At 39.0% G+C, this 71,103-nt stretch overlaps 5 protein-coding genes across 9 annotated transcripts in view; 4 read left to right on the top strand and 1 right to left on the bottom strand.

Annotated features, from left to right (window-relative positions):
* The window catches only part of LOC133460698 (hepatic lectin-like), an 11,887-nt gene extending 1,774 nt beyond the window's left edge, over positions 1 to 10,113 (bottom strand). The window contains exons 1-7 of one of the 2 annotated variants that reach the window (XM_061741428.1): positions 9,831 to 10,113; positions 9,608 to 9,724; positions 3,693 to 3,740; positions 1,850 to 1,933; positions 1,387 to 1,523; positions 1,046 to 1,164; positions 1 to 559 (exon numbers count right to left, since the gene is read on the bottom strand). The exon at positions 1 to 559 is cut by the window's left edge and continues 1,774 nt beyond it. In XM_061741428.1, coding sequence (XP_061597412.1) covers positions 403 to 559; positions 1,046 to 1,164; positions 1,387 to 1,523; positions 1,850 to 1,933; positions 3,693 to 3,740; positions 9,608 to 9,724; positions 9,831 to 9,990 — 822 coding nt within the window. In that variant the 5' untranslated portion in view covers positions 9,991 to 10,113 and the 3' untranslated portion in view covers positions 1 to 402. Of the gene's footprint in view, positions 1,165 to 1,386; positions 1,524 to 1,849; positions 1,934 to 3,692; positions 3,741 to 9,607; positions 9,725 to 9,830 lie in introns of both variants that reach the window. The other variant, XM_061741429.1, reaches the window with a different exon arrangement.
* A 4,249-nt stretch (positions 10,114 to 14,362) lies between these two features.
* Positions 14,363 to 20,159, top strand: LOC133461279 (C-type lectin 9a-like). Its single transcript, XM_061742139.1, has 6 exons — positions 14,363 to 14,537; positions 14,693 to 14,803; positions 16,921 to 16,968; positions 17,982 to 18,121; positions 18,344 to 18,462; positions 19,345 to 20,159. Exons 1-6 carry the CDS (start codon positions 14,393 to 14,395, stop codon positions 19,472 to 19,474), a joined length of 693 nt encoding a protein of 230 aa, XP_061598123.1. The 5' UTR covers positions 14,363 to 14,392; the 3' UTR covers positions 19,475 to 20,159.
* A 15,101-nt stretch (positions 20,160 to 35,260) lies between these two features.
* LOC133460694 (major histocompatibility complex class I-related gene protein-like) lies at positions 35,261 to 41,888 on the top strand. 2 transcript variants are annotated; one of them, XM_061741423.1, is made up of 7 exons: positions 35,261 to 35,322; positions 36,720 to 36,986; positions 38,217 to 38,495; positions 39,031 to 39,360; positions 40,349 to 40,456; positions 40,854 to 40,871; positions 40,992 to 41,888. In XM_061741423.1, exons 2-7 carry the CDS (start codon positions 36,782 to 36,784, stop codon positions 41,024 to 41,026), a joined length of 975 nt encoding a protein of 324 aa, XP_061597407.1. In that variant the 5' UTR covers positions 35,261 to 35,322; positions 36,720 to 36,781; the 3' UTR covers positions 41,027 to 41,888. The 2 variants fall into 2 exon arrangements, with proteins under 2 accessions (XP_061597407.1, XP_061597406.1); XM_061741422.1 differs by lacking the exon at positions 35,261 to 35,322 and adding an exon at positions 36,049 to 36,116.
* Positions 41,889 to 44,252: 2,364 nt separating this feature from the next.
* On the top strand, positions 44,253 to 48,886 carry LOC133460693 (major histocompatibility complex class I-related gene protein-like). The gene is made up of 7 exons (XM_061741421.1): positions 44,253 to 44,327; positions 44,851 to 45,111; positions 45,419 to 45,697; positions 46,439 to 46,759; positions 47,423 to 47,530; positions 47,720 to 47,737; positions 47,850 to 48,886. The coding sequence occupies exons 1-7, from the start codon at positions 44,279 to 44,281 to the stop codon at positions 47,870 to 47,872; spliced, it is 1,059 nt and encodes a 352-aa protein (XP_061597405.1). The 5' UTR covers positions 44,253 to 44,278; the 3' UTR covers positions 47,873 to 48,886.
* A 9,955-nt stretch (positions 48,887 to 58,841) lies between these two features.
* On the top strand, positions 58,842 to 63,065 carry LOC133460695 (major histocompatibility complex class I-related gene protein-like). 3 transcript variants are annotated; one of them, XM_061741425.1, is made up of 7 exons: positions 58,842 to 58,967; positions 59,926 to 60,192; positions 60,864 to 61,136; positions 61,463 to 61,792; positions 62,148 to 62,255; positions 62,365 to 62,382; positions 62,493 to 63,062. In XM_061741425.1, the coding sequence occupies exons 1-7, from the start codon at positions 58,916 to 58,918 to the stop codon at positions 62,513 to 62,515; spliced, it is 1,071 nt and encodes a 356-aa protein (XP_061597409.1). In that variant the 5' UTR covers positions 58,842 to 58,915; the 3' UTR covers positions 62,516 to 63,062. The 3 variants fall into 3 exon arrangements, with proteins under 3 accessions (XP_061597409.1, XP_061597410.1, XP_061597408.1); XM_061741426.1 differs by lacking the exon at positions 62,148 to 62,255 and having other exon boundaries at positions 62,493 to 63,065; XM_061741424.1 differs by lacking the exons at positions 62,365 to 62,382; positions 62,493 to 63,062 and having other exon boundaries at positions 62,148 to 62,352.
* The last annotated feature ends 8,038 nt before the right edge of the window (positions 63,066 to 71,103 follow it).

The raw sequence follows: 71,103 nt of genomic DNA, 5'->3' as shown, positions 1-71,103 counted from the left end.
CTCGCAAAACACGCAACAACAGCACGCGCAAACTTTTTCAGTGCACACGCAATTTAGTACTCTTTATTTAGGATCTTAGTAAATCGGGCCCTTTGCCTTTTGTTTGTGAAAATGAAGCAGGAGGACAAATGTTTATGTAAATTTAGCAGAATAAAGACAATTATTTTAACTGACAACTTTTCATTCATCACATATCAAATTAAAACAACACAAGTAAACAAATTGAAGAAAAGTTGCATTTATACTTATTTATAATAATTATATTTTACTCCAGCATTATCAAGTTGTAGTTCTGATGACAGCTTCACTACCCTGTACACATGATGAAGTTCAGGATCACCACATTTATAAATGACACATGAAACACAATAAAGGAAAGTGACCAAATGATATCTGAACTTATCAGGATTCAACAATGAAATCTTGTATTTTCTTCTCACAGATCCAGTTATTAGTGGAAGTGTTAAGTGAATGTGTCCATTTCCCTTCATGAGTACAACACAGTGCAGCATATGCACGTTTGTTATACTGATCTTGAGACCATCCTGCAGTCAAGAACCTGTGAAGTATTAAAACAACATGTTCAGCTGAGATGGAAATCAAGATTATTTTCATTTTCAGATAAAACTGACACCTTCTTTAATTGTTTTACACAATGTTCACATTTTAAAGATCACAAGGAACTTTTGGTCTGATTCCAGATGTTGGATGAGGTCTTCATTAAATACTCCAACATGGTATCCATTCATTTATTCCAGTGAAAGCAGCTCAGTCTGCACATCTTCCACAAATCTCTTCTCTCCTGCTGATCACAAACTAAATATACTATTTAAAAACTGTTGAGAACTAAGGTTTGAAGTCTCTTTCATCAGACTTCCATTGAGTTTTTGTGAAAGAAACAATAAATTATTCACGCAGCTGTTCATTCAAATAAATGTGTTACAGAAATAATGATGATATAGTTTTTAACATGTTCTTCTGTTTTACCTGTTAACAATTTGAAAACAATGACTTTGATGGAATTGTAAAAGAAACACTGTCTTACGTTGTTGTCAGTGGTGATCCGTCCACCCATTTCCATTCAAATTTTTGTTTACTTGGTAACCATTCAGCTTTCAGACCAATCCAGGAGGTTTCATTTGTGTACAGTTGTCCCACAAAATCCTAAATGACGAGACAAAAGTAGAATCTGCCGTCATGAATCTTCATATCTGTCTCAGTATCCTGATGATTGTGTTTGAAAACAATCTAAATGATTTAAAAACACATTTCTAACTGAAATCCATCAGGATGGAGACAGAAGCAGCACACAGACTGACAGCAGGTGGAGAACACAAGTAACAGAAAACTGCAGTAACATCAAATACACTGACATCAAACACCCACCTGCTCCTCTTTGCTGTTTATGATCACCAGATCAGCTCCTCTTTTCTCACACTCCCTCCTGCTCTCAGTCCAAGTTTTACTCTCAGTGAATTTTTTGTAAAAACTGCATCCAAATCTTCTCCATCCATGACACTCTCCTTCATATCAGATATCAGACAGAGACGTGTTTTAGAAAGATTTAGCATCACATTTATGAGTGTTCTTTCAATATTTAGATATCTCCTTCAGGTGTTACTTTTACCTTTCAGGTTATTTGTTAAAACATTTTAGCTCTTTTAGATTTTATGTCTTATTAATTTTTTTATTTATTTAAGTGTATTTATTTGGTAATAAATCGTTCTTACCATAAAGCTTGAGTTTCTGTCTTATCTATTTTTAATTAAGTTACATTAATAGAAATAAGAAGTTATGGAGGCTAATGCTGAAGTTCAAGTTTATTTATTTGGTAATAAATCTTTCTTACCGTCAAGTTCATTTTTTTGCCGATTATAAGTGTTGTTCAGTTGGTCGTGTTCCCTCTGCAGCTGTTCTTTGTCCAAAGTCATATCTAGTTAGAAGTATAACATGAAAACAAACTCTGAAATATCAAAACTTGTATCAATTATTGTAGGTTAAATATCTGAAAACATTTGTGGTGGTCGAAGAGCAGGTGGTAGAGAGACTGGATGGCAGAAGGCTGGTAAAACATAAAATAAAATAATAAGAACTGGTCAAAAGGACATTCTGTTGAAAAAATGTGAAATATTATTGATTACTGAAGTACATAATGTAACATAGTTGAATTGGTTGTAGTTAAGATCCCGGTAAATGGGGAAACTACGCCCCCTGCTGTTCTACATGCATCAGGCTTCATATTAGCGGGGAATTGTGGGAAATCCTTAGTGTGCTGGAGGATTCCCATGAAGCAGGTAATGCGTCTGTATGTCCGTGGACAAAACGAATTATAAACGTCTTGAAAAGCACTTAAAAGTTAATCTGGGATACATGTCTGAAAACTAACTATATTAGACCAACTTTGTTCACGTTTTTGTTCAGTCAAACATACTCTGTGCATGTTTATTACTTGTAAAAGTTTCCAGTACAAGTAGCTGGTTGTATTGTCGTTTTCCCAGACAGACCATGTGCTTTGGTCCACACATATGACTTAATGTGCACCGTCTCCTCTACCCCTTTTCTGTTCAATGCTGCAGGTATGTTGGGTGTCACAATTTCTTGTTTTGTGCAAATTCATTGTATTTAATTTAATTTATAAGTAAACTAAAATAATATATAAAAAAACGGTAACAGTTCATAGTAAAAAGATACTACATGTATTTTACATTTTCTCTATTTCATATATTAGACATTTGATTTATTTCACTTTAATGTAACTGTATCAAATCCACTATACGATCAATATACAGGTGTATGTAAACCAAATCAGAACACTCTATAGTATACTAGTACTAGTACTCAGTGTGCTGGAGGATTTCCATGAGGCAGACAGACATGTGCTTTGGTCCACACATATGACTTAATGTGCACTGTCTCCTCTCCCTTTTCTGTTCAATGCTGCAGAATAAACACCCTTTGAGCTACTACCACATGAGTTCCAGAGTGTGATTAATGCAGAGAAGACATACATCGGTCACACAAAAATGAGACTAAATGTAAAATATGAATATGAAAGATGTTAATAACAGAAACCACACAGTAAAACTCTAACCCAGTGTTCCCAAATCCAGGTCCCCAAGGGCCACAGACCTGCATGACCTGTTCAAGAGAACATATCATTAACATGGTTGTGTAGACTTTGATGATAAGAGGATGGTGAGCTTTTCATTTGAATCAGTGTGTTGGAGCAGATAAACATCTAAAATGTGAAGGGAAGTGGAGTCCTGAGGACCTGGATTTAAGAAAACTGATCTGTGGAGGAGAAACGCGTCATGTTGTTGCATATATTTGCCGCTAGATGGCAGCGTTGTAACTGAATACACTCAGTTTCAGCCTCCTGGACATGTGCTTGCCCCACATGTGCACGTGTGACCGCGATCACTCACTTTCAGATCTTTTTTACATTATCCTCTGATTTACATTGTCTATATTTCTCAAGTGTTTTCATCGTGTGGGAAACACAAATATCACATTAAAATGTATCATTCAGTCCGTTTTCTGAATCTTTTTTCTGCTGTGTGTTGCTTTCGCTGGAGAAACTGCTCATAATTATCATGCCATGACTTTTTGTTAAACAAATTAATAAAATGTAAACATTTTAGGTGGTGATTTTGCAACTTGAGTTCATTGCTCATTTTAAAAAGTATTCTTACCCGTGAGCTTGGTCCTCAGCTGGTTGACCTCCAAGGTGACGAGAAGAGCTGTAACACATAATAACTTTGCCTTAAATCAACAGAAATGTATTTATGTATGTAATGTAACTTATGTTTGATATATATATACATATATATATATATATAAATAATGTATATACACATATAAATTCTGGCGAACAGTTTGGTGCCTCAGAAAGGGGAAGCAGTACTCTGCCAACACCATTTACGATGCAGGTGGGGAACAGTTGACCTTGACTGGGGACACCGTCGGACGGTGGAAGCAATACTTTGAGGATCTCCTCAAAGAAGCAGAGAATGTGGACTCGGGAATGTGCTCGTCCATCACCCAAGCCGTTGTCACTGAAGTGGTTCACAAGCTCCTCAGTGGCACCGGAGGTGGGTGAGATTCGCCCTGAGTACCTCAAGTCTCTGGATGTCGTAGGGCTGTCTTGGGACAAATCTCTGCAACATTGCATGGAAGAAGGGGGCAGTGGCAAACTGGGGTGGTGGTCCCTCATTTTTATAAGGGGGACCAGAGAATGTGTTCCAACTATAGGGGAAACTCTAAGCCAGGGTACTGGAGAGGAGAATAAGCCCAATAGTTGAACCTCAGATTCAAGAGGAACAATGCGGTTTTCGTCCCGGTCGTGGAACACTGGACCAGCTCTACACCCTCCGCAGGGTGCTCGAGGGTTCATGGGAATTTGCCCAACGTGTGTTTTGTGGATCTGGAGAAGGGATTTGACCGTGACCTCGTGCCATTCTTTGGGGGGTGTTCAGGAAGTATGGGGTCCGGGGCCTTCTGTTAAGTTCTGTTCGGTCTCTGCGTTTGGTACGCATTGCCGACAGTAAGTTAGACTTGTTCCCAGTGCATGTTGGACTCCGGCAGGGCTGCCCTTTGTCAACAATTCTGTTCATATTTTTTATGGACAGGATTTCTAGGCATAGCCAGTGACCGAAGGGGATCCGGTTTGGGAACCACAGGTTTTAATCGCTGCTTTTTGCAGAGGATGTTGTCCTGTTGGCTTCATCGGACCGGGACCTTCAGCATGTGCTGGGGCATTTTGAAGTCAGGTGCAACGTGGCAGGGATGAGAATCAGCACCTCCAAAACTGAGGCCATAGTTGTCCACAGGGAAAGGGTGTTGTGCCTTCTCCAGGTAGGTGGAGAGGTTCTGCCTCAAGTGGAGGAGTTTAAATATCTTGGGGTCTTGTTCACGAGTGAGGGAAAGCTGGGGTGTGAGATTGCCCAACCGATCGTTGCAGCGCCTGGATGTCTGTGGTTGGTGCACCGGACCATCGTGGTGAAGAAGGAGCTGAGTCGAAAGGCGAAGCCCTCGATTTACCAGTCAATCCACGCTCCCACCCTCAACTATGGTCATGAACTTTTGGTAGTGATCGAAAGGACAAATTGCGGATACAAGATGACCGAGATGACTTTCCTCCGCAGGGTGGCTGGACACTCCTTAGAGATAGGGTGAGAAGCTCAGTCACTCGTGAGGAGCTCGGAGTCGAACCGCTGCTCCTTCACATTGAGAGGAGTCAGCTGAGCTGGCTTGTGCATCTCTATTGGATGCCTCCATAGAGAGGATTTCCAGGCATTTCCCACTGGGAGGAGACCCCTGGGGAAGACCCAGGACATGCCGGAGAGACTATGTCTCCGCTCAGGAAGAACTGGAGGAAGTTTTTGGGGTCAGGGAAGTCTGGACATCTCTGCTAAGACTGCTGACCCTGCGACCCAGTAATGGATAAGTGGTAGAAAATGGATGGATGGATATGTATACGAAATTCTCGTATCTCATCAGATGTTACCTTCAATGTAATGTTTATATCCTTTTAGTGTCTGCAGAAGTTTAACCTTCTCCTTAAACTTGCACCTTATCGTGATGAAGAGGTTTACATCTCCTACTGATTCCTGGAGCTTCGTTGTCTGGGGGAATTTCCACTTGAGCTGTCTCTCAAGGTGAAGTGGTTCTAGAGGAAGGATCAGATTTTGGTATTTTGGTTTGTCTGACTGATGGTTATTTGAAGATCAACAGCTCGATCCACGTCCCCCAACACTGCACACACAACACAGCGGTACTGCATCTGCTGCTTGGCTCCAGGCAGGAAGGGCAGTTTAGTTATTAGTGTGTCACACTCTGAATTGTTGTGGTGTACCACCGTGTCATACCATCTCATCAGATTTATGTCATACCAGCATTTTAGCTGCACTGAGGTCTCATGTGTGGTCAGGTTGTCTTTGCAGCATGCACTACTTTCCAGCACTCATAGGCAGATTGATGGCTTGGTTTGGATTACGGATCGCCCCTGATCACGTCTTGCCTTTGCCCCGACCCTCTGCCCGCCCACAACAAGTCTTTCGTCTGCTCTCTCTGGATGTAGTTTGCCCTGCTGATCAACCCTCTGCCCGTCCACGACAATCCTTCTGCCTTGTCCCTTTGAACTTTGTTTGCCCCACTGATGGTCTGCCAGGTTCTGATTCTGTCTCAATCATGATTCCAGCTAGTCCCTCCATGGCTTGGCGTTGTTGCATTCATCGAACACCTAAAGGAATAGTGTGCCTGTTCAGGGGCACTCACTAGCCTGCCAGTCAGTACTCTTTTCTGTTGGATCCTCAAGTCTTCCAAGAGCTGTCGGCTTCTTCCAGTTGAAAATCCTTCCCGTGGATAATTCAGTCAGACTTCTCCTCTTTACCTGTCGTTGTTCTGTACTTGGGTTCTAAAAATCATCTCAGAGATACAGTGAGCACCTGGTTACCAGGCCTTTACCCATGTGGTCCAGTCAGGCTCAGCCCAAATAAAATGTGTGGGATTAATCCCTGTAGGAGGGGCCTTACAAGTCAGGTGGAAGGCATTTTGATCAGCAAGTGTGGGCCTTGGCTACTGAAACTGGCTCTTTCTGCATCACCTCTTCAGCAGGAATGGATCTTGAGCTTAAGGATCCGATCGACGGATATGGACTAGACATAACGAGGTTCACCTCTGCACAGCATGGGCTCTGTAATCAATCAAATCTCTCTGGAGTTACCCAGGGTAAAATGCATCCAGCTGGTCTGGGCTTATTTATGACTCCTCGGCTTGGAGCGTGTACATGTGGGATTTTTCCGATAAGACGGTCACTTTCCTGCTCAATCAGGATGGGGAACAGGCTCTGACTTTCATCTGTACTGGAAGGTGCTCCTATTGGGACTTCAACACTTATGAGTGTATTGCTTTTTAATACACTCATTCATTTTTGATTTTAAAACAAGACTCTATGGGGTAAATCCACAAAGAACAGATTGCGCCCGCAAATAGCGCTGTGAATTGCGCCGCATTTGCGCCCGCAATTTGCCCCGCCTTAAGGTCCTATTCACAAAAGATTTTGCTCTAATGATATACCGGCGCAAACACGCCCATAAAGTTTTGGAGCTGAGTGCAATTTGCCCTTGTCTGAGTAAGTGAGCGGAGCTGTTTCCAGTGTTCTCAATTTCTCCATGATATTTCAGCACACAGATTGGTCCATAATGAAAACTGCAGAAATAAAAAATAAAGCGAGTGAAAATAAAACGCTGTGAGGCACAAGGGCGCAATTTCCACTGGGAACAGGGGGGACATGCCCCCCCACTTTTCAAACTCATGCTTTTGTCTCCCCCCCCCGTTTTTTTTTTAACAGTTTAAGAACTAATGGTAGGCTCAGCCTGTAAATCCTCAAGACACTGTGCGAAGAGCCCCGTTCCCTCTCCTCCCTCCTCCCTCAGTGCTGTTCAAGGCTGATTTATGGTTCCGCGTTAAATCGACGCAGAGCATACGGCTAAGGTTACGCAGCAACGCGCACCGTGCAGTGCGCGTCGCCGCATCTTTCAGGCCCTTTTTGTGCGCAAGCAAGCTTTATAGATGAGGTCCCAGATAAGAATCTGACGGTAATTCATGTTCTGTGTTTTGCTACACACACCTACAGATCAGCTGTTAAACACACACATTCTAGATTTATATGTTTATATGGTGGAATTGTTTGTAAGTAAGCAGCCCCTACTGTATGGATGAATCCTGAGCTCCGTCCTGTTATTTTTATTTTTAAATCTGAGATAAGTCCACAACCCCACTTGATCTGAGTGTGTACAGTCATGTCTGACTGTAGATTTCACCCTTAATATCATTCAGTATCACACAGGCTTGAATGATATTGAAGAGAGAGAGAAACAGAGACAGAGCGGGAGTGAGGAGTGAGTTTGCGCGCAGTTAATACACGCTTCGAAAAGACGGTATTTGCTCCACTATTTTTGCGTGTGGCAAATAGCGCTGGCCTTTGTGAATTAGACGGTTTTTGCAATGAGGCTTATTTGCATAGAAAGGGGGCAATTTTGAATATTACCTAATTTACATGCATGCAAATGGCACAGACGCACAATGCCACTATTTGCTTGGCAGCGCAGTTTGTGGTGCAATTCGCCCTTTGCGGGTGCTTTGTGAATTAGACGCTCTCTTTTTGTGTCATTTGCACCGGTTTAGCGGCCGCAAAAGCCGCGCAATCCTTTTGTGGATTTACCCCTATGCATTACAATGGTCCTCATCTGTCTTTTTTTATATAGATGCACTCAGTACACCATATGCAGCGCATTATATCAACAATAAAAATGTGGGGGTTCGGTGTCTGCCCAGGGGATGCTTTGACATGTTGAGGGTCTGGGGATCAAATCCTCATCAGAGTGGTGGATGATAACTTGATTATTATGTTTATTATGTTAACATATATTATTTTAACACTGTTAATATTATTTTTTGTTTAGAAAGATAATCTGATCTGTTACAATGTGGTGGAAAAAAAGCAACCTCAGTTCCAAAGAAGATGGATTCTGTATAAAATTAAAAAAGAAAGATAAATGGTTTCCAAATCTCATAGTTTCGTATTTTATTGTCTTGCCAATAGAACATAAACACTGTATCAGCTGTTGAAGCATTTGGCCTTTTCCTTAAAAATATGATCTCATTTTGAGTTTGTTGGCAGTTACACATTTAAAAGAAGGTGTTACAGAGGAAACAAACGGCTGGAAATGTTATCAGTTCAAATCAAAATCAACTGGTGGAAAATGTAATAACTAACAAAGTTAACTGACAACAGGTCAGAGACAAGACTGGGAATAAAAGAAGAATTTCAGCAGCAGAGCCTCTTAGTTGCAGAGCTGGGCAGAACCCCTCACTAATTTGTGACAAACTATGTTAAAATGTCAATAAAATGTTCCTCAATGTTCACAATTTACACAACGTCCCAAATTGTTTGGGATTGGAGTTGTAGTTCCTCCATAAGGATTTCTGAACTACTTGGACACATTTCAACCTTAGTAGCAAAACCTTCAGCAGCTAGATGACATTTACGGAAAGTAATCAAATATTCCTTCAAATTAAACTAGTATTTTAATATTTCATAAAAGACCTCCAACATCAAAGAAAACGGAGCATGTCAGCAAAATCCCATAAATGAGGAGGGATCCATTTGAACAAGAATACATGGTTGATATCTTATCCGTCTCAGAGCAGTAAAACGACTCTACTTAGAAACAATTCATCCAGCTCATATGAATCTACTGGTTCTTGTTCTGCAGGTGTATGTTGTTATTTTACTGTTCAGGAACAATACTTATAAATGGTCCAAGAATAATGACAGATAACATGTACTGCAATGAAAACAATGATCTAACATGTAACTCTTAAAGCATTTGTCCACAGAACTGTCCCACATGTGGTAAGTAGAAAAACCCCAGTAGTTCTTGGGTTGGCTTACTGTCAAACAACCTTCTCTGTTTGATTTTTGGTAAAACTCAGCAATGTTTCATGAAAGTACGTCATCAGTACTTCAGAGATAAACAGCAGTTTCTCTACTTTGTGACCAAAATGCATCATGTAGTTTTTGAGGTGCAGCATTTTAACTTACCGTATATGAACAAGATGACGACCACAACTAAAACCACAGTGCACAACACTCCTCGACACAGTGTTGCACCTCTGACAGGTATTTTCTGAAGAGCACGATGCTTCCAAGTCTGTCGTCCTGCAGAACCAGAGATCATAAACTTTGTAGCCACACATGAATGTATAATACCTGAACATAATTATCTCTAAAGTTGAACTTTATTAACTCCATGTCATTTACTCACCTTCTTCCTGTGACTGAACAGTAAGATTATTCCCAACATCATCAACGGTCTCATAGATATCCACCTCCCTCTCGTCCCATCCTGTTCCGTCTTCTTGCTCATTTCTGTTGTATCTCACCTTTTTTGATGATTCTGGTTTAGAATAAATATTTGAGGGCATCCTGAGAGGACAGAGACAGCCGGACAGGTGCTGTACTTGACTAACTGTGGATCTGCTGTTGAAGTGCTGATCTTCTCTTGTACAATATTCAATGTGACATCCGTGCTGGTTCAGCTGCTGGTGTTTCTTGTTCAGCCTTCTATAAGGTTTAATGACATTTTTGAGGAAGTACTGCCATTAAAAAAAAAAAACTGGAGGAGGAAACTCTTGACTTTGATTTCTGCTGTGATTTATTGTTTTTTTTTTTTCAAAACCATTCTCAGCAACATGGTCGACTTCAAAGGATGACACTAACACCTACACTGCAGAATGACCATCCTGTACACGAGATGAGGTGTTATCTTGATGGTTTTGTTTCTCTTGTAACTGTGTAGAGAAACTGTATTGTTCAACTTAGAGGGAAATATCTTCTTCTCTGTTCTGACAAGAAGGTTAACCAACTTCCCTTGGAAAAAACCCCACTCACACAAACCATAGCAGCTTAATGAGACAAAACAGTAAATCGCAGAAACCCTGAGCAAAGATAGGCACATACGCAGACATTGAAATTCAGCAGCACATTTGGTGATTATAAGACAAAGGTGGTGTTGTTGAGTATTTTGCATGTCATTACTATAACTCAGATGGAGATTTATGGATAAAGGTTTTTGCGGCGTTAAGCACTATTATAGCCTTTGGGTAAAAACTGTTTTTAAGTCTGTTCGTCTGAACGTTCAGAGACCTGAAAAGTCTGCCTGAGGGCAATAATTCAAAGTGCTGGTGACCTGAGTGGGACGAATCCCTTAGAATGTTTTTAGCCCTACTAAGACAGCGAGAGATGTACAGTTCTTCCATTTCTTCTCTACGTGAAGAATGTGACTTACACGTAGTGTGGTCAAGCCTTTGCCAATGCATATGGCTCAGTACCACACAGGTTGATAGAATAACTCTCAATTTGAAATCTAAGTCCCAGATTGGATGCAGAACATCATCCCCAGATACTTCATGAGACTGGGAATTAACAAGGTGTAGTGAAGTGCTCTGTAACTGTTAGTAAAACGTTGTGCCTCACACCAAAGTGAGGAACAAACGGCGGAAGCTCCAGTGGTTAAGAACTCAAAACACCAGCGTGAGAGAAAGGATGTGAGATGATGAAGTAAATCTAACTGGAAAAACCTCCACACTGACTGTACTTTTAACCTTCTCTAAATGTTACAAACTGCTTCACTCTGTTCCTCATTCATCCTTCCACACTCACATGGATTTTCTTATAAAATGTAAATTTGATGCATCTTGTTATAGTGTTTATCTAAAAGATTAAAGTCTGATGTTAAACATCAGACTTTAATCTTTCATGTGATCTGCAGCAATGTGGTTCAATGTTTAGCTCCTACATGATGATTTATGAACTACTTCGGTACTCCAAAGTCACTTATTTCCATCATTGCTTTTGATAATTTCACTTTTAAGTGCACCTAATGTGGCATTCTTTTGACATCTTGAGAGGCAATCTGTAACTGACCTGACTACACTTTGTTTCTTTGTTTGTTAGTTCACTTTCAAAATAAAACCATCAGGAAGTAAAAGCATAAAAACCACAACTACCTCTAAAATGTTTCATGCATCACCTTCTATGAGCAGTGGGAGGGAACCTGCAAACTTTTGACTGGAAAAAAGTTTTATGAAGTTTATATTTTTGTGTCTTTTACAATGTTTGTAATTCAATTCTGATAGTTAAGTAATTGGTCATAAATTAATTTAATTATTTAGCTCAAAGTCTGCAGAACCTGCACTGTCAATTATCAATTATCACGACAAAACTGTTATTACATTGGAGGTTGAATAAAAGTTAAAATATATATATTTGTGATTTTGTTGTGATAATTGGAAAGTAAGTTATACTCGAGCCCCGGTTTAAAATGACTACAATGTCTTCTAGTTGTGCCAAATGAAACATGAACACGGATACAAATTTAATGGATATAGACGATTATATGCCACATAAAAGACTGTCAGGATGTGCGTAAAAGAGTCCTAAACTTGGAGCAGGTCTTGTTTGTGTAAAATATCTAAAAACATAGACTGAAGCTCGGACCTTCATGTCTTACATTTGTGATGTTACATAGAAACACGTTGAGCTGACGTTTGTGCATCTCTCTGTTAAAGCAGGTGTTGTAGCTGAATCTGCTTTCTCACAGACTTTTACTTGTTCCTTAGAACTTGCTCTTAGAAATTAACAATACAATCTTAAAATGGACCCTGAACTGGACAGGAAGCCAGTGAAGGGTAGCCAGCACAGGGGTGATGTGCTCACGTTTCTTCCTGCATTTTGCAGTTTCTAAATGACTGTTGCTCAATTTATCAATCCCAAATTAGAGAGTTACAAAAGTCTGGTCAACCGTTTACAAGGGCATGCATAAGTCTGTAGGTCTTTAGAGGGACGGCAGCCTTTTACCTTACTTCAGAGCCTTAGATGGCAAAAGCTAGTTTTAATCACAATCATAAAGGGCCAACTACACTGTCATGACCATCTAAAATCAGACTTACTGAACTAATTTTTCCTATTCTTGTTCAAACTGAGGAAATATATCTCCAACCATGATTGTACAGCCTAAAGACCGTTCATCAAAGGTTGAATCTCTTAAAAGTCTTGACATGAATCAAATTCATGGTTTAATTTTTCTCTACATTACACCACTTACTCAGACATATGTTTAAGATCAGAGAGAAAGCTGGACAAGAAACACTTTCTGCAAAACAATAAAGGAGATCATGTGTTCAGGAGATCTGTCAGAATTATTGCTGCACATTGTACAAGGTAAAATCAGGACTTCAATACAATGCAGTTTGTGCAGACTTTGAGCTACATAATGAAATGAATTTATGACAAATATATTCGTTGGTGATGGGCCAGTCTAAGAGCGGTTCACAAGCTTATCATAAGGAGGAAGAGAACAAGGACTGTTACGTCGCCCGGATCAGCGTCACCGGGGCCCCTCCCTGGAGCCAGGCCTGGGGTTGGGGCTCGCTGGCGAGCGCCTGGTGGCCGGGTCTTTGCCCGTGGGACCCGGCCGGGCTCAGCTCGAAATGGCAACGTGGGCAGCATAGCAGCAGTTAAATGCAGCCTTCTGTAAGCTTTGAATATCCACTGGGCTTACATCAAATACATCAAAACACAACAATAAAAAACAGTTTTCTGAACTTATCAATATGACTCTGTCCTTCACAGGATAAGTAAAATGGATCACTGCAAAAACTCAAAATCTTAACAAGAATATTTGTCTTATTTCTAGTTAAAATGTCTTATTTTAGTAAAAAATTACACTTAAAACAAGACTCATCACTGGAAAAAACAACAATTTTCACCTGTTTCAAGTAGATTTTCACTTGAAATAAGTAGAAAAATCTGCTAGTGGAACAAGATTTTTTTGCTTGTAATAAGAAGATAAATCTTGTCCCACTGGCAGATTTTTCTACTTATTTCAAGTGAAAATGTACTTGAAACAGGTAAAAATTGTCAAATAAGTTATTTTTCTGGTGATGACTCTAAATGTTGTAATATCAGTAAAACCACATTCATTGATGAAATTACATAAGGGATGGAAAGGAGGGATGGCAGTTTTACAGGGGGGATGATTTGGACCGTTTTTATTTCAGGGGGGATGCCATCCCCCCTCATCCCCCCTCAACTCCAGTACTGCCCGCAGGACGGTCCATGAGGGGCCGGTACCATGTGGACTGGGTAGCAGTCGTGGCGGGGCCTTGACGACCCAATCAATGGACCAAAACCCTTGCAGTGGGGACATGGAATGACACCTCGCTGGGGGGCAAGGAGCCGGAGCTTGTGCGTGAGGTTGAGAGATACCGGCCAGAGATAGTCGGGCTCACCTCCACACATAGCTTGGGCTCTGGAACCAGCTCCTTGAAAGGGGCTGGACCCTCCACTACTCTGGAGTTGCCCAGGGTGAGAGGCGGCGGGCTGGTGTGGGCTTGTTTATAGCCCCCCAGCTCAGTCGCCATGTGTTGGAGTTCACCCCGGTGAACGAGAGCATCATTTCCCTGCGCCTTCCGGTCGGGAAAAGGTCTCTCACTGTTGTTTGTGCCTACGGGCCGACCAGCAGTACCCGGCCTTCTCGGGGTCCCTGGGAGGAGTACTGGATAGTGCTCCAACTGGGGGCTAAACTCTCAGAATTTAACTAGAGTACAAACATTGTAAAAGTCACGAAAATGTAAACTTCATGAAACTTTTTTCCAGTCAAAAGTTTGCAGGTTCCCTCCCACTGCTAAAAGATGGTGATGCATGAAACATTTTAGAGGTAGTTGTGGTTTTTATGCTGTTACTTCCTGACGGTTTTCTATTGAAAGTTTACTAACCAACAAAGAAACATAGTGCAGTCAGGTCAGTTACAGATTGCCTCTCAAGATGGCAACAGAAATTCAAACTTCACCAGATTTGAGAGTAAAATTCAGCAGAGGGGTTCATAAATATGGAAGAGATCAAGATCAATGTGAAATAGAGACGTTGAACGAAGAAAACCAACACTCTGATCCGGACTTACAACAAACTGGTAAGCAGTAACTCATGAACTTTTCTCAGTAACAATTGATGCTAAAAGGTAGTTTCTGGTGATTTGGTTTAAAACATAAACCATTATCAGTAATTACCAGTAACAGATGAAATCATCATCCATTTCAGTGGATTCTCTGTTTTTTGCTTTTGTAGAGAAAAACAACCAGAAGAACCTTCCAACTGTGAAAAGAAACAGTTTCAGAGTTTTCAAAGTTTTCCTGGGAGTGTTTTATCTTCTGGTTCTGGTTGGATTCATCATACGCTGTGAGTATTTGTATCTTAATGTGTCTGATGTGTTATATGCAACATTAGATGCACTTAAAGGGAAATAAGTTGATGCTTTTTAGCTGCTTTTGTTTGGTTCCTTATCCATTAGACATTTCAGTTTGAGTCTGAAGGAATTAGATGATGAAGTTTCCCATGGAGCCTTTAGGGAGGAGATTAAAAAGAAAATAGAGAAAGACTGTACAAGTAGCACCTACCAGGCCATTGGGAGACACTCAAACCATCATGTGGTAAAAACTGGAACAAAAGTGGTAAAAGGACTTTCTCTGTTCAGCTCTGTAGCTTTCAGAGTTTCTTTGACTGAATCAAAGTAATGATGGAAATACGTGACTGAGACATACCGAGGTGGTTCATAGATCATCATGTAGGAGCTAAACATTTAACCACATTGCTGCAGATCACATGTTTATCATCAGACTTTAATCTTTCTATACAAACACAATTTAACAAGATGCATCAAATGAACGTTTTACAAGAAACTCCATGTGACTGTAGAAGGATGAATGAGGACCAGAGTGAAGCAGTTTGTAACATTTAGAAAATATTAAAAAGGTAGGATGTACTGTCAGTGTGGAGGTTTTACTAGTTAAATTAACTTCATCATCTCACATCCTTTTTTTCACGCTGGTATTTTGAGCTCTTAAAAACCACTGAAGCTTCCGCTCTGTGTTTGGTCCTTACTTTGGTGTAAGGCACTCCTATTTACTAACATTACAGAACACTTCACTCCCCCTTGTTAATTCCAAGTCTCATGAAGTATCTGGGGATGATGTTCTGCACTCAACCTGGGACATAGATTTCAAATTGAGAGTTATTCCATCAACCTGTGTGGTACTGAGCCATATGCTTTGGCAAGGCCTCACCACACTACTAAGTCGCGCTCTACATCTTTTGGCATTCTGGATCTGGTCCCAAATCAAGGAAGATGACGATGATGTATCCAGGGAAGCCTGGGATTCCAGTTTCTGACAGCTGGTGTCAGTATATCCTTTTTCCAAGGGAAGTTGGTCAACCTCCTTGTCAGAACAGAGAAGAAGATCTTTCTCTCTAAGTTCAACAACACAGTTGTTGGTGGGGCTGGTTGGTGAACATTTGAGAAGAAGGTTAAACTTCTACAGACACTAAAAGGACATAAACAAGGATATAAACACTGAACAGAGCATGTGAGGTGTCAGGGTTTGACACTTCCCCCAGTTTTTGAGTTTCAGTTCTGTCCCTCCTGTCTGCCCTGATTGTCTGCACCGGTGTCTCGTTACCCCCTTGTGTATATCTGGTCTTGTCTTTCCCTTGCTCCTTGTCGGCCTGTACTGTTTCCCCCCTCTGTATTCCTGAGCCCAGTTTTGATCCTTGTGAAATCTTTAGTTTCTTGATCCTGCCAGCAGCGCTTTTGTTTTTTTTGTTCAATAAATCCTGCCTTTTTTTGCAACTCCTGACTCCTGCTCTCCTGCGTTTGGGTCCTCAACAACCACACTGTGACTTGAGGAGATGCTGTAATTTCATATATATATATATAAAACTAACCTCTACATCCCAATGATGAAAATGGTCAGTTATAAAATTTCAGTTCCTAATAATTTCCTCAGCATGTCAGATTCACTGACATTACGCTGCACTGCTGCTTGTTGAATAAAAACATATAACTACAATTTGTAACAATAGAGCATTATCCAATAACAACCTTAAAGTTAATGTTTTCTGTTGATTTAAAGCGGTTGTTTGCTAGTGTTGGAGTACCAACCTGTGCTGCTGTGCTACGGAAGGTGATGTACAAATGTATAAAGTATCTAACTCTATAAATAGCATTATCACCTGCTTAACAAATCCTGCACTCAGCTCAGTCAGGTTCACATCTTGGAACCACTGGCGTTCATGTCTGTACACTCGCGCCTGACACTGTTTTCTTTTTGTGTCACTGTTGTTTTTAAGTCTTCTGTATTGTGTTTTTTTTTTTTGTCTTTTATATCATAGGTTGTTGTCTTTTATATTGTGTATGTTATATGTATAATTTTTTAATGGTACTATGGACCTCTTCTCAAGATGTGTCTTTAATAAAGTATGAATTGAATTGAATAAAGTAATGTGATTGTGTTTTACAGATCTTCTAGTAACCTTGGAAGTCAACCAACTGAAGACCAAACTCAACAGTAAGAATACTTTTTAAAATGAGCAACAAACTCAAGCTGCCAACTAAAAGGTTTAACTTTTGTTAATTTATTTAACTACATTTCAAGGCATGGTTATCATGAGTACTGTATCCATCAAAACAGATACAGCAGGGAAAAAAATCACAGAAACGGTCTGAATGATACATTTAAGTGTGTCTGCGATATTTTTATTTCCCACACGATGAAAACACTTGACAAATATAGACAATCAGAGAATAATGTTAAAAATATATAAAAGTGAGTGATAGTAACAGAGATAGATGTTCAGTTGTTGCCTCTCTTACTTTCTGAATGTGTGCGCGGTCACACGTGCACATGTGGGGCGAGCACATGTCCAGGAGGCTGAAACTGAGTGTATTCAGTTACAACGCTGCCATCTAGCGGTCAATATATGCAACAACATGACGCTTTTTCCTTTAAATTTCACGTTTCTCCTTCATAGATCAGTTTTCTTAAATCCAGGTCCTCAGGACTCCACTTCCCTTCACGTTTTAGATTTGTATCTGCTCCAACACACCTGATTCAAATGAAAAGCTCACCATCATCTTGTTAATGTCATTGTTACCTTTCTTATCTTCCAGTCCTATCTCCGAACCGTAGTTGGGAGAGCTGGTGATTAGTTACAGTTTCTGGCTCGTTGCTGGTAACCGGCGTCGTCTAGGAGTCCGGGGAAAGTGAAGGAAAAAGGACGGAGGAAAAAAACTGTCCGTGCGACCTCGCACATTTATTAAAAACTTGCATAGAGCAAATAAAATACTTGAGGGCCGACAACTTAACTCTAACGGAGAACATGTTCACTTGAACAGGTCATGCAGGTCTGTGGCCCTCAGGGACCTGGATTTGGGAACACTGGGTTACAGTTTTACCTTGTTATTTCTGTTGACATGACATCTGAGGGAGATATAAAAATATTGAAAGAACACTCATAAATGTGATGCTCGGTAACACGAAATCTTTCTAAAATACTTGTCCGTCTGATATATGATATGAAGGAGAGTGTTCTGAAGGATGGAGAAGATTTGGATCAAGTTTTTACAGAAAATTCACTGAGAGTAAAACTTGGACTGAGAGCAGGAGGGAGTGTGAGAAAAGAGGAGCTGATCTGGTGATCATAAGCAGCAAAGAGGAGCAGGTGGGTGTTTGATGTCAGTGTATATGATGTTAATGCAGTTTTCTGTTACTTTTGTTCTCCTCCTGCTGTCAGTCTGTGTGCTGCTTCTGTCTCCATCCTGATGGATTTCAGTTAGAAATGTGTTTTTAAATCATTTAAATTGTTTTCATACACAATCATCAGGATACTGAGACAGATATGCAGATTCATGACGGCAGAAAATACTTTTGTCTCATCATTTAGGATTTTGTGGGACAACTGGACACGGATGAAAACTCCTGGATTGGTCTGAAAGCTGAATGGTCGACAAGTAAACAGATATTTGAATGGAAATGGGTGGACGGATCACCACTGAAAACTATGTAAGACAGTGTTTCTTTTACAATTTAAGTAAAACAGCAGAACATGTTAAAAACTGTATCATCATTATTTCTGTAACACATTTATTTGAATCAACAGCTGCGTGAATAATTTATTATTTATTTCATAAAAACTCAACAAGAATTCTGATGAAAGAGACTTCAAACCTTCGTTCTCAACAGTTTTTAAATAGTGTATTTAGTTTGTGTTCTGTATTTTTGACCCGTCAGAACAACAGCAGAATGACAGAATTCAGGTCTTTACCTCTTTGGTGACTTTAAGAACATTAAACATGAAACACTTGAACGTGAACATTAAAATCTGGGATGACATAAAAGAGCAGCTTCAACACAAAGTTTTCCTGCAGACTAACTGGTTCAACCAACATCAACAGACAACCATTTCAAGGTTTTGTCTGTAAAACTGCTGCACAAACTGGTAAAACAACAGCTCATCTATGACACCTTTATCACCAATGAAACATGAACATTTAGAGACTGAAAACCTTGACAGTGTTTCTAGTGTCTGAGAGGATTCACAGTAGGACGTCTTCAGAAGAGCTGAGTGTGGTTGGGAACAGAGACACTAATGAGCATGTGCAGGGAGATGAAAAACCAGGAAGCAGATCAGCAGGAGAGAAGAGATTTGTGGAAGATGTGCAGACTGAGCTGCTTTCACTGGAATAAATGAATGGATACCATGTTGGAGTATTTAATGAAGACCTCATCCAACATCTGGAATCAGACCAAACGTTCCTTGTGATGTTTAAAAAGTGAAAATTTCATGAAATTCTTTGTGTGTAAAACAACAATGAGTTTTATCAGAAAATGAAAATAATCTTAATTTTTCATCCCAGCTGAACATGTTGTTTTAATACTTCACAGGTTCTTGACTGCAGGATGGTCTCCACATCAGCATAACCAACTTGAATATGCTGCACTGTGTTGTACTTATGAAGGGAAATGGACGTACTCATATCACGCTTACAAGAAAAACTGGATCTGTGAGAAGTAAAATCAAGATTTCATTGTTGAAACCTGATGAACTTCAGATAACATTTGTTCACTTTCATTTCCTGTGTTTCATGTGTCATTTATAAATGTGGTTATTCTGAACTTCATCATGTGTACAGGGTAGTGAAGCTGTCATCAGAACTACAGGAGAACTTGATTATGCTGAAGTAAAATATAATTATATAATATACTGTAAATATATACTGTATGAATGAATTGTGCCAAATTTACACGATTAATCCAAAATGGCCAAATTCCTGTTTGGTTTCGGCCATGGCACCAAGAGACTTTTCTTTAAGTTGCGACATGATACAGGTGTGTACCGATTTTCGTACATGTATGTCAAACTGTATTGTGGGGCTTGAGGCACAAAGTTTTCTAGGGGGCGCTGTTGAGCCATTAGGCCACGCCCATTAATGCAAACCATTAAATATTACATTTTTTACCAGGCCTGGGTTGCGTGCAAAATTTGATGACTTTTGGGGCACGTTTAGGGGGAAAAAAGGCCCTCCTTTCGTCGGAAAAATAAAAATAAAGAAGAAGAATTCCTACAGATACAATAGGACCTTCGCATTGTAAGTGCTCGGGCCCTAATTATTGTAAATAATTATAAATGCAGCTTTACTTCACTTTGTTTACTTGTGTTGTTTTAATTTGATGTGTGAGGAATGAAGAGTTGTCAGTTAAAATAGTCATAAACAATACATAAACATTTGTCCTCTTGCTTCATTTTCCCAAAAAACCATTAGAAATTATATAAACAAAATGCAAAGTGTATTTCAGGAACACGGGAAAAAACATAAACAAGGAAATTTGACATCATCGTGAAAACAGCTGATAAGGACGTTGTCACTTCCCATCACGTGACACTTTGAGGAAGGCGGGAGAACCGCCGAAACTGTCAGATTGAAGGTAAGGAGTGGGAATTTGTCTGGAAAAAAGAAACTTTTGGATATCTTTTTGAAGACATAATGAACACAATAGAACTTTATCCAGATCTATCATCTTTACATCTGATATACAAAGAAGAGATAAAAAATCTTGGCATTCTGCCTTCTCAGATTAAAGCAACATTGTAACTTTTATCTGTCAGAATTTAACATCCTCAAGTTTGAAAAGGTATAATATTTGTCAAAAACCTTGTTAAAGTATCGGGTACATCTTGAATTTCAACAGCTATATCAGTACTATTGCATATATCAGGCATATATCAGTACTATTGCATAAACAAATACCAGTCACGTGACCACCTTATTCAGATTCTGTTGTACTAAATTTAACTGAAGAATCAATGGGTTAGCTCAATATGGAAAGAGAAAATGTGAAAGGGTGTGAGGTACATATGAAAAAGTTTCACAGAACACTGCAACACGGAGGCTGTTGGGAGATGATGGAGGAGAACCACTTTTAGATTGCAAAGTGCTGTTCGGACCCTGTACAACCAGAGCATGAGCTTGATCCACATTGATGGAAGAAGGTCAGACCTGTTCCCAGTTCATGTTGGACTCCGGCCCTTTTGGACAAGGGTGGCGTATATATATATATATATATATATATATATATATATATATATATATATATATATATATATATATTAGGGGTGGGATGATACTAACTCACAATTCAATACTGTCGCAATATGTGGCCCACGATAACGATAATATCATGGTACACGATATCTTTGATATTCGATATATTGTAAGAAATTTCATCAACGATATATCACGATATATGTGACTGAAGAAGAAAAAATACCCATAAAAAGGAAAACGTTAGTAGTTTTGCATTTATTCAATGCCAAAACTTCATACAATGTACAAAGAAAGTGTATTTGTATCGAGCCTCACTGACATTTACAAGCTTGTATCTGTACTTTTTACTCCTTACATTTTAAAAACAGCCTCGTCACTCTATTTCATTTTGGCCTTTAAAAAAAACCCCATCCAGTTAAATTGCTCCATCCGGATAGAGTGAATTTGGTTGTGGTTGTGGCACAGATGTTCTTGTCCAGTTTTGTTCTTACATCCGTTCCCTCAGATTCCTGCAACTAAACTTGGATGTACATTCCAATAAAGGTTAGGATAAAAGATAACATGCCTCTGAAGTTTGACTTTTTGCACCATTACAATACTTATAGGCAACTATTCATCATATCTTCTGCTCTCTGAAACACATGTTAATGCTCAATAGTACACATATATGGTTCTCTAATATATTTGCATTGATGCATTCATTTTCAATGGCTTTTGTCCTTAATGGCTTTTTTCCCCCTTACATTACTTTTACTTTTATAATTTAAGTAGTTTTGAAACCAGTACTTTTATACATCTACGGGAGTATTTTTAAACTCTAGTATCTATACTTCTACCTGAGTAATGAATGTGAATACTTTTGACACCTCTGATTAAATGCACCGACACTTAACTGCACCAGCCAGACAGATGACACTGAGCGGAGCGGGTGACCGGACCAAGATGGCGGCCCCACTGAGCGGAGCGGGCATAGATATATATATAAAGGCTTCATATATATATGGGAGCGGGTGACCGGACCAAGTTGACGGCCCCACGGCTCGTCAGCGCCGACCATAGACATATATAATAGTCCATGAGCCAGACCACCAATTGCAATCAAACAAGTGGGCAATTTCTAATATGTTTTTTTGAGTTGCTACACATCCTTAGTTGACAGTTTGGCATGATAGCCCTTGCAGACTGGTAGCTTATTGGTGGTTATCATGCATTTAATATATGGACCCCTATAGCGAAAATACGAGAGCGGCGTATGGTGCTTGTTTGGTATTATGGGACTTGTTGACTACTTGTTGACTACTCAGACTGCCTAAATCAATCTAATATGTTCCTCAGATATTGGAGAACTGAAATAATTATTATTATTATTTTTTTTAATTACATTATAACATGTATTTATATGACATTATAACATGTGTGTATATATATACACACATGTTATAATGTCATGATATAAATACATCATAATGTAATAATATATAAACATGTTATAATGTCATATAAATACATGTTATAATGTAATAATATAACATGTATTTATATAACATATACATATATAAATGTTATATGGTAATAATATATATATGTATATATGTTATAATGTAAATATAAATATTACTAAGAATACTATAGAAATATTGATTTAATATAAATACCATGTCATAGCTATCTGTTTCTGGTTATTTTCATATAAAAGTACGTTTTTCAATGTTTATAATTATTCACAAGTATGCAGTGTCATAACTACATCTCTGACGTTCATAAAAAACCAAACTGTTTGAAAATCTGTTGAGAATTGAGCAAGTTAAGGTTGTTTAAGCAGTACAGGCACCATTAAACACAATGTTAAAGTGAGCGAGCTCTCCTGTGGCAAGATGGCCGCCGTGTGACGACGTCGCTCTCCATTGGCAGCGCGGACGAGTCATCTAGCCTTTATATATGTCTATGGCGCCGATCATGGATCTTATGGATTTTACTAATAGATCCATGCCATGGATCTATTAACTTCTATGACGGTCGCGCACCTCTCCCCCTCCCCTCCCCGTTGCTAAATTACGTTGCTAAGCAACACCAAGGTTTGACGTCATGGGAGGTAGGCTTGGTTTTGGCTTTAAATACGTCATAGTCTCTTTAGTTCTTTATTTCTTTACCTACGCTCGCTCGCATTGCACGCAGTTAGGACACGGTGTCAGATATACGGCAAGAAACATTTTACAATTGTTCTCCGAAGTAGCAGCATCTATATAATTGGAACATTTTTCATTTTTCATTGTTTGTTTTTTTTTTACATTTAATATTTGGAAATGGACTTCAACAAAATGGGTTTAAACGAAAGAAAGTGCAATGGTTATACTTTACCATTTCTATTTTCAGACAAGTACACATTTGTAAAATTTTTAGGTAAGGGATCTTTTGGAGAAGTGTTCCAATGCAGAAAGAAGAACACAAACCAAAGTGTTGCAGTCAAGGTTTTGGATGGCAAAGAAGGATATGAAGAGGCTAAAATCCTGAGGAAACTAAACCAGCTTGACTGTGAGAAGAACAACTTCTTAACGTTTATAGAAGACTTTAAATACAAAAAAAACCTTTGTTTGGTCTTTAAAATGCTAGATACAACTCTTCAAAGGTTCATGTCAGAGCAGACATTGAATTCAGTTTCTGTGTCTGGAATAAGAGTAGTGGCTCGACAGATGCTGGTGGCTTTGGATGCCCTGAAAAGTGTACGGTTAATTCATACTGACATCAAGCCAGACAACATCATGCTGGTAAACCATCAGTCACAGCCCTTCAGGGTGAAACTGATTGATTTTGGATTGGCTTTGAAATCATCTCAGCTTTTCAGGGGAAAAACCATTCAGCCTCTTGGTTATAGGGCCCCTGAGGTGATGCTGGGTCTTCCAATGGATGAAAGTGTGGACATGTGGTCTCTTGGATGCGTTTTGGTTTTCATGTACACTAGAAATCATCTCTACTCATTAGATTCTGAATATGAGACCATTAAGGCCACAGTAAAGATGCAAGGAATGCTTCCAGATGATGTACTGGAAAGAGGAATTAAAACAAATCATTTTTTTAACATCTTACAAGGGTCTCCAAACCGTAACTTTACACTAAAAACCTATATGGAGTATTATAAAAGACCATGTTTTAATCCAAATCCCTATCGGAGCATTTATAAGCACATCAATAGTCTTGATGAACTACCATTGATGAGACCAGCTATTGAGGATCCAGATGAATTGAAGGATACACAGGAATTTATAGACCTGATGAAGCAGATGCTGTTTGTGGATCCGAGGAAACGGATCACCCCCAGAGAAGCTCTCAATCACAGTTTTATTACAATGAAACACCTCTCTCGTTGTAAATATGGCCTCTATGCAAAATCAGCTCATGAAACAATGGAACTGGCAGAGCTTAGGAAGTCAGCAGATGAGCCGTTTTTAAAATCCACTGAAGTTAAATATGAGAAAAAAAAGGTGAGACAAAAAAGAGAGAAAAAAACAACAGAAAGTAAAGATACATCATCACAAACAGTAGCTAACAACACCAACGATGAAGGAGCTTCTGATCAAAGTTTAACGCACACGTCTAAGAAAATATGTGATCACAAGGACATGAATGAAAGGATGACAGGAAAATGGTTAAATGATGCAGAGTGGAAAGGGACTTATATAACGTTACAGCCACGTTGTTCAGGTATTGGACGAGTCAAAATAAATTTTGACAGATTTACATCTAATAAAAAAGAAAATGTATCAATTAAAGTTGATAAAAGAACCAAAGCAAGTGGAAAACGTCAACAATTTCCTGAGAGTAGTAAAGATGCTCCTTCCATCAAAGTGAAAAAACATTTAGACTCAAACACAACTCACAAGACCACGAAGATGTGTCATCACAAGGAGTCAAAATTTGATTTAGCTGGCAAATGCCCCAACCGTCCATGTTGCAATCAGAGACAGACTGTTGCAAAGGCCTGTCCTCCAGCTGGTAAAAACACAGCTGACAAAACTGCTGTCAACAAGAAAACTGAACTTTCAACAAAACTTGGAGGCAAAACCAGAGATGCTGGAACGGCCAAAAAACACTGTCCTACAAAGAAAGAAAAAACCCCCAGAGAAGCTCTCAATCACAGTTTTATTACAATGAAACACCTCTCTCATTGTAAATATGGCCCTTGTTCAAAATCAGCTCATGAAACAATGGAACTGGCAGAGCTTAGGAAGTCAGCAGATGAGCCGTTTTTGAAATCCACTGAAGTTAAATATGAGAAAAAAAAGGTGAGAAAAAAAAGAGAAAAAAGAACAACAGAAAGTAAAGATAAATCATCAGAAACAGTAGCTAACAACACCAACGATGAAGGAGCTTCTGATCAAAGTTTAACGCACACGTCTAAGAAAATATGTGCTCACAAGGACATAAATGAAAGGATGACAGGAAAATGGTTAAATGATGCAGAGTGGAAAGGGACTTATATAATGCAGGAGCCACGTTGTTCAGGTATTGAACCAGTCGAAGGAAATTTTGACAGATTTACATCTAATAAAGAAGAAAATGTATCAATTAAAGTTGATAAAAGAACCAAAACAAGTGGAAAACTTCAACAATTTCCTGAAAGTAGTAAAGATGCTCCTTCCTTTAAAGTGAAAAAACATTTAGACTCAAACACAACTCACAAGACCACGAAGATGTGTCATCACAAGGAGTCAAAATTTGATTTAAGTGGCCAATGCTCCAACCGTCCATGTTGCAATCAGAGACAGACCGTTGCAAAGGCCTGTCCTCCAGCTGGTAAAAGCACAGGTGACAAAACTGCTGTCAACAAGAAAACTGAACTTTCAACAAAACTAGGAGGCAAAACCAGAGATGCTGGAACGGCCAAAAAACACTGCCCTACAAAGAAAGAAAAAAAACCCAGAGAAGCTCTCAATCACAGTTTTATTACAATGAAACACCTCTCTTATTGTAAATATGGCCCCTATTCAAAATCAGCTCATGAAACAATGGAACTGGCAGAGCTTAGGAAGTCAGCAGATGAGCCGTTTTTAAAATCCACTGAAGTTAAATATGAGAAAAAAAAGGTGAGAAAAAAAAGAGAAAAAAGAACAACAGAAAGTAAAGATAAATCATCACAAACAGTAGCTAACAACACCAACGATGAAGGAGCTTCTGATCAAAAGTTAACGCACACGTCTAAGAAAATATGTGATCACAAGGACATGAATGAAAGGATGACAGGAAAATGGTTAAATGATACAGAGAGGAAAGGGACTTGTATAATGTTGAAGAAAGAAAAAACTTCCAGCGAGGAAGGAAAACCTGTTTTTGTTGAGGATAAAACAATGTACAAGTATTTTAGAAGGCTTAAGATATCCATCTGTAATTTATTATCTAAGTGTCTCCCATACTGGGTTTAGTACACTTTGGTTCATGTGAACGGCCCTTGAAAGCCAGTATGATGGTTGTATGTTATAACTTATCCGGGCCAAGGAGGTTGAGTCCTCCGCCCTCCAGCTGTGTGCTCAGCACAGCTCGGCCTCCACGCTGGTCCTGGAGGCCGGAATCAACCACCTCAAAAACCGGCAGTCGGAGGTCCTCAAGCGGGACTTCAGGTCCATGGTGGACCCCCTGCTGGACACGGGGAAGCAGCTGGTTATTTCCGGTGTTCTGCCAATCCTTGCTCCCTGCCGAGAAATGCTACTTTGTGGTTCTGCGCATGCGCACAGTCGATTTTTAAAGTTTGATTGACCATAATTTCTTGCAGAATCAGAATCAGCTTTATTGGCCAAGTTTGAGCATGCCCGACAAGGAATTTGACTCTGGTTATTTCGCTCACTGTACCCAGATTTAAAAGTAGCAAACAGTAAATAAACAAATGTGGCACTTGTTAACATACAATTAAAAAAACTGAAAGGTGCAGCAGTATGAGGTAGACGTGATAATGATGGCTCTAAATAAAATAACATATTGTGGCAGGATGAAACTCGACTCCAGAGGTTGGTAAAACAGGACTTTATTCCGAGACAACGGAACCCAACTGACAACAGAACTGACAATTGACAACTAAAAGCTGACAACAGAAACTGAACACGCGTTGCTAAGCAACCATAAAACACCTGTGACCACGCCCCCTTCCCTACAGTCCTGATGGGTGCGAGGTCCATAATTGTGTCCGCTACAATATACAATTTTTTAAAAAGTGAAAGGTGCAGCAGAATGAGGCAGACATGATTATTGTTGGAAGGTGCATTGTTACAGCACGATGTACGATTTAAAATGGATAATATGGGATGTTGATTATTTGATCCTTCAAAATATACTACCCATGACTTCGTGAACATTATACGATGAAAAGGAAAAAAATACAATTCTATCGCTTTATTTGATATTCATTCAGTCATTGGCCTTTATTTAACCAGGCAGGTCATAAGAACACATTCTTATTTACAATGACGGCCTGGCAAGCAACAAGGACCACTTGGGAGGAAAGGACGTATAAAACAGTAAAATTGTAGCTCTACAAAGGTAGAAAACCATTAGGTAGCATTTTTTGGCAAAGCAGCAAAAAATGGCAGAACACCGCCCGCTTCCGTCACCACCAGTCGCCTGCGTCAGCTGCCCTGGTGGCTGAAGGGATACTGTCTGGAGAATGGTATCCCATATGTTGACAATTTTATGGCTTTTTTAAACAGACCCCACCTTTTAAACAAGACGGCCTCCACCCAAACCAGGTGGGGTCACGGCTTTTATTAGTGAACATTGACTTGACAGTCCAGTCCTGCACCACCACCTCATGACTCACCGTCGACACACAGGCACACAGAATCACCACCTCTCACTCACCCCCACCCACCACATGCTGCACCAACACCACACACACCTTTCCATCACCACCACCACCCCTGCCACCAGAACCTCAGGACACCCATACCATGTCGTTTTTCGATCAGGATTTGTCGTTATACCATATGTTACTTGAGCTCTCGATTTACCGGTCAATCTACGCACCTACCCTCACCTATGGTCATGAACTTTGGGTAGTGACCGAAAGGACAAGATGGCGGATACAAGCGGCCCAGATGAGTTTCCTCCGCAGGGCGGCTGGACGCTCCCTTAGAGATAGGGTGAGGAGTTCGGTCACCCGGGAGGAGCTCGGAGTCGAGCCGCTGCTCCTTCACATTGAGAGGAGTCAGCTGAGGTGGCTTGGGCATCTGTACCGGATCCTCCTGGACACCTCCCTAGGGAGGTGTTCCAGGCATGTCCCTCCTCCCTAGGGAGGTGTTCCAGGCATGTCCCTCCTCCCTAGGGAGGTGTTCCAGGCATGTCCCTCCTCCCTAGGGAGGTGTTCCAGGCATGTCCCTCCTCCCTAGGGAGGTGTTCCAGGCATGTCCCTCCTCCCTAGGGAGGTGTTCCAGGCATGTCCCTCCTCCCTAGGGAGGTTTTCCAGGCATGTCCCTCCGGGAGGAGACCCCAGGGAAGACCCAGGACAAGCTGGAGAGACTCTGTCTCTCGGCTGGCCTGGGAACGCCTCGGACTCCCCTCGGAAGAGCTGGAGGAAGTGTCTGGGGTGAAGGAAGTCTGGGCATCCCTGTTGAGACTGCTGCCCCCGCGACCCGGGAACGGATAAGCAGAAGAAAATGACATTGATGACATGACATGACATGACATTGACCATATGTTAATCAGGTTTGTAAAATAGCATTTTTCCATCTCCGTAATATTGCAAAGATTAGGAAAATCCTCGCAGAGTGATGCAGAAAAACTAGTTCATGCGTTTGTATCTTCTAGATTAGAATACTGTAATGTGTTATTAGCAGGATGTCCAGGTAATTTGCTGAATAGGCTCCAGCTGATCCAAAATGCTGCAGCGCGAGTGCTGACATGAATTAGCAGGAGAGACCACGTCTCTCCAGTGTTAGCGTCGCTCCGTTGGCTACCCGTAAAATTCAGAATCCAATTTAAAATTGTATTACTCGCGTATAAAGCCCAAAACGGCTTAGCTCCACAATATTTGCAAGACCTGATAGTGCCTTATCTTCCTGGCAGTGCTCTCCGTTCTCAGAGTGCAGGTTTACTCGTAGTTCCTAGAGTATCCAAATGTAGATTTGGAGGGCGGGCGTTCTGCTATCAGGCACCGTTACTATGGAACCAACTTCCAATCTGGGTTAAGGAGGCTGACACCACCTCCACCTTTAAAACTAAACTTAAAACATTTCTGTTTAGTAAAGTCTATAGTTAGTGTTTAGTAAACCTCTAGCTGGTGTTGGTAAATCTCTAGTTAGTGTAAACTCCAGTGTGTTAGAGTCAGTAGTCATAGCTGCAGCTATAGAACAAGACTATAATAATTTATTATAAGTATCTCATAGCCATCATTTTTGTCCATTGTTCCCGTAGTTTCTTGTGTTGGCCCCCTTTCTTCTCTTTTGTGCATGTTTGCAGGCCGGAGCTTCGGGAGCTGCGTGCTGGCCTGCGGTCCCCCCCCCTCTGGTCATGCTTCTGCTGCTTCCACATGCCTGCTGTATGCTGCTGAGGTCCCCGACCCCCCAGTCTGGCCTTCGGTAGGAGGGTCCCCCCTTATGAGCCAGGTCCTACTCAAGGTTTCTTCCCTCCTAAAGGGGAGTTTTTCCTTGCCACTGTTTGGCTTAAGGTTTTTCTCCCACTAGGGGAGTTTTTATCTGCCATTGTTTAAATAATAATTGCTCGGGGGTCATGTTCTGGGTCTCTGGAAAGCACCTAGAGACAACATTTGTTGTATTAGACGCTATATAAATAAAATTGAATTGAATTGAAAACCATCAAAATCATCATTTCACGCAGACAAATAAAGCACTGAATGTTTTTAGACCCAGCTGTGTTTTTAACGTTCCATTAAATCACCACGATGAGCGCACGTTCAGCACAGACATCAATATGGCTCTCTTTTAAATACATCTTTTATTGTATAGACTGTATTCTCCTTACAGAGACATGGCTTGGCACAGATGCACCTGTTGTTCTCACTTAGGCCTCCCCACCAGATTTTAAATTTCTATTTTCTACCAGGGGGGGGCAAGAAAGGGGACAGAATTGCATCAATAACAAGAACCACTGGTGTGATTTGTGATCTTCCTTTCATTTGACCAGTCATTACTGAATTTATTTTAACATATTGATTGTAGTCTTTGGTTTTTTGCCTTTAGGTTATAAATGTGTGCTATTTAGTGGATTTGCTGCACAAAAGATTGTTTTAACTGTGAGCCCTCTACGGTGTAATACCTCAAATTATCCACATGGTGGCAGTAGACTACAAGCAAAATGGACCTCTTATTGTCGGTAGTTGGGTCACCAGGCAAACTGGTATGGTATAGACCCTTTTTCTGTTTGTAAACAATGATGATGTAGAACGTATGCGCGCGCATTTTGGCAACAGAAGCTGGCGGAGATCCTGCGGGCCAGAGACTTCGATGTCCCGCTGTCCCTGAAGGTACGAGCTGCCGCAGGAGCACCGGTGGCTCTGAAATGGTCGTGATCCTGTCGGAATCCTATAAAACTTTAGTCCGCCGGTGGAATAGTGATTCGTACAACCGTATACGCAACAACCAGACATGTTAATGCTGGGAACAGTTTGTTAAATGCCTGCTAACCAGTTGCTACCTCGTCTTTCAGTCAGAACTGCTGAAGAAAAACGCCACTTCTGTTGCCAACATGCGCGCGCAACATTATGTGACGTAGGCTGAAAAAGGGTTAATGCGACACCAGCAAAGAACAAAATAAACCATGAATCAAATCACTTTTTTTAACCAATAAAAGATAAATAAAGAGTGTTGCAGCCCTTGGAACCGAAAGAAGAGAAGTCTTGAAAACTCACCATTTAGCTCTAGAGCGTACAAAGGCTCCTTTGGTCATATTAATATATAAACACTGTAAATCCTCTTTCAGTTTTATCAGTTTGATTTCTTCCTCCGGAGTAGGGGAACTTTTGTTTACTAGGCTATTTCATTTTTTCAGAATTTCAGATTCTTGAAGATTGCTGCGTTTTTTCATTTCTTCACTGTGTCTAATGGTTGCTTCTCTGATTTTAAATTTAAAGATTTTTGTATATTACTGAGTTCTTTTGTATTAAAAATATTCCCAGCAATTGCTTTGACTGAGTTAAAGAAAGCTTTATCTTTTAGATAACAATTTAATTTCCAATAACCACGTAATGTTGCTTTTTGTTGTATTAGTAAAGGAAATTACCATCATTTTGTGATCCGAAAAGGGGGCATAACTATGTGATATTTTGGAAACATATTGCCAAACTATTAAGAAGATACATTTCTATTCGAAGTTGTAAATAACCACCAGCATTACTCCATGTATAGAAATGCACCAATCAGGATTTTTGAGGGCCGATCACCCATCACCAAAAACAGTATCTGCCGATCCCGATATTGCCGATCACACCGGGAAATCCATAAATGCTTCAATATTGTTGTCTCATGTACACATTGACATTGTATTATTAGGTATAAAAATGAGGAGATGAGAAAGTATCATGAATTGACTGTTTTATTGCAGGTGGAGGCAATGTGCAATATTTCACACTCTATAGACTCTTAGACAGGACTTACTGTAGACTCAGCTTACAAAGAATAAGTGTAGCTTATTAACTTAAGCTTTCCTGTGATAATAAATGTGTACAACACAACATGTGCAGTGCATCAACACAGATAACAGTAGACATGTCACTCTCTTAGAGTTGATACAAGTTGTACTATAAACCTTAGTTTTCCTGTGGAAAAAGGAATTTAATTTTAAATTCCTTTAAATTCCGGTGAGCCGCTCCTGAGACATGGTTGACCTCAGGTATGTCTTGATCAACTTTAATTTTTACAAGCTCCTCTCTGCTTGCATATTTTCCAACGTTGAAAACCTCTCCTTGATGGCTGACGTGGTTGCATCAATGACAAGATTGAAGATTTCAATCTCCGACTTCCTAAGTGCATCACTGAAAGGAACATTCTGTGATTCATATAAGAAGGGGCACTTAGCCTTTTTTGGTTGTTTTGATATTTCAATCAGATTACTTTCCTTAAGGAAAACATACCAACATATAATATTCAACTAACATTTAAATGAATAAAGACAAAGCCAGTTGAGATTCTCAGTGTAATAAAAGGAACCTTAGCCAGGCAAACGTCGTGCTCTCACACTTTTGTATGAACAATTTTTGCTCTTATGTCATTTTAAGATAGTTTGAAGAGATTAAATGAAGTTTATCAAAAGTGGTATGATACAGAAGAAGAAATCGGCAACTTTTCCTGCAGCGTTTTTCTTTCCGCCGTTTCAGTAAACCTCTCACAACTGTTTCACATTTAGTTTTCTTCAAGCCATGGCGTGCAAATCTTTATGTAACCTGGATATCTTTGGTTTACAATCACACAAAATCTGTCCAAGTGTTAACGTACTGTACCTGAAGGGATCTTTATAAATCTCTGCATCTCACTTTAAGTTATAGCCTCTCCTTCCTGTTCCTCCAGACAAGGATTTTTAAAATTATTTTTATCCAAACAATATGTGTTTCTGGTTGATGACTGATGATTGTAACATACTAACTTGAAGGCAGTTTTACACTGTGCTTTTTCTTTTTCTTTGTTGTTCTCAGCAAATAAACAGAGACCGTTTCTCCAAGACCTTACTCAAAGCACGGGGGCTGGGGATTTTCCTGAAAGTGTGCACGACTTTGTGATTGACTTTTGCCAATCACACCGTGATTGGAGAAGCTGCAACGGGAGCGGTGGAAACTTGTAAACTGCATTGCGAGCTGCAGGTGGTGCCAAAGGAGCAGAGATATGTTTCTGAAATTACTTAGTTTATGTAATATTGTCAGAAAATAGGGAACATTTCAGTAAATATGACAAAAATAAAGTTAATAACTGCAACTTTCAAAATTTGACGCAAGGCAAATTAACTTTATGTACTTCATACTTCGATTTCACTTCCAGACATGTTAATCAATAAGAATTGGCTCCCCACCAATCAATTCAGGAATTTAATCACAAAAATGTTTTTTAATACATGGTACAGTTTATTAAGAAATGTATGGTTTACTTAATTTACAAAATTAAAGACAAGGATCTTGAGGACAATGTTTGACTCTATTACATTATTACTGGCTGATTCAAAAAATGACTGCACTTTTTCAGCTGTTCTGATTTCTAAGCAGCTAAATGAAAAAAGGAAAAAAAGTTGATTTGGAGCAGATCCGAAATATTATTGCAACAAGTAACTTTTCTTATGAATGTAAAAACAAGTAAAGCAACAACAAAAACCGTATTGCTCAGGTTCTGCATTGATATTTTTGTCTAAACTAATACAGTGAAGAAAATGTGAAAGAGCCTCAATGAAAACATGAACTTTTAAGAGATAAATCCAAATGATCATTTCAGAGTTTAAAATGCAGACAAATTTCCAGCTTTCTACATAATGGTATTATTCTGAACTCAGGCGTGTTCACTTAAAAGACTTCATTCTAGTCCAAATCTGTTAGGAGATATTTAAACAAGCAGCTGCACCGTCCACCAGGTCTCATTGCAATACTTCAGGAAATATGCAAAGTTGACACTCTGACAAGTTTCTTTGTCTGCAAGATAACGTCACTGTAGTTGAATTTATCTTTGCTTAGCTTCACCTTCAGATGACGTAAACCATTTAAAGCATCTACTGTGAAGTCATCTAAGTCATCTAAGGCCACAAGTTCCTCCAGGCTTCCTTGTGTGTGGAGTCCCTTTTTATGGCTTAATTTCAATAAAATCACACTGAACTGAAATATGAAGAACATGCATTAAACTATAGATGTTTCATAAAATATGATAACATATGATATGATAAATATGATGATAACATACAAAGGCACACTGGCATGTGAATGGGTTTGTAATTGTACACATTTTACAGTGCAATAATGGAAGTGACGCCAAAGACTCTGTATCATGTTTACCGCAAATGAAAAATAAAATAAATGCATGTAGGTGTAGAAGTCAGAATTTATTTTGTTGCAAAAATCCTGCTCATTAAAAGCATCTGTTGAATGAACTGAGAATAGAAGCAAGTTGAGCAGGAAGTTGTTTCCAGGAAATGATTCTTTTTCATCTGAGAATGCACTTGGGAAACCCCCTGAAGTACAAATGACACAAGTGAAGGAACAAAACCTTGCACTATAGTTGCACTATAATCATAATTCAACTCTCTTTTAAGTTTAATTGAAGAGGTTTATTGCTGCGGGTAGGGAGGATTTGCTGGTGCTGAATCACTGCGTTATGAAGAGGATGCTCAGGGTTGTCCATGATCTTTTCCACTATGAAGTATTATCTTTCACATAATCATCTCTAGAGGCACCAGAACTGTCCCCAGAACAGAACCAGCCTTCTTTATACGTTTTTTCAGTTTCTTTAGGTCACCGTTTCTGATGCTGGTCCCCAACAGATGCCTGCAGATGTGATTGAATTCTCCACATCAGATTTATAGAAAATATTCAACATATTACTGTATACCCTGAACGACCTAAGCTTCCTAAAGTAGTACGGTCTGCTCTGTCCCTCCTTATAAACAGCATCAGTGTTGTATCTGCAGTCCAGTCTCCAGTCCACCTTCACTTCTTCTCCCATGATAGAAAAAACATTTGCCTTAATCCTGACTCCCCTGAAATCCCTTGACCCCTCATTTACACACACACACGCACGCACGCACGCACGCACGCACGCACACACGCACGCACGCACACACGCACACGCACACGCACACACACACAGACATTCATGTAATCATTAGAAACATCTTGTGAAAGTAGGTCAAGCTAGGACAGTATTACAGTTTTGTCTATGTTTGATCATGACTTGATTTCTCTGCGTCAGTTGCATGCTTTGGTCCGTGCAACTGCGATAGACTAAACCGGGGAACTCATCGAAGTGTGAATAAACATCTTTGATTTCAAAGTGGAGGTATTTTTTAAATGTTATACCCTGCTGCTGCGCCACATACAACACAACCTAAATACTCTACATGCATTTTACACTCTCATTATGTGAGAGTTTGTTACATAACAAATATTGATCCAATAATTAAATTACAAAAGAGAGCCATAAGAATTGTAAATAATTCAAAATACTGCAACCCAACGAACCCACTCTTCATTAAACTAAATACCTTCAAATTTGTTGATCTAGTTGAGCTAAGGACGTCTCTTATAATTTATAAGGCACACAACAACCTACTTCCTTACTGCATTCACGAAATGTTTTCACCCAGAGAAAGTCGGTATGAACTCAGGGGAACTTGTATGTTTAAAAAAATAAAGGTAAGGACAAACTTTAGAAGTAGATGTTTTTCTGTTAAAGGGGTAAACTTGTGGAATAGTCTCTGTGATGAGCTAAAAATGTGTAATTCTATTTGCAAATTCAAAAAAATGTTTAAACTTAGGGCAATTGATAAATATAACCAAGAGCAGCTTCTCCTGTAAATCCTCTATATCACATGCTTTTGTTGTAATTGATCTCTGTAATACCTTTTATTTTGATTTGTTGTGATGTGACGTATTGAAAAAAAGGGTAGGCATTATATAAGCTACGGCTTCAGTCTACACCTTTTTTGGTTCATTTATTTATATATCCAACTAACTAACTAACTATAATTATAGAGTGTCATTATAAATTAAGTTAAAATTATTGTCTCTGGCTGAAGAATTGTCGTCAGACATGTCAGACATATCAGATTCTGGATTACATGGGTTTAGCGATAGACAAGCAGAGGCCAATAGCTTTAGTAGAATTCAGCAGACCTGAATTACACAGAAAAAACACGGACCCACACACGCACTTAAATTTATCAAGTCTTTATTTCTTATTATACAATACAGACTCCTTGAGAAAAAAAAATGTCAGGCTGAAATAGTTTGAAAAAAACTAAACTTACATATAAATGGGTGTACCGGTAATCAAATTTGAACACACCTCCAATCCTTATAAAAGTTTGAGCTGAAGAAACGTGTCAAACGTGTTTCTTCAGCTCAGTTTACCACCTTCAGGCCAGCTTGTGTGATCATGATGAAGACCCTAACGCTGATGCTCCTGCTCTTTCATGTTGCAACTCCAGGTAAGATCATGCCGCAGATTAATTTGCTGTTACCACTTATTTCATTTTACAAACATTTATTCTCTGTTTTGGACCTGTCTGTGTGTCAGCGCTCAGGTGGAGCTGCCGACAAAGAAAAGTTTGACACCTTGTAAAAACAAAGGGAAATGAGCATAAATGAGAGGATATAATATTAATTAATTATTAATTAATTAATACATTTATAATATTATATATATGTATATAATATAATTAATAATTATTAATTAACATATTAACAATGTATAAAAAATAATACATTTAAAACATCATAGCATTTAATCTATGACTTAAAACATATGTTGAACTGACATTTTATTTTTAATTTTTTTTTTTATTGGAGGCACAGTATCACTTTCCTTTTCACTGATTTTTTTCCTGAACTTTTCATAACCACCACGAACCCTGAATTTGAAGAAGAAGCTTTGCAATTTTCTAGACTTTAATAGACATCTGTTATCAGTTTATCAGTGGATGCAAAAGATCACAAGGCGCTAATAGCAGCATTAACAGCACAACTGAGCTCAGGGATGTTGGTCTTTTTGAATACAGGCCTTAAATGACTGAATTATTCTTTTCTTGCAGCAAAATACTATGTGGATGTTGATCAGCTGATATCTTCTGGAATTCAAAATATCGAGGAATTCATGGTGGCAGGAATTGTTGAAGGGGTCACAACATTCTTCTACGATGACACGATGACAACAGCTAAAGTCACACATGGCTGGATGAAAAACCTAGTAAAGAATCACTCTCAACCGTGGGAAATCTTCATTCAGGACTGCATAGACTCCAAGCCCGTCTTCGAAGCTGAAACTGAGAATTTTAACAAGAGAGCAAATGAAACAGGAGGTAGGTTACGGATTTCTGTTTAGTCTAGGTTAGCCTAGACCAGGGCTCGGCAACCCAAAATGTTGAAAGAGCTGTACTGGACCAAAAACATAAAAAACAAATATGTCTGGAGCCGCAAAAAATTAAAAGTCTTCTATAAGCCTTAGATTGAAGGCAAATGGTGAAAGGCGAAATGTTGAGAAAAAAGTCGAAATGTCGAGAAAAAAGTTAAAAAAAATTTGAGAAAAAAATCGAAAATGTCGAGATTAAAAAAGGAAAAAGGAAGAAAAAAAGAAGAAATAAAAGAAAAAAAGAGGAAAAAAAGGAAAAAAAAGTCAAACATTTTTGAAAAAGCTCCAGGGAGCCACTAGGGCGGCGCTAAAGAGCCGCTCTAGAGCCAGGTGTTGCCGATCCCTGGCCTAGACTAAACTAACTAGACTAGGTTAGCCACCTTCACACCTCTCCCCATCCCAAATGTATCATAGGTAGAAAATGACCATATAACAACACGCCATTTAACTTGACAATCTTTATTAATAATAACAAATGTACTGTAAGTGTAGATACAGTAGTTTGACTGTATGAGTCAAATACATTCAACAAAATTTTACCTGAAATAAATAAATATTCAATAAACTTCAACCTGAAATAAATAAATATCAAATTAAAAACTTCAACCTGAAATAATGAATAAATATTGAATAAAAAACATAAAACTGAAATAAATAAACAAATCTGAGTCCATCAATTACTCATCAAGAGAAAGTTACTTCCGCCACCTCAGTCCCCCACAAAAAAACTCAAAGCATGTGCTACCGTGCAAATGCGTCCCCCGTTGGTAGATGAGGTCCTAGGTGTTATGCATTTTCTGCATGCATTTTATATATATATATATATATATATATATATATATATATATATATATATATATATATATATATATATATATATATAAATAGTACAGACCAAAAGTTTGGACACACTTTTAAAACACTTTAAAACTGATGGCTTTTGTTGCATCTCTAATTCAGCACATGCAAGTATTAGCAAATATTCTAGCATAAATTTAAAATAACATTGAAGATGTAAATATTTGTTTTCTTATCAAAAAAAACTAACATCAGAGTGATAAAGGAGTGGAGATTCTCACTGGATTATTGGAATTGACAATTGATCCGTGAGAAGATATGAAGTAAAGAGCAGCAGATGTGAAGAATTCTTCAATAATCTTCCCATCTTCTGATCTCTCAGGTGGTAACGTCATCCAGCAGGTTGTCGGCTGTGAATGGGATGATGAAACTAACGAGGTCGTTGGTTATATACGGTATGGGAACAACGGGGAAGACTTCATCTCGTTCGACATGAACACGGAGACGTGGATCGCGTCAAACGCACAAGCTGAGACGGTCAAACAGGAGTGGGATAAAAACAGCGTGCGTAACGAGTTAAGGAAAAACTTCCTCATAACCGATTGTCCCAGGATGCTGCAGATGTCGCTGAGTTACGGGAAGACATATCTGACGAGAAAAGGTAAAGTTTAAGGGGGGGGGGGGGTTGTAGTTTTTTTGTGAAATGAAATGACCCTTTTCTCCTCTTTCCATATGTTTTGCTCTATTGCTATTTTATGCCCTATTTGGTTTACTTTAAACCAAATGTTATTCTCAAGCATCCACAGATATATCAGTCTGACCCAAATTTGGCAAAAGTATAATTGTATTTGTATATTTTATTGCAAACTTATTCGACTTTTATTGAATTAGGTGTCTACCTCTCACAGATGTACTTTCTAAAATATTTCAGTGGTAGAAAATAAAATGTATGCCTATGATTAGACGTTTTGTGAAAAAACTGCACTGACTGTCACATAAAATCTCAAACCCTCAATTTAATAATGATTCAAATGATCTCTCCAGAGCTCCCTTCAGTGTCTCTCCTCCAGAAGACTCCCTTTACTTTAAAAAATAAAACATCTGGTTAGGACAAGAGAAAAATTAACTGTATTAAAAAAAAATAAGAATAACATAAAATAAATAAATTGTAATCTTATAATGAATCATTTTTCCAGAGCTTCCTTCGGTGTCTCTCCTCCAGAAGACGCCCTCCTCTCCAGTCAGCTGCCACGCCACAGGTTTCTACCCGGACGAGGGCCTGATCTTCTGGAGGAAGGATGGAGAGGAGATCCATGAAGGTGTGGAGCACGGAAACATCCTTCCCAACCCGGATGAATCCTTCCAGATGAGTGTTGACCTGAACGTTTCATCAATCCCATCTGAAGACTGGATGAGATACGACTGCGTGTTTGAGATGTCTGGTGTCCAAAATGTCATCATCATGAACCTGGACAAAGATGTGATTGAGAGCAACTACAAGGAACCCGGAATCCTAGGCAAAGCAGGTAATAATAGAATAGAACAGAATAGAGTAGCCATTTCATTGTCAATAATAATAATAATAATAATAATAATAATAATGAATTGTATTTAGCAATCTCAAAGTGCTACAGAGCAGAAAATAAAACATGAACATTTTTAAAAATATATTTAAAAACAGAAAAGTCTTACTTTATTCACTTCACTGGGATCTTTCTGCAGCAGTGACACTGCAGACAGTAACACATAATCCTCGTCAATCTGCTTTTCAAACAATCCCTTTGCCAAAGCTGTTACCGACAGAATAAAAGCACATTTCATGTGAACAAATGACACATTATGAATACAGATGAATTTGGACAACTGACCAAATGTGGTCACGTCAGTAGAACTACAGTCGGGTTATTAAAAAAAACAGTTACAATAGAGGTCTTTTAATGTGGTCCAATAACCCTCTAGAGTGGAACATCTTGAAATTTCAAGGATTTTATTGAGTGCCTTATAAAGGGTTAAGAAAACCCCCCTGGAGTATGCTGGAAGCTACAACTGACACTAGATTAAAGCTGTTTCTTAAATCAGTTGGTTTGGTCAAGAAATTAAATTCACTTGAACCCCTGAAATTTAGTAACAGTGGCAGACCTCCGAGAAACACAGAAGAAGTCAGAGGAAATGCTGTGACTGTGTCAAAAACGCTTCTTCCTGAATCGACACCCACTGTCATCAAAAAGAAGCTATTTCATACCACCAGAATTAAAATGTGCAGAATTTGTTTCCCTTCATTTCTTTCATGTCTTTCACTTTTATTTTCTTTTTTTGTGCAAAATTGCAATTAAGGAATACTGGAAAAACTCGGAAAACACATATTTACTCATTAATTGGTGTAAAGCTGTCGTTTACTCACTAATTGTTGTGTAACATTATGAAAGTATTGATGAACCCCACATGTACAATTACATGCTAATGTACAATAGCATGTAACTCTTCTCTAAACTGCTTTGTTTGTTTCCTGAACAGTGAATCTGTCGGAGATTAGCATCGCCGTCATTGCTGTGATGGCTGTTCTTATCGTCATCATCCTCGCCGCATTAGGATTCATGACTCACAAAAAGAGGGCGGTTAATGGTAAGAAACTGAAAGAATTAACATTAAAACTGAATGAAAGATTGAGTCTAAATGTAAAGCTAATACCAAGCCTGAAACAGCTACCTGACAGATCAACCAGTGGTTGGGTTTATTGATCATTTAATGTTGTGACTTTTAAAAAATAAGAATGATGAGAAACTCAAACAAGTGAAAACTGAATCTAGACTTATTAGTGAACTAAGGCCCGAAGGAGCAACCAGCAAGTACAAGATTCAGTTATGTCATCACTCTGTGTAAAATAAAGAGTCATAGGAAGCTAAGAAAGTATTTTTAGGATTTAATATTGAAGGAATGATATTTATAAAAAGAGAAAGAATCATCTTCTCAAATACTAAGTTGTAAAACTAACAGTTTTCTTCTTCTTTTTTAACTCCAGTAAGACCAGATACACCATGTAAGTAAAACTTCTTCCTATTTTTTCTTGCACTGATTTGATGGATATTTATATAAACAAAGTTTTTGTATTTTCAGGCCAGGATTTACTTGAATAATTCTGTCTTTTTGAATTTCACAGCCTCTGACACAGCCTCTGACACCATCTCTCTCTGAAACCAGGCGGTTAAAAGCTGCATTGTGCACCAGCACTGCAAAATGACCTAAATCTGGCGAACATGAAGATATGTGACACATTTATAATTAGCTGAAGAATCTAAATTATGTCTGTTTAGTTCATTTGTTCAAAACAACTAAAGGTTTGAAGATCCCTTTCTGTTTGGTAACAGCCATTTTTTTCTCTCCTCGTTTTATATTTAAATCTACGACGGAGTATTAGGGCCAAACTAAGACAAAAAAAATTTGGAAATTACGAGAATAAAGTCATAATATAATGAGAATAAAGTCGTAAAATTACGAGAATAAAGTCGTAATGTTGTGAGAATAAAGTCGTAATAGAATAAAGTCGTAATATTACGAGAATAAAGTCGTAATGTTGTGAGAATAAAGTCGTAATAGAATAAAGTCGTAATATTATGAGAATAAAGTCGTAATATTACGAGAATAAAGTCGTAAAATTACGAGAATAAAGTCGTAACATTACGAGAATAAAGTCGTAATGTTGCGAGAATAAAGTCGTAATATTATGAGAATAAAGTCGTAATATTATGAGAATAAAGTCGTAATATTACGAGAATAAAGTCGTAAAATTCCGAGAATAAAGTTGTGACATTACGAGAATAAAGTCGTAAAATTCCGAGAATAAAGTCGTAATGAATAAAGTGGTAATTTATGAGAATAAAGTCATAATATTATGAAAATAAAGTGGTAATTTATGAGAACTCTAACAGGAAGAGCAGTCTTCTCCCTGTGTTAAAATGAAGAATATTTAGCATCTTGTGAAGTTATATTTATAATATATTACAACTTTATTCTCGTAATATTACGACTTTATTCTCGTAATTTTACGACTTTATTCTCATAATCTTATGACTTTATTCTCATTACATTATGACTTTATTCTCGTAATTTCCTTTTTTTGTTTTTTTGTCTGGCCCTAATACTCCCTCGTATAAATCATTGTTCAGTAGTCTAACTAAATATTTGTTCTCATGTTTCATTATATAATATATATTTTAACTGAATCATAAAAAATGTGTTTACTTCATTCACAATATTACAAACAAGAATAAATCACAAACATAATCTCTGATTCATGTGTCTGTACATTTTTCTCATGTTACACCGCGGTAAATAAAACCTTCCCCGTTGTGGTTGCCATGGTAACCAGTCTTGTAGATGTGACTCCTGCAGCATTAGCTTGGTTTCTCTGTGTTCATACAACTATCACATTGACACTGGCATGAACCAGTATCATTGATATTTCCTGATAAAATGTGTTATTGAAAGAAACTACACAACTAAAGCACTGACCCTGCAGTTCTGGTGTAAAATATCTGAGATTAACGTGTGAAAATGGTCCACCTGCGTTAGAAGCAGGTTCCAGTAAACATGGTTTGGGTTTTTGCCAAAGAATGCTGGTGAAACTGAAACTGAGCCAAGAAGAAATTAAGCAGGCAGCTTTTCTTATGAGGGTTAAAACAACACGAAACGCAAGAACAACAAACGTTGCTGAGTCATACCGGGTCAAATTCTGTGTGACATGATACTTTGAAGACTTGAAAACCATGTAGGGACTGGTAACAAGGCTTTTGAATCTCAAGGACTGCACTTTGAGTTTGTCACAGATGACTGAAATTCTTACTTTATATCCATCCCCCTGCAGAGAAGATTATTTTAGCTGCTTGTATCTGCTTTCAGTCCCCATCCACCGTTTATGATCATATCAGAGGGTAGAGATCACCTGGTAACCAGAGAGACTTGCCTTTAGCTCACTTCTTTCTAGACCAGAGGTTTTCAACTGGTTTTGCCCCGCAGCGACCACCATTACAACCAAGAAGCAACTCAGGGACCACTGCTTTTGGGGATGTTTGTTTTATTTTGCACCTTGCTTTTAAATAAGAGTATGGGCCTATATAGACTATTTATTTGCGTCAGTGTCTATTTTTATTTGCACCTTTTGATATTAAAAAAAAAGGAAAAATGACCAATAGGAAGCCAAGAGGGTTTATAATATTACAAAGTTCACGCCTTGTATATATATATATATATATACAAGGCATATACAAGGCATATATATATATGCCTTGTTACCTATGGAGGATTTTTTGTGCCAAAATTAAATAAATAAATACATCATAAATTAATTAAAATGGGAATGAAATATATCATTAATTAATTAAATGTGTCATTAATTAATTACAATTAGAATGAAATATGTCATTAATTAATTAAAATACAATTCATTTTAAGTAAAAATATATATTTATTATCTCAGCATTTAATTAATTAATGACACATTTAATTAATGATTTCGTGTTGCGTGTGAATCATGAAATGTAAAACTGCATTTAATTAATTAATGACACATTTAATTAATGATTTCGTGTTGCTGAATCATGAAATGTAAATGTAAAACTGTCAGTTTCACTCGTCAAACTCAGTGGGCGGGGCTAACGCGAATCCAGCAGAGGAAGCAGAGGAACTTCCTCTGCTTTACACGCTACATGCTCGGGGTCAGCAGGTCCACATACTCTGCAAGGTTGAAGATATCGCTCACCAACTCTCTACAAAGTTCACGAAAATCCTCCGAACTCACAGCTGTCATGTTTAGAAAGGCTTCCCCTTCCACCTCCAGTTTCAGACCAAAGCAGACAGTGGATTCCACTGGATTCGCGTTAGCTCCGCCCACTGAGTTTGACGAGTGAAACTGACAGTTTTACATTTACATTTCATGATTCAGCAACACGAAATCATTAATTAAATGTGTCATTAATTAATTAAATGCAGTTTTACATTTCATGATTCACACGTAACACGAAATCATTAATTAAATGTGTCATTAATTAATTAAATGCTGAGATAATAAATATATATTTTTACTTAAAATGAATTGTATTTTAATTAATTAATGACACATTTAATTAATTAATGATATATTTCATTCCCATTTTAATTAATTAATGATGTATTTATTTATTTAATTTTGGCACAAAAAATCCTCCATAGTTACCAACATGGTAATAACCATTAATATAAACAAACAAAAAAAAAAGAGATGTCAAACTTGATTTTTTTCTTCCAGTAAAAGTTCTTATCACAGCAAACATGTAAAGACAAGGGGGAATTTGGAGACTGAGATAAAAATCACATGACAGAATCATAAAACCACCTTTTGTTTGTTTGAACACACCTCCAACACTCCAACAAATGAGTCAAACACACTCTAAAACTCCTCAGCGTCTGATCATGAAGTCTCTGCTAATGCTGCTGTTTTTCTGTAACACATCATCTCCAGGTTAGATCATTTTATTAATTTCATTATTATTTATGAAGATGTTTTATTTTCCATTATACGCCAGAATAACCAGAATCTGAATCATTTTGTTGAGCTTTTTTTTGTTTTATCTGGGTTTTATATTTCCAATGTGTCTCTGCTTCTTTCTAGTTATCTGACTGACCATGTTCTGTGCATTAGCAGTAAAATCAAGTTTATTGAGTTTATTAACCTGTTCATGATAAATCTATGTGATCCAAATAGATGTCAATTTTATGTGTAATTGTGATAGATACATATATAATAAATTAAGCTTAAATATTTCTGTGAGGCAGGCAGCAGGCAGAGCTCCTAATCTGCATTTAACTGGTGTGCAAAGATGAAACAGGAGAAAGTATGCAGCCCTCAGGCCCTCAGGACAGCAGTGTCAGAGATCAAGCTCCTGTACTTCACTGTCTGTGGTTGGTTTTGTGAGGACTTCCTCACGAGACTGAAGAAATTTGAAGTAAAATATTCAAATGAATCAAATCTGATTGTTTCACAGCAAAATACACCCTGAGGGTTGATTATGTGCTTTCCACCCCGGGTGTCCAAGATTATTTGGTGGCTGAAGATGTTCAGGGAGTTACAACGTTTTATTATGACAACCTGATGGCAACAGCCAAAGTCACACATGACTGGATCAAAGAAGTGATAAAGGATGATCCAATCGAGTGGGGGACGTTCATCCAGAAGTGCCTGAATTACAGGCCGGTTTTAGAAGCTGAAACCAACAGTTTTAACCAGAACCCAAACCAAACAGAAGGTACGTATGATACGGAAAAAAGGTTTGATTTCTTATTCTTAAATTCAGTTACTCTATTTAAATAATCTATGTGCATTTGTATATTTTGACCTTTTTGAGTAACTTCATTGTCAATTGCATGTTCATGATGACGGAATTTTTAGAACTTATCAATAATAATAAATATAATAAGAATTCTGCAATGAAATCCTGACAGATCATAAAGTGAAATTGAGCATCAGGCGTTGATACTATATTCCTGAAGACATTGCATAAACGACAGCACCTGCGCTGAATTGTTTTAACTAACTGATTTTCTCTCTCTCAGGTGATCACGTCATCCAGCAGATTGTCGGCTGTGAATTGGATGATAAAACTGATAACCTTGATGGTTTTATAGTGTATGGTAATAATGGAGAAGACTTCATTAGCTTTGACATGAACGCAAACATGTGGATCGCCTCAAAACCGCAAGCTGAGAGAATTAAACTGAAGTGGGATGAAAATAAAGTCCATATTGAGGATTGTAAGACTTTCCTCACAACAGTTTGCCCCATGCGATTGAACAGCTTATTGACTTTTGGGAAGAGGTATCTGGATAGAAAAGGTAAATACTGATGGCCTCACGGTTTTTAAAGTACACATAAAGCGTTATATGCTTTTTTTGTTTAAATAACTTCTAATAAGGGCATAATATGGTGAAAACTAAAATAGAGGGAAGGAGCTCAGCAGCTGGCTCAGATTAATTCTGGATTATTAAATCAGATAATATTGTTAGAGAAATTATTTTATCAAACATACATGGCTTTGCTAACCAATTTATCATTTGTATTTATTTTACACTGTTTGATGCTGTAGTATAAAAAAATAATGATGCTGGTAATGTGAAACATTAATTTAGCTGATTTGTACATTTCACTCTCCACTTCATAAACTATACAGTTAAAGAGGGGGTTGTCAAAAACAGGTCCACGTTTGAATATCAGGGACTTTAACTTTTCTTTATCCTTCTTACTTTTTAACACGTCCATGGACGTTGGTGTCATGAGTTTAACCAGATAACTCATTGCTGTGGTTTACTTCTTCGGCCGTTTTTTTACTTTCTATGTCATTGTTTCAGTCTGTGCTTATGTTGCTGCCATAATTTCCTTAATTAAAAAAAAAAAAAAATGTATTTGGCCTGATTAGGGTTGAGGACGAAACAGATAAACCAGTCATGCTGCCAGAAAATAAGGCATAAAACATCTATGTTCAGAATGCACACAGTGCATGCATTTTAGATATGAAAGAACGCTGCATAAAACCCAAAAAAGATTTAATCTTATAATGATTTAAACCATCTCTCCAGAGCTCCCTTCAGTGTCTCTCCTCCAGAAGACGCCCTCCTCTCCAGTCAGTTGTCACGCCACAGGTTTCTACCCTGACGAGGGCCTGATCTTCTGGAGGAAGGATGGAGAGGAGATCCATGAAGGTGTAGAGCACGGAAACATCCTTCCCAACCAGGATGAATCCTTCCAGATGAGTGTTGACCTGAACGTTTCATCAATCCCATCTGAAGACTGGATGAGGTACGACTGCATGTTTGAGCTGTCTGGGGTTGAAAATGTCATCATCATCAAACTGGACAAAAATGTGATTGAGAGCAACTACAAGGAACCTGGAAAAGAAGGTAAATAAGCCAGTAAAAAAAATTTTGTTTTTAGTTTCTTAGAAAAAGCTTTTTTTTCCTGTTAAATGATGATAGACGCTAAATTATATTTCATCATCCAGAAGGTTGAACTGTAAGAGACAAAGAGAAAAAATAGGGGTTTCAAAACAATCGATCCTTAATTTGCCAGAGCATCAGTGTGTGGTGAACTTCTCTTTCAAACTCCACATCCACAGGAAGGACTTTAGAGAGTGTAGCATGCTCTCTGACAAGGCTGGTTAATAACAACAGGATTGAAACATTTGTTCAGCTTCATTGGATCAAAACTGTAGATAAAATATAATAGAACAAGTCCAGATATAACAAAAAAGAAAAGAAAAAGCACACACACAAAAAAAAAACTCACCAATCAATGGGCTTCACTCACTACCTTCCACCTACCTTTAGGTGGAGGTAAAGTGTATATTTTAGCTTCATATCTTCAAATTTTACTCTGAACACGGACACTTTCCTGCATCATCATCATCATCATCATCATCATCATCGTCGCCCAAAGTTGTTGTTTTGGAAGCATAATTTTCTTTTATTGTGGTGGAACAAAGATCATCAAAAGTTGACAATAGAATAATTACTGAGCTGTATCTAATTCTTCTCTAACCTGATGTGTGTTTGTTTCCTGAACAGTGAATCTGTCTGAGATTAGCATCATCGTCACTGCTGTGATGGCCATTCTTATCGTGATCGTCCTCGCTGTTTTAGGATTTTTGACTCTCAGAAATAGGACGGAAAACGGTAAGAAACGCGAACAAAAAAACTCAACTAAATAAAAAACCTAGAAAAACTGAATCTAAACTTATTAATGAGCTCAAACTGGAAGAAGCAAACAGTTATTGGGTTTATTAATTACTTAATATTAAAGTCATCATATTTAGAAACTAAAAGAATCATTTTCTGTAAGTAAAATTCTGTCCTTTTTTCCAGTGAGACCTGATACACCATGTAAGTATCATTTGTATCTTCTTGCAATGTTTTAATATATGATGTATGAGCAAAGTTTTTTTTTATTTTCATTCATGATTATTAAAACATCTTTGTCCTTTAAATTTTACAGCTTCTGACACCGCCTCTCTCTAAACGACTCGATCCAGAAACCAAACCTGCATGAAGCACCAATGTTGCATATACTCACGCCCGCCGATAGGGGGGGACAAACGGGTCTGTTGTCCCGGGCCCAGGGTAGGGGGGGCAAAGACCGGGAAAAAAAAATAAAATAAATAAATAAAAAAATTCTCATTAAATTATGGAATTATTTTTCAAAATGTTTCAAAATATGCCTATTTGTGGAAAAAAATATGTAGTATTTGAGTTACATAAAAGCTTGTTATTTGTTTTCTTCCTAATTGTCCTTGTGGTCAAGAACCCCCAACACAAAAATGGTTTGGCCGCTGATCAAAATTTGATGTTATCATTTAATTCAACCATTAGAATGGTCAAAATGTCCGGTCAGCACAAGTCCGGTGCTCAGAAAAGAAGAGAAAAGAGAAGAAGAGAAGAAGAAAATAGAGGCCTCAGAGATTCTCTACACAAATATTTTAAAAAGGTGGTGACGGTGAAGCTGGAATTAATAAAGTCAGCGTAGAGCAAGGTAAGAAACAGCGGAGCCAACGTTTACCAACCTTGTAACTTAACCTAACTGGCTAGCTCTAATGTTAACGTCCATTAGCTTGTATAAAAACCTGAAGAGCAGAGGGAGAGGAGAGGAAGAGGGAGAAGGAGAGATCCGGGTGCAGGGGGGCCCAAGACTGTCAGCTGGCCTGCATATACTATCTGTAAAAAAATACTTTTAGAAAGTAGAAAAGTGACTTGTTTATGTGACTTGTTTATAAAATGAATAAGTAAGATAACATAGACTGAGCCTTTTTAGCTAATTTGTTAAAAAATAGCTAATTTGTAAAAAAATGGTAAAAGGTTGGAAGAGCTTTTTCTATTGTTCCAGAAGGTTTATTCCTCTTTTATTAACTTGTATTTATATATATTACTGTAAGTTTCACTGTATTGGTTCTTTTAATTGAACCACAACAAAGATCTTTTTGTTGATTTACAATGTTACACACAAGAATCACTCATAAAAGTTTTGATTCAGCTGTAGCTCTGTAATGTATAAATTTTACTTGTAAACCTGTAAATAAAACACTATCTGTTTCCATGGTGACCAGTTATCTTAACCAGCCTTTTAATTTCATGAGAATTGTGCAGCATCGACGTGGTCCATCAACAGAGCTCATTAAACAGTCAGGTACCTTAAAATGTTTGACAGCAAGAGTTATTAGTGACATGTCTTTCTAAACTGCTAAATGAAGGTGTGAAAATGGTTCGCTTGCAGAAGCACCTTCCAGTTAAGCAGGTTTTTGTTTTGGCAAAGCATGTTGAAGAAACTGAGAATGAGCCAAGAGAAAGAGCAACAAGCAGCTTTTCATATGAGAGTAAAACAGATTTCCTCATATTTTTAAACGTCAAGGCTTTTTTATTTTTAAATTGTTCATGTTTAAGTGTTCCAGGATCCAGAAAAGCTTCTGCACACGTCATTACAACAGAAAGTATTTCTTTATCGGGAATAAACAAGATGAAGTTGATGTAGTTTTATCTACTATCAGTTTCCACCTCAGATATTTCAAATAACTACTGCAAGGCTCAACAGACGTCATAGAGCACCACTATGTAATTGATGAACTGTTTTTATTTCATTTTGTAGAGAACCTTGAGATGGCTTTTTGTTGTGAGATCTTGGCATTTAAACAAAATAAAATTGAACTTTAACAATTGAGAATGTTTAGATCAGATAATCTAATCACCCATCTCAGAATTTAAATAAACAAGAAACATATAATATAACAATTATAATATGTAAACAAAGCATCAAACGGTTGAAAAATATGCTTTTGTGTGAATATTATAATAATGAACATGTAATACTTACAGTATAAGTATGCTGATGACACTGTAATCTACGTGTCCGCAAAAACTATGGGGGTATTATTGTTCCAATATTATTTGTGTGTGCGTATCTCAATCTGTGTGTGTGTGTAATAAGATTTGTGTGTATTCACATTTGTGTGTGCGTAAAAAGATTTGTGTGTCCGTATTCACATTTGTGTGTGTGTAAAAAGATTTGTGTGTCCGTATTCACATTTGTGTGTGTGTAAAAAGATGTGTGTCTGTATTCATATTTATGTGTGTGCAAAAAATCAGCCGGGAGCTCTCGATTGGCTGTCTTTGTACACGTGGATTTTGACACACTTCTGCAGTGGCAAATCTGTAAATGGATCCGTGTGTAAAACGATTTGTCCGTTTTACACACATTTCCTTTGCACTGAGCTCGGACTCACAATCTCACGCCAGGCTACAGTAGCAATACAGCCTTCACACCACTAGTCGGCGCGTAGCACTCAGTCAGTACTTTACATGCAGCAGTTCAATCAGGTTTCTGATCTTATAAGACATCGTTCGGACAAAGACAGTAACAAAGACAAAGACAGCCAATCGAGAGCTGCCGGCTGATTTTTTCACACACATAAATATGAATACAGACACACAAATCTTTTTACACACACACAAATGTGAATACGGACACACAAATCTTTTTACACACACACAAATGTGAATACGGACACACAAATCTTTTTACACACACACAAATGTGAATACGGACACACAAATCTTTTTACGCACACACAAATGTGAATACTACGACGGAGTATTAGGGCCAAACAAAAAAACAAAAATGGAAATTACGAGAATAAAGTCATAATGTAATGAGAATAAAGTCGTAAAATTACGAGAATAAAGTCATAATATTACGAGAATAAAGTCGTAAAATTACGAGAATAAAGTCATAATATTACGAGAATAAAGTCGTAAAATTACGAGAATAAAGTCATAATGTAATGAGAATAAAGTCGTAAAATTACGAGAATAAAGTCATAATATTACGAGAATAAAGTCGTAAAATTACGAGAATAAAGTCATAATATTACGAGAATAAAGTCGTAATATATTATAAATATATAAATATAACTTCACAAGATGCTCAATATTCCTAATTTTAACACAGGGAGAAGAAGCTCTTCCTGTCAGTGTTCTCATAAATTATATTCTCATAATATTACGACTTCTCGCAACATTACGACTTTATTCTCGTAATGTTACGACTTTATTCTCGTAATTTTACGACTTTATTCTCGTAATATTACGACTTTATTCTCGTAATATTACGACTTTATTCTATTACGACTTTATTCTCGCAACATTACGACTTTATTCTCGTAATTTTACGACTTTATTCTCGTAATATTACGACTTTATTCTATTACAACTTTATTCTCGCAACATTACGACTTTATTCTCGTAATTTTACGACTTTATTCTCGTAATTTCCAATTTTTTTTGTCTTAGTTTGGCCCTAATACTCCGTCGTAGAATACAGACAAATGTGAATACACACAAATCTTATTACACACACACAGATTGAGATAGAGTCAAAATTTGCTTTATAGTGTCACGGCTCAGACAGGACAGAGAACCCAAATGCACAACACCAGGCAGGATCAGAGTCCAAGAGGCTTTAATCTTTGTCAAAAGGCAGGCAGGGGCAGGGGTGGACTGGCCATCGGGCATACCGGGCATTTGCCCGGTGGGCCGATGGTGATTTTGGGCCGGGCCGGACCAAAAAAAAAAAAAAAAATTTTTTTTTTTTTTTTTTTTTGGCCCGGGCAGGCCCATCGGCCCATTTGATTTTGTTTTTTACCTGACAACAACTTGTACCACTGGCCGATTGGTTATGATGAGTTAGATTGGTTATGGGCTGGAGTCAGGGCCGCCGCAAGGGGTGTGCGAACCGTGCGCCCCCACAAGGGGCCTCGCGCCCCCACAAGGGGCCTCGCGCCCCCCCAAAGGGGCCTCGCGCCCCAAGGGGCCTCGCGCTATGGGCCGGGTTTTTTTTTTTTTTTTCCGTTTTTTCCCTTATAAATATCAACAGTCACGTTCCATTACAGACCTAAATGTGTACTAGTCTGTGCATATCAATAAATATATGTGCAATGATGCACGTGTCTGTTGTTCAATACAACTGATCAGAACAAGCACAGACACAAGCTGCTCTGATCCAGACGGGTGGAGTTGGAACAAACTGTCACACAATGTCGAGAGAACGAGACAGAATCAGGAAATTTCCATCAGGGGATGAAAAAATAAAAAAAACTAAAGAAAATGGAAGAGTTTAATGCCTCTCTGAAAGGCTTGTTTGATAAATTTTTTACAAAAATCACCGATCCGACCGGGTCTCAAGCAGCCGTGGGGCCCCGCGTCGAGGCAAGCCAAATGATGATGAGGCAGGGGAAGTTATCCAGTATTTTGCTAATTGGAGAGTTAAAATTACGCATATAGACACCCGATCCGACCCGAAAAACCCAAAAAATTTTGCGCCCCCCCCCAGCCATTCCGCACAGGGCCTCGCAAGTCTCCCAGGCAGCTCTGGCTGGAGTAGTCACAACATTAGAGCGTGTGGCTTATTATTGATATTATTATTTATACTATTTGAAGAATGATGAGTTCATATTCAATATCTTATATATTCTATAAAACTAAATTAGCAACTCCAAATTTAAGTTGCTTTTTTGACAGGGACAGTGCTGTTTGGATTTGTGATTGTCACTAAATTTTAATAATGCTGTGATTAATAGTGGGTGGGTGAAATAATACATCAATCTATTTGGAGAAATGTTTACCTACAGGGATGCCATCGCAGCAAAGACTTTGTGTATATATACATATATTGGAAGAACCCACTGTTTAGGCAATTCATGGTCATTAGTTAGTAAAAACAGAGGCAGCGCTGCATTCCCCCTGTTTAAAATGGGTTAATATATCATTGTAGATATCTGAAATGTTCTTTTTGACTAGGAAGAATTGAATTACAGATATCTGCAACACATATCCAGTCTAGCTATTAAATGTTAAAACGGCTTGCCATACAGGTTTGCTGGTCTACTCAGAAACAGTACTAAGTACATCTATAACGGGACTGGGGGGATGGTGTAGGTTTAGGTTTATTAGACAAGAACATACACACCAACAAGACAGTGTACAAGCGGTGTCACAAGAACGTTTGTTTTCATTCATAGGCTTCATTTTCTTTCCATCAATACCTGGTGGGCCGGTCTAGGCTCAAAATGCCCGGGCCGATTTTTTGTCCCAGTCCAGCCCTGGGCAGGGGTCAAACCGGGTAGTCAGGCAGATCAGGCAAACAAAACCAAAACGGGCAGGCAAAAATCCATAAACCAAGAATCAGGCAGGGTCAAAGGCAGGCAGGCAGAAACAGAACAGGATATGAAGGCTGGAAAGCGAGGCAAAAACACACGACAATCTGGCCAACTAGAAGGTGGAAATGGGCCGGTATATGAGGGGAACTGCTGATGAGGGAAACCAGGTGTGGAGCTGAGCTGGGGAAGCACAGGTGAAGGGAATGAGGGGATTTCTGGCTGATTAGGGTGGCAGGATCTGGAAAAACAGGGGAGTGAGTTAAACAGTAAAAAAAAACTATCCTACACTGTGAAACTGTGACATATAGAATATTTCAGTGGTAGAAAATAAAATGTATACCTATGATTAGACAAAAACCCATTAGATAAGCCCCCCCCCAAAAAAAAAGAAGAAGCATTTACACGCTACACACACAATATATTAATGTAAAATACATAATGCAAAACATTGCAGATATTTTTTCTTTTGCTGATATGAACATTGCCAACATATTTTCCTAGAGACTGGGCTGACTCGCATTACGTTTTGTGAAAAAACTGCACTGACTGTCACATAAAATCTCAAACCCTCAATTTAATAATGATTCAAATGATCTCTCCAGAGCTCCCTTCAGTGTCTCTCCTCAGAAGACTACCTTTACTTTAAAAAATAAAACATCTGGTTAGGACAAGAGAAAAATTAACTGTATTAAAAAAAAATAAATAAATAAATAAACATATAATCTTATAATGAATCATTTTTCCAGAGCTGCCTTCGGTGTCTCTTCTCCAGAAGACTCCCTCCTCTCCAGTCAGCTGCCACGCCACAGGTTTCTACCCAGACAAAGGCCTGGGGGCTCATTTATAAAAGAGTGCGTAGGATCCACACTAAAAGTGCACGTAAAGCCAAAAGCCGAAAATGGCGGACGCAAAAAAAAATCCGGATTTATAAAACCGCGTGCACGCACACTTGCACGCAATGTTCGCTTTATAAATCACAGTCCAGCTGGAAGGTTGCGCAGCTGAATTCGCCTCATATCCCGCCCTCTACACGCCCACTTTTTACCATATATGGGCAATGCAAAGTAGTATTTGCATATGAATGAGCCTGCTGAGCATGCGCATCGGCTTCCTGCAGCCTGTTTGTGCGTCAGGATGAATGAACGTGTCGAGCCACCGTGCCACTAAATTTCACGGAGACTGAGGTCGAGATGTTGTTGATGAGGTGGAGGACAGGAAAACGACATTATTTGGTGGTGACAGTAAAAGTAGAAAAAGTATTAAATAGTATAAAATAAAGCGAGTGAGTGGCAGCACGGCGTTGCTGCGCTAAGCGCCTAGAGTGCCCCGGCGCAACAGGGGGGACATGTCCCCCCGTCTTTTCAAAATCATGTTTTTATCCCCCCCACTTTTTACAGTTTAAAAACTAGCGGTAGGCTCAGCCTGTAATTGCAAATCATCAAGACACTGTGCGAAGGCGATGCAAGAACGGCCCGGCAGCCCCGCACCCCCTCCCCCTCTCCCCTCTCCCCCTGCAGTGCTGCTCAGGGCTGATTTATGGTTCCGCGTCACACCAACGCAGAGCCTACGGCGTCGGTGCGCGTCGCCGCGTACCCTACGGCGTAGGCTCTGCGTCATTTTAACGCGTAACCATAATTTAGGCTTACACCCGCACATAAAGGCTTCACGCACGCGTAAAACTCATTATATATATAAAAAAATCTGTGTCCCTTTAGGGGCTCCGTAGAGCCCCTAAACGCTCTACGGAGCCCCTCATTTGTTCTGTCCTCAGTCACTTTCCAGTTGTCGCGGTGGGTGAAGAGGAGGTTCCCGGCGTGTCCTGGCACTGCGGCTGCAGCAGCAGCTGAGCGTCCTGACTGATGCTGTGCTTCAAACACAGAGGGACACGATCAGCGCTATTATATTATAAGTCTGATATATGTTGTGATATGTGATGACATTATTAAGAGTATGACATGAATCTGGCTTCATTTCACCACCTCACAGCCTGCGTCGCCAGTTCCCCATATCTTAAGTAAGTTCCTACGGGAGGGTCAGGGTTGCCGTAGGGATACGCAGATTTTTCGGTTAGTTTTTTCTTTTTAAATCCCAACCTTTGCGTGGAAGGTGGCTTGCGCATCTTTCAAGCCCTGTTTTGTGCGCAAGCAAGCTTTATAAATGAGGCCCCTGATCTTCTGGAGGAAGGATGGAGAGGAGATCCATGAAGGTGTGGAGCACGGAAACCTCCTTCCCAACCAGGATGAATCCTTCCAGATGAGTGTTGACCTGAACATTTCATCAATCCCATCTGAAGACTGGATGAGATACGACTGCATGTTTGAGATGTCTGGTGTCCAAAATGTCATCATCATGATACTGGATAAAGATCAGGGGCCTCATTTATAAAATAGTGCGTAGGATCCATACTAAAACTGCATGTAAAGCCAAAAGTCGAAAATGGCGGGCGCAAAAAAAAAATCCGGATTTATAAAACCCTGTGCACGCACACTTGCACGCAATGTTCGCTTTATAAATCACAGTCCAGCTGGAAGGTTGCACAGCTGAATTCGCCTCATATCCCGCCCTCTACATGCCCACTTTCTACCATATATGGGCAATGCAAAGTAGTATTTGCATATGAATGAGCCTGCTGAGCATGTGCAGCGGCTTCCTGCAGCCTGTTTGTGCGTCAAGATGAATGAGACGTTTCCAGCCACCGTGTCACTCAATTTCACGGAGACTGAGAACGAGATGTTGTGGATGAGGTGGAGGCAGGCCCGGGTCTACGAGGGTGCAAAAGCATGCATTGCACCCTCAGTTTATGTGTTTGCATGCTCAGTTGAAAAGACGAAAAGAAAACTGACAAATGCGCGCGCGTCAGTTAAATCGACGGCGTAGCCTACGGCGTAGGATACGCGGCGACGCGCACCATACGTTCGCGTCACCGCGTATCTACGCCGTAGGCTCTGCGTTGGTGCAACGCGGAACCATAAACCAGCCAGTGTCCGTCACTCATCTGCTTCCAGCAGTTTCCTGCACCAGCAAGACTCTGCTCTCTGCTGCTCCGTTAACACAAAGTAACGATGGATATTCGGAAGCGGTTCAAGCACAACGACGCAAGCAAGTTTACAGGACTGTCTCAGAAAATTTGAATATTGTGATAAAGTCCTTTATTTTTCTGTAATGCAATTAAAAAAAAAAGTCATACATTCTGGATTCATTACAAATCAACTGAAATATTGCAAGCCTTTTATCATTTTAATATTGCTGATTATGGCTTACAGTTTAAGATTAAGATTCCCAGAATATTCTAACTTTTTGAGATACGATATTTGAGTTTTCTTAAGCTGTAAGCCATGATCAGCAATATTAAAATAATAAAAGGCTTGCAATATTTCAGTTGATTTGTAATGAATCCAGAATGTATGACATTTTTGCATTACAGAAAATAAAGGACTTTATCACAATATTCAAATTTTCTGAGACAGTCTTGTATATTTATGGTTAAATTTATTTTTGTTGCTATGTTTTATTTTCTGTTGCTAGATTGTCTGATGGGTGAGGTAGTCCAGACTAAATGTAGCATTTTCTTTGTTCTGCAATGATATTGCTGCAAAAATGCACTTGAAATACACTTCAAATATTCTTGTTTTGCTATTATTATTCCGCTTGAAATTATGAGAAAATGCATAACTTAGTGTTGAATACACCGCTGTAAATAAAACCTTCCCCGTTGTGGTTGTCATGGTAACCGGTCTTGTAGACGTGACTCCTGCAGCATTAGCTTGGTTTCTCTGTGTTCATACAACTATCACATTGACACTGGCATGAACCAGTATCATTGATATTTCCTGATAAAATGTGTTATTTATTGAAAGAAACCACACAACTAAAGCACTGATCCTGCAGTTCTGGTGTCAAATATCTGAGATTAACGTGTGAAAATGGTCCACCTGCGTTAAAAGCAGGTTCCAGTAAACATGGTTTTGGTTTTTGCCAAAGAATGCTGATGAAACTGAGACTGAGCCAAGAAGAAATTAAGCAGGCAGCTTTTCTTATGAGAGTAAAAACAACATGAAACGCTAGAACAACAAATGTCTCCTGTGTTATACCTGGTCAAATTCTGTGTGACATGATACGTTGAAGACTTGAAAACCATGTAGGGACTGGTAACAAGGGCTTTTGAATCTCAAGGACTGCACTTTGAGTTCGTCACAGATGACTGAAATTCTTACTTTATATCCATCCCCCTGCAGAGAAAATGATTTTAGCTGCTTGTATCTGCTTTCAGTCCCCATCCACCGTTTATGATCATATCCGAGGGTAGAGATCGCCTGGTAACCAGAGAGGCTTGCCTTTAGCTCCCTTCTTTCACAAGAAACCGCTACAAAGTCCACATACTATCAAACCTCTTAATATCCTCTTCCACTCTTCCCCCACTTGTTAAACAAAACCCAGAGATACTTGAAGTTCCTCACTTGAAGATGCACCTCACTCCCAACTGTTCTTTTTCAACTGAGAACCGTGAACTCCGATTTGGAGGTGTCCACTCTCATTCACACCACTTCACTCTCGGCTGTGGGGCCACTCCAGTGAGAGCTGGAGATTACCACTCAACGACACCAATAGGATATCGAAACACAAATCAAATCAAACTTTATATATAGAGCACTTTACATACGCAAAGTGCTTTACATAATAAAATCAACATTTAACATAGAAAAACTCACACAGTCATGGTTAAAAACATACATCTGACACACATCCTCACTTTAACCCACACAGCACACATATAGCAAAAATACAGTCAAAAGAACATTCATTTGTTCTATGTCATCAGGAGACACAGCGATGTAAAGTTGTGTATCATCAGCATAGCAGTGAAAATCAACGCCATGTCTCCGGATGACATCCCAAGTGGCAACATGCATAAATTAAAAAGTAATGGGCCTAAAATTGATCCTTGGGGAACCCCATAATTTACTTTATGGAATTTTGAGGAGCACGTGTCCATACTTACAAAAAATCGTTGATCAGCAAGATGGGAGTAGAACCATTCTAAAACAGTGCCAGAGACGCCCACCAGACTTCTAAGTCTATTCAATAAAATGTTATGATCTACTATATAAAAAGCTGCGTTTAGATCCAGTAGCACCAGGATTAAAAACTTCCGTGAATCCATATTGGATCTGAGATCATCAACAATCTTTAAAAGGGCTGTCTCTGTATTGTGGTTTGTCCTAAAACCAGACTGATATTTCTCAAAAATATTGTATTTATTTAAAAATGTATTTAATTGGATAAAAACTTTTTTTTTTTTAATTTACTTAAGAATAGTAAATTCGATACAGGTCGGTAGTTATCGAGAATGTTGTGATCTAAATTGCTCTTCTTCAGAAGGGGCCTCACCACTGCCGTAAAAAGGAGCAATGCTCCAGTGCTCCATCAGTACCACGGACTGCATCTCACGGATGAAGATTTTTGACTTTGTGACCAGCCATCATGCTTAGAGGGAAGTCAAACTTGCAAATATGTAAATGTAAAACAAAGGGAATCTTTTCTAGCAGGGTTTATTTTTGTTTCGTCATGAGGGGGAATTTGGAGACTTGAGATAAAAATCTAAAGACAGAATCATAAAACCATCTTTAAATTGTAGACATGATTCACTCTTTCTGTTTCAACTGCACATTCTGTCTCTGCAATAGAAAGCACACATCTGAAATTCACTGAACACTGTAGAAATAGAAATTCCCAAATCTTAGTTCAGTTGTTGGGTGTTGATCACATTTGAAAACCGCCCACAACACGCACAGAATAAGAGACTTAACAAACCTGTCAAACACACTCTTCAGCTCTTCAGTTTCACTCCAGCTATCTGATCATGATGAAGTCTCTCCTGATGCTGCTGCTCTTTTGTCACACTGCATCTCCAGGTAAAAGCATGCTATTACTTTAAGAGATATGGGTTTTTTAGAAATGTATTACTGTGGTATATTTTTTTTCCAGAGCTTATCACCAATTGTATTTCATCTTTCCATGTGTTATTTCTAGGGTCAGCCTGTGTTACAAACTTTGAAGATATCCTTTATAACATTAATACACAAGCCGCTGCCTGGCTTGTACCAGTGGCAGATTAGAGGAGTGGCGGTTGCGATACAAATCTGATATTATAGACAAAACTGCAAAACTATACGTAGCAGAACAAACAACAATAATGATCTTTGCCTTCTGTACCAGACTTCAGTTGCAGCGGTCCAACGATGACCTGGAGATATGGGGGACCAAAACTGATAAAATAAAAAATAAAAGCAGGGAATGTAAAAACAAGGAATGTACAAGGAAAAAGAAAAACAAAATGTATTTTATGGAATCTTAATTTTATATTACAATTTTGCACAAGTGATTTTATTTATTTTATTCTTGTTGTTTCTGTGTGTGTTGATTCTTGCTGAGTGTTATGCTGTCATGTGGAGCTGCTAAACAGATTTTCACAGCGATGTTGGAAACAATGTTTACAGTGACAATAAAGGATTATATTCTAAAATACATATATTTGTGCTTTTATATTTAATTATGTCAGTTTTGGTCCTCCATATGGAGACAGTCCATAATATTCAACACTATAACCAAGTCCTGCAATAGTGTACAGGAACATCTGTGTTGAGTATGAGTTGAATGATGTTAGTCCCAAAATCCCAGTGCATGATACTTCCTTGTTGATAAAATGAACGAAAGAGCAATATTCCTCGGGGAATTCAAAATCCCGACTGACACACTGGTTATGCTTTTCTATGGCATTGAGAAGTTTTTCTACTATATGCTTAAAATGTGGACTTTTTCAATATGAAGTATGTTTGAATCAGTTAAGTTATTTATTTATTTGTTTTACAGATAAATACTACTTGAATATGAATGTTTTGCTGTCATCTGGAATCCCGAATGTCCATGAATATGTGGGGATGGACATCTTTCAGGGTGTCTCCATTTTTTACTTTGACAACAGCATGGAAAGAGAAAGAGTTTTTCTTGACTGGGTGAAAGATTTGATAAAGAACAAAACACATGAATGGGAAGAGTACATAAAGGGATGTATGGATTACTTCCACACATTGAAAGCTGACACCACCAGTTTTAATCAGAACTCAAGCCAATCAGAAGGTATGTTATCAGTATATTTTCATTAATTTAATTTGATTATTTTATTTTGTTTTTGCTGTTTTTATTTTGGTATATTTTAATTGGAATCATTTCTCTGTTAACATTTGCATGTTTATGAGAAACACTTTACAATAAACAAGTGTTTTGAGTCACATTACTGCTTCTGAATAAGCAATATTAATGACATAAGTATGTTTTTGAAAGTAACATACTTAAATTAATACAATGAGATTGACCTCCTTCAAACTCTGCCAATCTTTAGTTATGATCTTGTTTAAGCCAAAAAGAAATACTGACTTGAATATTGCAGCTAAAACATGCCAATGTTGCATCAAAAGTATATACTGTATCAGTTGCAAAGATGGACTGACATAACTTGATTGATTTATACGAAAATGTATTTCTTGAATTTGAGTTGTGGACAGCCTAATTAACAATTGCTGGGATTTTAAATGTACATCTGAAGATTTCAACCATTGGAAGTGTCATTGATCCCCTAATGTAAAAACAACATAGGATTGATAAATAAGGGGAATATTTGTCTTGTGATTTGACATTTTAAACTTCAGCTTTGTTATTAACAAAAGGAGATGTTCTTATCCCCCCCTCTCTCTATCACACACATACACACTCTCTTTCTCATGCTCTCTCTCTCTCTCTCTCCGTCTCAGGTGGTTACATTATCCAGCAGAGTATCAGTTGTACCTGGGATGATGAAACTGATCAAATTAATGGTCATTCTCGGTATGGTAATAATGGAGAAGACTTCATTGCATTTGACATGATGACATGGGTGGCTTTAGATGCACAGGCGGAGACCATCAAAAAGGAATGGGATGCAAATGAAAGTCGTAATACCTTTTGGAAAAACTTCATCAAAGCCGCTTGCTTTGATGCATTAAAGAAATATTACAGCTTTGGGAAGAGCTATGTGAATAGGAAAGGTAAAATTTAATGGCCTGAATCAATTTTTACATATATATATATAAATAGATATTATATACAGTATATATATATATATATATATATATATATATATATATATATATATATATATATATATATATATATATATATACATGCATTGATAGATAGACTGATACACTGACACTTTCTGCTTTCGGCTGTGTAACATATTAACCAAAGCCACGGAGTTTAGTTTAAAAAATAAAACATCTAGTTAGGACAAGAGAAAAATTAACTGTATTTAAAAAAATAAATAAAAATAAAATAAATAAAAATGTAATCTTATAATGCATCATTTTTCCAGAGCTTCCTTCGGTGTCTCTCCTCCAGAAGACTCCCTCCTCTCCAGTCAGATGCCACGCCACAGGTTTCTACCCAGACAAAGGCCTGATCTTCTGGAGGAAGGATGGAGAGGAGATCCATGAAGGTGTGGAGCACGGAAACATCCTTCCCAACCAGGATGAATCCTTCCAGATGAGTGTTGACCTGGAAATGTCATCAATCCCATCTGAAGACTGGATGAGATACGACTGCATGTTTGAGCTGCCTGGGGTTGAAAATGTCATTATCATGAAACTGGACAAAGATGTGATTGAGAGCAACTACAAGGAACCCGGAATCCTAGGCAAAGAAGGTAATAATAGAATAGAACAGAATAGAGTAGCCATTTTATTGTCAAACAAAACATACACTACCCAGTACACATTTAGCTGAAATTTGGAAGCAAAAGCTTGTCATCAGTAAAAATAAAACAAGCATTATATGAAATAAAAACAACTGCAATATATATATATATATATATATATATATATATATATATATATATATATATATATATATATATATATATAGTATATACATACAGTATATATGTACTGTATATGTATATCTGGACACAGCCACTCAAACACCCAAAAATATATATATGTACATAGTGTATGTATGCTTATAACCATAAGCATACATAAATACGTTTGTTTCCTGAACAGTGAATCTGTCTGAGATTAGCATCATCGTCACTGCTGTGATGGCCATTCTTATCGTGATCGTCCTCGCTGTTTTAGGATTTATGACTCACAAAAAAACAATGTTAAACGGTAAGAAACTCAAACAACTTACAAAACTAAAACTATCATCGTATTTATAAATCATTTTCTGACTTGTTTACAGTAAGTGTAAGTAAAATTCTGTCCTTTTTTTTTCCAGTGAGACCGGATACACCATGTACGTATTATTTTTATCTTCTTGCATTGTTTTAATAGATGATGTATGAGCAAAATTTTTTTTATTTTCATTCAAACAATTAAAACAACTTTGTCTTTTAAATTTTACAGCTTCTGACACCGTCTCTCTCTAAACAACTCGATCCAGAAAACAGACTAAAGAAACCTGCATGAAGCACCATTGTTGCATTTACTGTATCTGTGAAAAAAATATTTTTCTACCACATGTATTAAGATAAGTGACTTGTTTATAAAATGAATAAGTAATATAACATAGACCGAGCCTTTTTAGCTCATTTGTTAATAAATGGCAAAAGGTTGGAGGAGCTTTTTCTATTTGTCCAGAAGGTTTATTCTTTTACTAACTTGTATTTAGATAACTGTTCATGAGTCTCAGGAAAAATATTGTCTATAAATTTCACTGTATTCGTCCTTTTATTTGAACCACAAAAAATATCCTTTTGTTTGATTTACATTGTTACACACAAGAATCAGTCATAAACGTTTTGATTCAACTGTAGCTATGTAATGTATAAGTTTTACTTGTAAAGCTGTAAATAAAACATTGTCTGTTTCCATGATGACCAGTTATCTTAACCAGCCTTTTAATTTCATGAGAATCCTGCAGCATCGACGTGGTCCATCAACAGAGCTCATTAAACAGTCAGGTACAGTGGGGAGAACAAGTATTTGATACACTGTCGATTTTGCAGGTTTTCCCACTTGCAAAGCATGTAGAAGTCTGTAATTTTTATCATAGGTACTCTTCAACTGTGAGTGACTGAATCTAAAAAATAAAATCCAGAAAATCACATTGTATGATTTTTAAGTAATTAATTTGCATTTTATTACATGACATAAGTATTTGATCACCTGTCAACCAGTAAGACTTCCGGCTCTCACAGACCTGTTAGTTCTTCTTTAAGAAGCCCTCCTGTTCTCCACTCATTACCTGTATTAACCGCACCTGTTTGAACTCGTTACCTGTATAAAAGACACCTGTCCACACACTCAATCAAACAAACTCCAACCTCTCCACAATGGCCAAGACCAGAGAGCTGTGTAAGGACATCAGGGATAAAATTGTAGACCTGCACAAGGCTGGGATGGGCTACAGGACAATAGGCAAGCAGCTTGGTGAGAAGGCAACAACTGTTGGCGCAATTATTAGAAAATGGAAGAAGTTCAAGATGACGGTCAATCTCCCTCGGTCTGGGGCTCCATGCAAAATGTCACCTCGTGGGGCATCAATGATCATGAGGAAGGTGAGGGATCAGCCCAGAACTACACGGCAGGACCTGGTCAATGACCTGAAGAGAGCTGGGACCACAGTCTCAAAGAAAACCATTAGTAACACACTACGCCGTCATGGATTAAAATCCTGCAGCGCACGCAAGGTCCCCCTGCTCAAGCCAGTGCATGTCAAGGCCCGTCTGAAGTTTGCCAATGACCATCTGGATGATCCAGAGGAGGAATGGGAGAAAGTCATGTGGTCTGATGAGACTAAAAATAGAGCTTTTTGGTCTAAACTCCATTCGCCGTGTTTGGAGGAAGAAGAAGGATGAGTACAACCCCAAGAACACCATCCCAACCGTGAAGCATGGAGGTGGAAACATCATTCTTTGGGGATGCTTTTCTGCAAAGGGGACAGGACGACTGCTCCGTATTGAGGGGAGGATGGATGGGGCCATGTATCGCGAGATCTTGGCCAACAACCTCCTTCCCTCAGTAAGAGCATTGAAGATGGGTCGTGGCTGGGTCTTCCAGCATGACAACGACCCAAAACACACAGCCAGGGCAACTAAGGAGTGGCTCCGTAAGAAGCATTTCAAGGTCCTGGAGTGGCCTAGCCAGTCTCCAGACCTGAACCCAATAGAAGATCTTTGGAGGGAGCTGAAAGTCCATATTGCCCAGCGACAGCCCCGAAACCTGAAGGATCTGGAGAAGATCTGTATGGAGGAGTGGGCCAAAATCCCTGCTGCAGTGTGTGCAAACCTGGTCAAGAACTACAGGAAACGTCTGATCTCTGTAATTGTAAACAAAGGTTTCTGTACCAAATATTAATTTCTGTTTTTCTGATGTATCAAATGTAGTTCTGGGCTGATCCCTCACCTTCCTCATGATCATTGATGCCCCACCAGGTGAGATTTTGCATGGAGCCCCAGACCGAGGGAGATTGACCGTCATCTTGAACTTCCATTTTCTAATAATTGCGCCAACAGTTGTCGCCTTCTCACCAAGCTGCTTGCCTATTGTCCTGGCTGTAGCCCATCCCAGCCTTGTGCAGGTCTACAATTTTATCCCTGATGTCCTTACACAGCTCTCTGGTCTTGGCCATTGTGGAGAGGTTGGAGTTTGTTTGATTGAGTGTGTGGACAGGTGTCTTTTATACAGGTAACAAGTTCAAACAGGTGCAGTTAATACAGGTAATGAGTGGAGAACAGGAGGGATTCTTAAAGAAGAACTAACAGGTCTGTGAGAGCCGGAAGTCTTACTGGTTGACAGGTGATCAAATACTTATGTCATGCAATAAAATGCAAATTCATTACTTAAAAATCATACAATGTGATTTTCTGGATTTTTTTTTTAGATTCCATCACTCACAGTTGAAGAGTACCTATGATAAAAATTACAGACTTCTACATGCTTTTCAAGTGGGAAAACCTGCAAAATCGGCAGTGTATCAAATACTTGTTCTCCCCACTGTACCTGAAAATGTTTGACAGCAAGAGTTATCAGTGACATGTCTTTCTAAAATGCTAAATTAAGGTGTGAAAATGGTTTGCTTACAGAAGAACCTTCCAGTTAAGCAGGTTTTTGTTTTGGCAAAGCATGTTGAAGAAACTGAGAATGAGTCAAGAGAAAGAGCAACAAGCAGCTTTTCATATGAGCGTAAAACAGATTTCCTCATATTTTTAACGTCAAGGCTTTTTCATTTTTAAATTGTTCATGTTTAAGTGTTCCAGGATCCAGAAAAGTTACTGCATACGGCATTACAACAGGAAATAGTTCTTTAACAGAATAAACAAGATGATGTTGTTGTAGTTGTATCTACTATCAGTTTCCACCTCAGATATTTCAAATAACTACTGGAAGGCTCAGCATACAGAACGCCACTATGTGCCCGTTCACAGGTGATTGATTAACTGTTTTCATTTCATTTTGTAGAGTACTGTACCTTTAAATGGCTTTTTGTTGTGAGATCTTGGCATTTAGACAAAATAAAATTGAACTACAACAATTGAATGTTTAGATCAGATAATCCAATCACCCATCTCAGAATCTAAATAAACAAGAAACATATAATAACAATTATAATAATATGTAGCGAAAGCACCAAACGGTTGAAAAATATGCATTTGTGTGAATATTATAATAATTTATATGTAATACTTATAAGTAATATAAAAAATAACTGTTTTACATGTGAATGGATGAATTTAAACATGTTTTAAAATAAGTTACGGAAAAAATTGCCTTTAATAATATAAATAATGCACAAGTCATTACTACAGGAATTATTACGAATTGTGTCAAAGTCCTTGTTAGAACCATATTTGCAGCACAGGTTCTTAAATCTTTAAGCCTCCATCAAAAGGAGAAGTAAGTCAGATTTTGATCTATTGCTCCTTGTGAGGGACCAAGCCGAAAGAAATCAGAGCAGACCGGAGAATTTATAATTCTTTAACATTAAAAAAAGGAACTTTTGGACTCACAAAAGAGGTCAACAAAATCAGACTTTATCAAAAACAAACATGGGAAACTGGCCATTTTGATACAAAAGGGTGAAACAGAATATCTAATAAACAAATTACAACAAAAAAACTATACTTATCAATACAGTACTAAACAGTAACCCATTGGGAAATTAATTTAAACAACCAAACTCTCCCAAAAAAAAATAAATAGGAAACCTAAACTTTTCCTAAACATTTATCTACAAACATAGTGGATTAGTCAAATAAGCCTCAACCTCATTTGAACAGATTGGTAGCAGCTGGGATTCTTTTCAACAGCCCTGGCAACTTCCCCTTCACCGCAGCCTTTCCGGAACTGGCAACCCAAAGAAAGATGTATATAACCAAATCAATGAGATGACAAAATAAATTAGTCAACTAAATGTGTGCACCCAATCAGTTAACTATTGGCAAAACTTGTTATTTAAAAAGATGAAATATACAAAATAATTAAGTGTATACCTCATGTATTTGGGAATTTCATGAAACCAAAAAAATGTCACCAGACTGTTTGGTGTGCGTGTGTTTATGCAGGCATTACACGCCTAATGATTGAAAAACTGGCAACAGAAACTGGTCGAGTAGGTTCTTTTTTTTTCCTTTTCATTACCGGTACAAGGAAATGGTTGCACCTATTTTGAAGATTTATTTTACGATCATTTCGTATTTGTGGTGCTTTCTCACAAAGCTCGGGAAACTCCCCGAAGAACAAGTGACACAGTTAAAGACAAACTTACTATGTGGGAATCTGCTGATATAATGGTGACATGTGAATTGTGTGAATTCATACACTCTTTTTAAAGTTACAATAACGTCTATTAAACTTCAGCTGAAGAAAAACAAATGTGTGTCAATGATAGACGAGCGGATGTGTTGGATTTCAGCTGCAGACAACATTTATTTGTATTAATTAAAAAAGAAATGAAAAGACTCAAAAGAAACAGCTTAATCAAAATTACTCAGATAACTAAATAACTGAAAAGTCCCTTTTGAAAAAAACTCTGGAAGAATTAATTTAAAATATAATTAGCAATAGATGTGAGATTTTGAATTTAACTGAAAATACAGTTATGATCTGTTAACTGTGGTAATTTAGTGCCATGAGAAATGACAAGACCTTAACATTCACAACTGGTTTAATTCAATGTTGTTTTTCTTAAAAAGGTTTTGAGAACACAAGAAAATAGTCTTTGAAATATCTGCTTTGAACTGGAAAGCTGGTAAGATAACTTGTATAATTTGAATGTAATATATTGTCACTTTGAGTTTTTGTTCAGTAAATAATTTTCAGTTGCTCTTTGCTTGATAAGGTGGTATATAAATATATAAAGTAAATATAAAAGTATAAAAGTTCTTTATTGACAGACTACCTTAGGTTTGTTTTGTTTGTTGTATTGATTGAGGGTTTGGCCGCTGTTTTTTTACAGTTCACACTTTAAGTATGTATATTTGTACATATTGAGTTTTTGTCTTTTAATGCATTACTTGCACCTTATCTTGAGTACATTGTTTGTTTGGTTATTGATGATGGCTAGTAAGGACTCAGGGACACCCACAAGAACCCCAGAGTGTCTGTTTTAACTTTTATAAATGGCAATGAACTCTATTCTATTCTATTCTATTCTATTCTATTCTATTTCCCAAACATAACTGTTACAAACGAAGGAGATCGTTGTACTGTAATGTCATTTTGGGAAGTTCAAAGACGTTTTACAGATAAATAAATGCAAGTAGAGTTCCTGGAAATGTCAAGAAAGTTTCGTCAATAGCAATCATCATAATTGCAAGTTCTTCTAATGCATCATATCCAAATGTTAAACTATAGTTTTGAAAAGAGTGAACAGGACAAGATTCAATTTTGAAAATGTATAAAAAAACAAACAAAGATAAAGACTCTCCTGAACACACATTGGAGAAGGTAGAATAACTTTTTGTATCGTCATTATAAGAAAGATAGTAAAAAAAAAAATACTGCTCTCCTGTTGGGTGTCAGTAAAATCTGAACACGCCTCCAATACATACAGAACATGAACAAAACCAGGACGCTTCTTTGGATTGAACTAATAGGGACAACAACCAAGTCTGCAGGTCAGTTTTTCATCTGCACTGCTGAGCAAACAAGATGGAGAGAATACTGATGCTCCTGTTAGGAGTCCTCCTCCTCTGGCTGGGAGAGCCAGCAGCACAGGTGCTGCTCATCTGCCATCTACTTCAGCTGCCACTAATCGCCAGCCCAGGCTTAAAAGAAGACCTGGACCTTCACTCAGTGCTTGATTGTACTGAACCCATGCGGCTTTTTGTTCCTGTGTCCACGTTGCCTCCCTGGAACCCTCCTCGACACCTCTGGCCCCCTCGCAGCCATTCTCGTGGATCTCTGTGACCCCCCCCCCAGCTGCCAACTCACGACTGACCCTGGTCTCCTGGACCCCCAACCATCGCTCCCCCGTTTCCTCTGCCTTCCCCTCCGGATCAACCCCTGAGTCAGTTTTTTACCCTTCACCTTGATAAACAGCCATCATGCTCTTTATTTCAATCATCTGGTCTCCTGCCTGTTTGTGGTTGGCTACTCGGGTTCACCTCAGGTTTTGGGGTTGGACCCTACAGAACAATCAAGCCAAATATGGACCCTAGCCAACCCAGACAGGCGGGTGCCCCACCCGCCACTATGCCCAAGCTCCCTGCCCCCGAGACCCTCCCAACCAGAGTCCGCGAGCATGATGCCCAGCTAGCCGGCCTTAACAACCAGCTCACCCAGGCTTTCACCCTGGTCACAGGGGAGATTTCCACTCTCCAGACCACCTCCCAGACCAACGCGGCTGCCCTGGCGACCGTTGGCGCTCAGCTCGCTTCCCTGACCGAGGTCGTCTCCCGGCTTAGCGGCCCTTCTGCAGCCCCTCAGCCCGGCCCCCTGGTCTCATCTGGTCATTATCTCCCTGAACCTAGCACAGAGCCCAAACTCCCATGTCCCAAGAGTTTTTCTGGAAATTTTGCCCAGTGCAAGGGGTTTCTCGGTCAGTGCCAACTCCTGTTTACCCACCAGCCCTCACGTTATGGGTCCGACGAGGCCCGGATCGCCCTGATCATATCCCTCCTCTCGGACAAAGCCCTCAGCTGGGCCATTGCAGCCATTGGCCAGGATGGGTCCCTCTCCAAAGACTATGAGAAATTCCTTGGAGAGTTCAGACTGGTGTTTGATCACCCGGCTGACGGGGCGGACGCAGCCAGCCGGCTACACACCCTCCAGCAGGGGACTCGCTCTGTCGCCGACTACACCCTGGACTTTCGGGTGATTGCCGCAGACAGTGGGTGGGGCGACCTGGCTCTCCGGAGAGGTCTGAGTGACGCTATAAAGGATCTGATCGTCGGAAGAGACCCACCAGCTACCCTCAACGCTCTGGTCACCCTTGCTCTGCAGATGGATGCGCGCCTGAGAGAGAGACGCCAGGAACGTGCTCAACGCCCAGGGGCTCCACCCAGAGCATACACGGCCCGTTCCCCTGTTAACCCCGATGGTGGTGGAAGTTACCTATCGGGCCCCATATTCCCTCTCTCACCTAAACCATCATCTGGAGGAGCCTCTGAACCCCTGAAGGTGGCCAGGTCACGCCTCCTGCCTGAGGAACGAGAAGAGCGTATGCGGGGTCGACTCTGTCTCTATTGTGGGAAGAAGGGGCACTTCATCAGAGCCTGCCCTGCCTGCCCAAAAAGACTTGGCTCACTAGCTAAGGGGATCCTGGTGAGCAAGACCACACTACCCCAACCCAAGAACCATCTTTTCCCTGCCATGCTTTCTTGGGGCACTGATTCACTCTCGGTTAGCGCACTGGTGGATTCAGGGGCGGACGAGTGTTTGATAGACATCACCCTAGCCCGTCAAGCTGGTATCCCACTCGTTCCCCTTGACTCCACCTGCACCGTCCAAGCCTTAGATGGCCACTCACTAGGTAAGGTTACGCACTGCACTGCTCCTCTCACATTGACGCTTTCAGGGAATCACGTGGAGACTGCACGTTTTTTGGTGTTACACGCTCCCACTGCTCCCCTGGTGTTAGGTAGGCCCTGGTTGGAGAGACATGATCCCCACATCTCGTGGTCGGCTGGACGGATTTTGGGCTGGAGCGTTGCTTGCCACGCCAACTGCCTTCGCTCTGCCCGCTCTCCGTCCAGTAGCCCTCGGCGATCGGTCTCTCCTCCAGACCTTTCTGGTGTCCCCTCTGTCTATCACGATCTAGCTTCCGTGTTTAGTAAACATCAGGCCCTTTCACTCCCCCCTCACCGCCCTTATGATTGCTCCATAGATCTCCTTCCTGGGGCAGCTCTTCCGGTTGGTCGGCTGTATAACCTCTCTGTCCCTGAGAAGGAGACTATGCGTAATTATATCACTGAGTCCCTCACCTCAGGCATCATAAGGCCATCGTCCTCCGTGGTAGGCGCAGGCTTCTTCTTTGTGGCGAAGAAGGATGGCAGCCTGAGGCCCTGCATAGATTATCGGCAGCTAAACACCATCACAGTTAAGAACAGGTATCCACTCCCCCTCTTGAGTTCCATGTTTGAACCCCTGACCCACGCCTCTGTTTTCACAAAGTTGGACCTCCGCAACGCCTACCACCTAGTGCGCATTCGGGAAGGAGACGAGTGGAAGACGGGTTTCAATACCCACCTGGGCCACTTCGAATATCTCGTCATGCCTTTCGGCCTGACGAATGCCCCAGCCGTCTTCCAGGCATTGGTGAACGACATCCTCCGGGATATGTTGAACATTTTTGTGGTGGTCTACCTGGATGACATCCTGGTGTTCTCCAGGACTGAGGAGGAGCACCAACAACATGTCCGCCTCGTCCTCCAAAGGCTGTTGGAGAATCGCCTGTTTGTTAAGGCTGAGAAGTGTGTGTTCCACTCCGCCTCAGTGGAATTTCTGGGCCATGTTGTGGAGAAGGGTCACGTTCGTGCTGACCCCAAGAAGGTCCGGGCAGTGGAGGACTGGC

This window comes from Cololabis saira, chromosome 15 (genome assembly GCF_033807715.1).
Source record: "Cololabis saira isolate AMF1-May2022 chromosome 15, fColSai1.1, whole genome shotgun sequence".
In the NCBI taxonomy this organism is placed as follows: domain Eukaryota; kingdom Metazoa; phylum Chordata; class Actinopteri; order Beloniformes; family Belonidae; genus Cololabis; species Cololabis saira.
The sequence above is the reverse complement of the archived record's forward strand: the minus strand, read 5'-3'. Positions and strand labels throughout refer to the sequence as shown.

What these genes read in the sequence shown, in the direction of transcription:
- LOC133460695 (XM_061741424.1), top strand. Translation starts at nt 58,916, where the DNA reads ATGATGAAGTCTCTCCTGATGCTGCTGCTCTTTTGTCACACTGCATCT. An exon ending in GAACTCAAGCCAATCAGAAG is followed by an intron (nt 60,193 to 60,863) that starts GTATGTTATCAG and finishes TCTCCGTCTCAG; the next exon opens with GTGGTTACATTATCCAGCAG. An exon ending in GAGCTATGTGAATAGGAAAG is followed by an intron (nt 61,137 to 61,462) that starts GTAAAATTTAAT and finishes TCATTTTTCCAG; the next exon opens with AGCTTCCTTCGGTGTCTCTC.
- LOC133460693 (XM_061741421.1), top strand. Translation starts at nt 44,279, where the DNA reads ATGAAGTCTCTGCTAATGCTGCTGTTTTTCTGTAACACATCATCTCCA. An exon ending in CTGTAACACATCATCTCCAG is followed by an intron (nt 44,328 to 44,850) that starts GTTAGATCATTT and finishes ATTGTTTCACAG; the next exon opens with CAAAATACACCCTGAGGGTT. An exon ending in GAACCCAAACCAAACAGAAG is followed by an intron (nt 45,112 to 45,418) that starts GTACGTATGATA and finishes TCTCTCTCTCAG; the next exon opens with GTGATCACGTCATCCAGCAG.
- LOC133461279 (XM_061742139.1), top strand. Translation starts at nt 14,393, where the DNA reads ATGGCAACAGAAATTCAAACTTCACCAGATTTGAGAGTAAAATTCAGC. An exon ending in TCCGGACTTACAACAAACTG is followed by an intron (nt 14,538 to 14,692) that starts GTAAGCAGTAAC and finishes TTGCTTTTGTAG; the next exon opens with AGAAAAACAACCAGAAGAAC. An exon ending in ACTGAAGACCAAACTCAACA is followed by an intron (nt 16,969 to 17,981) that starts GTAAGAATACTT and finishes TATGATATGAAG; the next exon opens with GAGAGTGTTCTGAAGGATGG.
- LOC133460694 (XM_061741422.1), top strand. Translation starts at nt 36,065, where the DNA reads ATGATGAAGACCCTAACGCTGATGCTCCTGCTCTTTCATGTTGCAACT. An exon ending in CTTTCATGTTGCAACTCCAG is followed by an intron (nt 36,117 to 36,719) that starts GTAAGATCATGC and finishes CTTTTCTTGCAG; the next exon opens with CAAAATACTATGTGGATGTT. An exon ending in CGGAATCCTAGGCAAAGCAG is followed by an intron (nt 39,361 to 40,348) that starts GTAATAATAGAA and finishes TTTCCTGAACAG; the next exon opens with TGAATCTGTCGGAGATTAGC.